The 68,237-nt window shown below is 42.9% G+C and overlaps 1 protein-coding gene across 7 annotated transcripts; it reads left to right on the top strand.

The window, feature by feature from the left end:
- The first annotated feature begins 23,726 nt into the window (after positions 1-23,726).
- Positions 23,727-66,220, top strand: LOC139658498 (reticulon-1-A-like). 7 transcript variants are annotated; one of them, XM_071536614.1, is made up of 9 exons: positions 23,727-24,204; positions 24,337-24,590; positions 34,397-34,417; positions 35,728-35,741; positions 60,573-60,780; positions 63,038-63,176; positions 65,138-65,207; positions 65,889-65,935; positions 66,158-66,220. In XM_071536614.1, the coding sequence occupies exons 1-9, from the start codon at positions 23,947-23,949 to the stop codon at positions 66,218-66,220; spliced, it is 1,074 nt and encodes a 357-aa protein (XP_071392715.1). In that variant the 5' UTR covers positions 23,727-23,946. The 7 variants fall into 7 exon arrangements, with proteins under 7 accessions (XP_071392715.1, XP_071392710.1, XP_071392712.1 ...); XM_071536609.1 differs by lacking the exons at positions 34,397-34,417; positions 35,728-35,741 and adding exons at positions 38,206-38,259; positions 39,350-41,227 and having other exon boundaries at positions 23,727-24,237; positions 24,334-24,586; XM_071536611.1 differs by lacking the exons at positions 34,397-34,417; positions 35,728-35,741 and adding an exon at positions 38,206-38,259 and having other exon boundaries at positions 24,337-24,586.
- Positions 66,221-68,237: the final 2,017 nt, after the last annotated feature.

Raw genomic sequence — 68,237 nt, 5'->3', positions numbered from 1 at the left:
CTTTGTTCTTCAGTCCAGTCTAGTCTATGTCTATTTTTGTCTTTTCTTCTATTCTCTATTCTATCTATTTAAGGACAAATCCAAAATCTGTTGAAGCTCTTCTGCTCATTTCACTCCCAGTTGCTGAGTTGTTTTGTGTGTTTGTTTTCTTTCTTCTTCCAATGTGTGAATGTATATATATACTGTATATATGTGTATGTGTGAAATGTCCCTGTGTAGGAAATGTGCCATATAAATAAAATGTTAACGTACTTTCTATTCTGTTCTGGAGATGGTAGAGATCTGAATCTGCACGATGCAACGGCTGCAAATAAACGATAAGAGGCAGACAGATAAAACCAGATGAGATGAAATGAAGCTTCAGCAGCTCTCCTGCTCCACACACACACACACACACACACACACACACACACACACACACACACCTGAGGAGGGGGGAGGGGGATTACACAGCATTTTTCACTTATTCTATCTATTGATGTCTGTTCTGTGCTGCGTATTTATAACCATAGAGCTGCTGGGTTGTGTGTGTGTGTGTGTGCATGTGTGTGTGTGCGTGTGTGTGTGTGTGTCTGTGTGCATGTGTGTGTGTGTGTGTGTGTGTGTGCACGTGCCATCACACATCCTTCTCTGACTTTATCTCTGTCTGTCTGCCGCCCACTAACTCATGACTGAGCTTATTACATCAGGAATGGGTGAGCATCTGTTGTGTGTGTGGTGTGTGTGTGTGTGTGTGTGTTGTGTGTGTTGTGTGTGTGTGTGTGTGTGTGTGTTCACTCCAGTTGATATTTCCATGGATTAGAGGCGTTGTTGCCACAGACGTTTTGCCGCGGTTGAATGGAAAATATCCCATAGAGCCGAGTTCTGCAGCTGCCAGGGGGCTGATGGGAAATATTCCTGAGCGGGGCGAGGCAGGGACACACACACACACACACACACACACACACACACACACACACACACACACACACACACACACACACACACACACACACACACACACACACACACACACACACACACACACTGGGCTTTTTCCATTAGAAATATATTAACTTTTTTTTATTATAAAGCCCTTCAGGTGATATTTCACACTGTGCAATTAGGAATTAATTTCTTGGCATAAAACAAGATCAGACGGGACTTTATCATCCAGGAGGAAATGTTCCATCGACAGAATTAATCTCCAACACAGAAATGTCTGGCACATGGAGCTGCTGATCAATACAGCGACTCATTGATTATCTGGCAGCTGCTGACAGTTCTTTCTGTCCCGGACTCTGTTTGGGAAGAAAAACTCCCAAACTGCCCCTCCCCCTGGATTCAGATCTGATGTTTTTCATTCATTCAATTTTATTTCTGATTACAATAATATGAATGAATGAATGAATGAATGAATGAATGTGAATGAATGAATGAAAACTTTATTGATACAGCACCTTTCATGCACAGAATGCAGCTCAAAGTGAAGCTTCAAATTCAGCATCAAGTTTAAAACACACAAGAAAAAGGAACAAAATCAAAACAATGGGTGTTACTGTTAATGATAAAGCTTTTAAAACAATCCCACTACTATAGGAGAGGAAGAGGAGAGGAGAGGAGGAGAGGAGAGGAGATGAGGAGAGGAAAGGAGGAGAGGAGACAAGGAGAAGAGAGGAGGAGAATAGGAGAGGAGAGGGGATGAGGAGAGGAGAGGAGGAGAGGAGATGAGGCCTCTCCTCATCTCAGGAGGAGAGGAGACAAGAAGAAGAGAGGAGGAGAATAGGAGAGGAGAGGAGGAGAGGGGATGAGGAGAGGAGAGGAGGAGAGGAAAGCAGGAGAAGAGACAAGGAGAGAGGAGAGGAGACGAGGAGGAGAGGAGAAAAGGAGAGGGGAGAGGAGAGGAAAGGAGAGGAGACAAGGAGAGGAGATAAGGAGAGGAGGAGGTTATAAATTCTAGTTTCATATAAACAAGGAGAAAAAAGGCAACATATAACATCACAGCACATATGGATAATCACATAATCAATACTGATCACTGATCAGTCCTGACAGAAGGAAGCAGCAGACAGAAGAGCAGACTGAGACACTCGGCTGTTCTCTGATCTGATTTCTGTGTTTGGCTGTCAGTGCTGTAGAACCCAAGTTCCAGTTTTGATGACTTGTGACTGGAGTCAGTATATTGATGACTTGTGACTGGAGTCAGTATATTGATGACTTGTGACTGGAGTCAGTATATTGATGACTTGTGACTGGAGTCAGTATATTGATGACTTGTGACTCCAGTCAATATATTGATGACTTGTGACTGGAGTCAATATATTGATGACTTGTGACTGGAGTCAGTATATTGATGACTTGTGACTCCAGTCAATATATTGATGACTTGTGACTGGAGTCAGTATATTGATGACTTGTGACTGCAGTCAGTATATTGATGACTTGTGACTGGAGTCAATATATTGATGACTTGTGACTGGAGTCAGTATATTGATGACTTGTGACTCCAGTCAGTATATTGATGACTTGTGACTGGAGTCAATATATTGATGACTTGTGACTGGAGTCAGTATATTGATGACTTGTGACTCCAGTCAATATATTGATGACTTGTGACTGGAGTCAGTATATTGATGACTTGTGACTGCAGTCAGTATATTGATGACTTGTGACTGGAGTCAGTATATTGATGACTTGTGACTCCAGTCAGTATATTGATGACTTGTGACTGCAGTCAGTATATTGATGACTTGTGACTGGAGTCAGTATATTGATGACTTGTGACTCCAGTCAGTATATTGATGACTTGTGACTGCAGTCAGTATATTGATGACTTGTGACTGGAGTCAGTATATTGATGACTTGTGACTCCAGTCAGTATATTGATGACTTGTGACTGCAGTCAGTATATTGATGACTTGTGACTGGAGTCAGTATATTGATGACTTGTGACTCCAGTCAGTATATTGATGACTTGTGACTCCAGTCAATATATTGATGACTTGTGACTCCAGTCAGTATATTGATGACTTGTGACTGGAGTCAGTATATTGATGACTTGTGACTCCAGTCAATATATTGATGACTTGTGACTGGAGTCAGTATATTGATGACTTGTGACTGGAGTCAGTATATTGATGACTTGTGACTGGAGTCAGTATATTGATGACTTGTGACTCCAGTCAGTATATTGATGACTTGTGACTCCAGGCAGTATATTGATGACTTGTGAGTGGAGTCAGTCTATTGATGACTTGTGACTCGAGTCAGTATACTGATGACTTGTGAGTGGAGTCAGTATATTGATGACTTGTGCACTGAGGCTTGGTCCAAGTGCTGCTTCTCCTTTAATGGTTCTAGGTGTGAACGGTCCTACAGCTGGGATGGTGAAATACCTCAGTACAAGTCCCAGCTGGCCTCAGTGGTTAAGAGAGAATAAGAAAATCTGTCACTCATTTTTTATCTGTCTGTCTGTCTGTCTATCTATATATCTATCTATTCTTCCTGTCCCACTGAAAGGTTAGGAAGAGAAAAAAGTTTGTTTCCATCATCGATCGGGTGTCTACTGCAAAGAGGCAGGCAGACAAATGGAAACACACACACACAAGCACACACAACACACACAAACACACACAAGCACACACACACACACACACACACACACAAGCACACACACACACACACACACACACACACACACACACACACACACACACACACACACACACACACACAACTCTTTCATCTTCATTTCAGAAACATAGTTATTGAAAATTGCTTAATTCTGACCTGGTCTGTGTGTGTGTGTGTGTGTGTGTGTGTGTGTGTGTGTGTGTGTGTGTGTGTGTGTGTTGGAGTGTTAATCACATTGTAGTCTGAAGCCTCTAGAGATCAGTAAAGCAGGCCGTCTGTTCTCCTGAATATTAAAGTGTCGCTCCAGGCTTCAGCTCTGACTCGACACTTTCTGTTCGTCTGTTCAGCTCATCTGAGCCGACAGACAGAGAAACACCTCCGACCTGCTGGATCCATCAGGCTCTGCAGGAGGAAACCTGCTCCGACCTGCTGGATCCATCAGGCTCTGCAGGAGGAAACCTGCTCCGACCTGCTGGATCCAACAGGCTCTGCAGGAGGAAGTCTGCTCCGACCTGCTGGATCCAACAGGCTCTGCAGGATAAACCTGCTCCGACCTGCTGGATCCAACAGGCTCTGCGGGAGGAAACCTGCTCCGACCTGCTGGATCCATCGGGCTCTGCGGGAGGAAACCTGCTCCGACCTGCTGGATCCAACGGGCTCTGCGGGAGGAAGTCTGCTCCGACCTGCTGGATCCATCGGGCTCTGCGGGAGGAAGTCTGCTCCGACCTGCTGGATCCAACGGGCTCTGCAGGAGGAAACCTGCTCCGACCTGCTGGATCCAACAGGCTCTGCAGGAGGAAGTCTGCTCCGACCTGCTGGATCCAACAGGCTCTGCAGGAGGAAGTCTGCTCCGACCTGCTGGATCCAACAGGCTCTGCGGGAGGAAGTCTGCTCCGACCTGCTGGATCCAACAGGCTCTGCAGGAGGAAACCTGCTCCGACCTGCTGGATCCTACAGGCTCTGCAGGAGGAAACCTGCTCCGACCTGCTGGATCCAACAGGCTCTGCAGGAGGAAGTCTGCTCCGACCTGCTGGATCCAGGCTCTGCAGGAGGAAGTCTGCTCCGACCTGCTGGATCCAACAGGCTCTGCGGGAGGAAACCTGCTCCGACCTGCTGGATCCTACAGGCTCTGCGGGAGGAAGTCTGCTCCGACCTGCTGGATCCAACAGGCTCTGCGGGAGGAAGTCTGCTCCGACCTGCTGGATCCAACAGGCTCTGCGGGAGGAAACCTGCTCCGACCTGCTGGATCCAACAGGCTCTGCGGGAGGAAGTCTGCTCCGACCTGCTGGATCCAACAGGCTCTGCGGGAGGAAGTCTGCTCCGACCTGCTGGATCCAACAGGCTCTGCGGGAGGAAGTCTGCTCCGACCTGCTGGATCCAACAGGCTCTGCGGGAGGAAACCTGCTCCGACCTGCTGGATCCAACAGGCTCTGCGGGAGGAAGTCTGCTCCGACCTGCTGGATCCAACAGGCTCTGCGGGAGGAAGTCTGCTCCGACCTGCTGGATCCAACAGGCTCTGCGGGAGGAAACCTGCTCCGACCTGCTGGATCCAACAGGCTCTGCAGGAGGAAGTCTGTCCACCAGCTGAGTCTCCATGATGGAGGAACACTGTAGAATTAAGCAGTATTACACTCGAGGGTGAGCTTCACCATCATTATTGGCACAACAGTGATGCGGTCAGGACTGAGGCGTTTGCGCCGAGGTCCATAAGCATCACTGAAGCTCACCCTCTCGTGTAATATTATACAACGATTATACAACAGTTACCAACAACATAAAAGATATAATCAAAATGTATTCATATTGTGGAGCAATTCACTCTCAAATTAAAAAAACTTTTTTGCTAGTGTTATCTCCGTTTCCCTGGAAACACATGGGGTCTGACTAATAACTGGAAAACAATCAGTCACGTCAGTAGACTCCTATGTAATGGAACCTAGTTTACTACTCCAGCAAGTAGGCCGAGCCTTAGTAACGACCGATCGTGGGATTTCCCAAACTGAATAAATACCACACATATAAAAACTGCCTTGCTAGCTCGATCTTGCTGTAACTAAGATATCTGCTGAAAAAAAGAAAATTTCCATGGACAGATTTAGCTGCTATGTCCGCGAACTTCACATGTATTTTTAAGCTAGTAGCGCCGTGTCACCGACTCACCGGTACAGCTGATGGAGGATGCAGAGCTTCTGGTAACATCAAGGCTGAACAGAGTTATATTTAAATATATTGTATGATAATATATATTATTATATTTTCATGAGCATTGATCGGTAATTTGCTGGTTTATAAGACATCCTAACAACCCATTTTTAGGCGGCTTTTTGCTAATCATCAGCTTTTCAGGTTATTGTCTAAGTTACCTTTGAAATAAAGAACAAAAAATGTTTCAGATTTATTAGTTTATTGTAGGCTACTGGTTTTTGCTCCAGCTCTGGCAGTTACAATGTTGCCATGGAAATGACAGAGTAATATTTTTAGTGATGAGCACGGCTAGGTGTGCTGTCATGCTGATTTGATCACGTTCTGAATGTCTAGTTGACCAATCAGATTGCTTGGTTGGACCTACCTGTTGTATAATAGTCTGTCAGTTAATAAAGTGTAAATGTGTCTGAAGCAGCTGTCAGCAGAGAGCAGCTGAGTCAGCTTGTTGTGGTGTGGCTGTAGATCCATTCAGTAACGTTCTCAGTAAAAGTGAATAGTGTGATAAGGTGGATTTGTTTCCAAATGTAGGTTACTGTGACACAGTAAACTGTCTTGTCTTGGTTTAGCCCTAGTCTCACACACACACACACATACACACACACACACACACACACACACACACACACACACAGAAACAGAGTGGAGGGGGAGCAGGTCAGAAGCATTCAGACTATGTGGTTCAGCCTGTTCCTCCTGACCAGACTACAGATCCTGGTTTGTAACTAAAAGGTTGTCAAAACCTTTTGCTGTCTCTTCTGCCTGTTTAAATCAGAGGTGGATAAAAAGAATGAAAAAAACAGGAGGGTGATCTATGTACTTGTAAAAGAATACGTTTTTGGAAGCTTGTCCCGTTGGTCCACTGGTCCACACAGACACCAAAATCATCCATGTGTCTCCAGTAGATCACTGGCTCTGGTGCTCCATGCTAACACTTTAGCACACATTATGTTGACTGACAGTAGCTCCATGCTAACACTTTAGCACACACTCTGTTGACTGACAGTAGCTCCATGCTAACACTTTAGCACACACTATGCTGACTGACAGTAGCTCCATGCTAACACTTTAGCACACACTCTGTTGACTGACAGTAGCTCCATGCTAACACTTTAGCACACTCTATGCTGACTGACAGTAGCTCCATGCTGTGGAAACAGAAGTCTAAAGTCCAGCAACAGAAACAGTTTCTCCAGCTTGGTAATAAGGTTCATTATAACTCAGTGGAAAACCACTAATTGAATTACGCTACATTTGTTTGGCTAGCTCTGATAAACAGGATGTGAGTGGAGCAGCTGACCTGAGGAACAAATCCAAATGTATTTATAAAGCACATTTAAAAACAACAACAGTTGACCAAAGTGCTGTACAATCAAAATAGCAAAAACTATAAAACAACAACAACAATAAAAACAAAGACCAGTTTAAAAGACAAAAAGGTCAGTGATGCTAACAGACAGCTGTACTGATAAAAGATGAAAGAACGTGTTTGTTTTCCTGTCAGTCGTGTCTCCATCTTTCTGATTGTCAGTGTTTATCATATAGAAGATGATCAGCCTGTATGGAGAGAGTTAAGATCTGCACACTCTCTGAAGAGAGAGTTACTTCTCCTTTGCTTTTTATGCTGGAATAAATCTTTGTATCAACTAGAGGAGACCTGATCCACTCCAAGGTTCACCTCAGTCCAGTGTGACCTCAGAACATTTCATGAAACAAACTGTGAAACTCTGATTCACCTGCTGGGGACACAAATTATGTGAAAATAACGTTCCTCCACCATGAACTGGATTCTGTGACTAAAACATCAGTTGGACATTTTCAGCTGCAGGTTGACCAACAGTTCAGTTTAGGAAACTAAAACAACTTGGTGAAGGTTTGGAAAGGCTTTGGTCGGTTAAATAAGAAAAAAAGTTTTGCTAAAAACTTCACTCATGGTAGAAATCTTCTTGGCATGACTTGGGAATCGAATCAGGGTCGAAGCACAAAAACACAGAAGAAAGAGAGAGAGAGACAGAGAGAGAGAGAGAGAGAGAGAGAGAGAGAGAGAGAGACAGAGAGAGAGAGAGAGAGAGACAGAGAGAGAGAGGGAGAGAGAGGAGAGAGAGAGAGAGAGAGAGAGAGAGAGAGAGGAAGACAGCAGGCTCTTGTCATAGAAAAATAATGTTGTGCCTATTTTGAAATGGAAAATCATTTTGGAAACTCTTCATCCTCTTCGTCTCTGTGTTTTGTGCAGCTGTATTGAGCTGCAGCTCATTTACAGACTCTTATTCACTCTGTCATTCATATTTAATTTATTTCAGTTTAATAAGTCATCTAAATTTAAATTGACCCACTTCCAGCTCCTCTCTCTCTCTCTCTCTCTCTCTCTCTCTCTCTCTCTCTCTCTCTGTGTTTTCCTACAGTTTACAATCTTTTAAATCAGGGCTTAAAACATTTCTGTTCCCAGGGCTTTTTAAGAAATCTAGGGCAACACTCATCTGCACTGTAATATTTATTTATTTATATCTTTTTTTATTTTCTTTTAAATGTGATTTTAATGCACTTTTCATTTTTCTAATCCTCTTGCACTTTTCTGTACTTTTTCCACTTTTTAATTGTAAACTTTTTATCTTTACTGTATTTTTTATTACTCTTTGAATTGCCCTAGTGTATGAAATGTGCTATACAAATAAAGCTGCCTTGCCTACATTTTCATATCCGTTTATTTGTTCTTCATCAGCTGTCTTCACACCTGGTGTTAACACGCATCTGGTTTCCACACTGTGTCTAGATATGATTTTGAGTTATTTACACCTAGAATTAAAATGCATCTCCAGTGTTTACATTGAATTTCAATTGCTCTTTCATTCAATACTCAGATGACAGCGTGGATCACTTCCTCTGGTCATATTTACATCGTATTATGAGAGAGAGAAATGAGAAGTTCTTGGGAAATCATGTTGGTAGATACATTTTTTGTTACTTTTCAAAACAGAAACACGTTTTCTTGGACAACAAGTTTAACATCAGAGACAGAGGAGAAGACAGCTTTTATTCAGATTTTGTATTTACTACTAAAGGGGCAGTACGTCAGGTTTTTCCTGCCCATAGAACAAACAGACTATAATCTCTCTGTGGGGCTGATCGAGCTGCTGATCAATACCAGTGACTCATTGATTACTTGTCCAGCTGCTGAGATTTCTGCCTTTCAAAATTCACTTTCCAGCTCGTCATTTGCTTTGACCTGCAGGGTTTTCCCAGCTGGTCTGGGATCTGAACGGCCGATCAGCTGAGGATGATGTGTTGTACCAGATTTAGCTAACAGCTAGTTTCCAATCTGTGGTCCCTGGACAGGTCAACATAAACACAGAAGAGGATTAGAGCCACGTGGAAAAATTATTTGAGTCAGAATCCTGAGATTAAAATCAGAATTGAGATGAAAGTCTGATTTTAATCTCAGGATTCCGACTTTAAACTCAGAACTCAAATAAATGTTTCACATCCTTTTCCATGCATAAAATACAGAGTACAAAAGAAACAATATACTGTAAATACAACTAACAACTTTTTATTATTGAAAAGTCAGTCTTCTTACCTTGGATAATGCAGTGACCTGCTGTCATCAGGTCAGCAGTCTGGATCACTGCACATCCTGTTTCTCAGAACACTTCCTGTATTCATCTATAGATATTATATTGATGACAGATATTCATTACTCATTTACTAACCCACTCATCCCTTTGTCATCTCAGTTCCTGTTTTGGTGCTTAATGTCACTGTGAGGCTGTGTGTGTGTGTGTTGTGTGTGTGTGTGTGTGTGTGTGTGTGACTCAGCTGTCTGACATACAGTAGCTGATGTCATGGCCTGTAACATCCATGCAACAGCACAGTCACAGTCAGAAAGAGGTGGTGATGTCATCAGGACTCAATTCAACTTTATTTATAAAGCACATTTGACACAACCAAAGTGCAGCACAATAGATAACACACACACACACACACACACACACACACACACACACACACACACACACACACACACACACACAGGTTTATTCTCCCATTGTTCTCAGAGACAGCTGCTGCCTGGACGAACATATCACATCATGTGGAACAAAAAAGTCACATGTGAATTCAAAGCACATGTGCTTTTTGGACACATGTTGATTTTCATATGTGAACATGCGAACATGTTTTCACATTTCCCATGTGAAAACCACATGTTCACCTCTCTTTGCATCATGTGAAATAAAGTTTTCACATGATAAACAAATATTGTCAGGTGAAAATGTGAAAAAATTGTTCACATGTGGAATAAAACACTTGAACTGAACTGAATGAACTGAAATGTTCTCATCTGAAGTAAAAACTCACAATGTGGAGAAAAAGTTACATTAGTGAAATGTAAATATCATTCAGCTGTGTCATATTGGAGTAGCTTACCTGTACTCAGTTTATTGTCTGTTATGACCTGTTATATACAGCTACAGGTAAAGCAGAAATAGTTTCAGGTATTATCTATAATTTGAGTCAATTGAGTCTTTAGAGTGAGTTTTTTGGGGAAACGTTACATTAGTGAAATGTAAATGTCCATCATTCAGTTGTTCATCATAAAAAAGTTGTCAAACTGGAGTACTCAATTTCTGTTATGACCCGTTAAACAAATAAATTAATTTTACAATGTTTTGTGTGTTGGTCTTGCATAGATTTAATGATTTTTTTTTCTCTTTACTTAAAGCAAACAATGACTCACTTATAGTGGTTTATAACCAGCTTGTAATGTATTATATCTGCCTGTACCTCAGGAATTTCATTACTTCACTTAAAGCATCCAATGACCACTTAGAGTAACTTATAATCACATTATAATGCATTATAACAGTGATTATGATGCATTATAAAATGATTACAATGTATTACAACTATGAGAATTATAATAAACTATGATCCTTGCAAAAAAAATGTCAGTGAGTGACCAGCAATTATGATGTATTATGATACTTGATCTTATAAGTCATTTTAAAATGCTTTATAATGTGTTATGATAATTGTTATAAAGCATTATGAATATTTATGAGTGCTTATATAATTATACAGTGCTATAACGCATTATAAGTATGTTTATAATGCATTATAGACATGGGCGTCATAGAAAGTGTTACCAAAAGTTAAACCGAACGTGCACATGTGCATGTGCTCTGAATTCACATGTGCTCTGAATTCACATGTGGGATTTAACATGTGAGCGTTGTTGTGAGGGGCAGGTGTGTGTGTGTGTGTGTGTGTGTGTGTGTGTGTGTGTGTGTGTGTGTGTGCGTGTGTGTTCTGAAGCTGTTTTGGAGACTGTGAGTGTGAATGTGACCTGAGTGTTTATCCCTTCTCTATGTGCTCTAGGTCTATGTGATTCCACTGAAACACAGTAAACAGTCCGGACTGTCGCTAGGCAACCGCCGCTAATCAGAGCAGCTGCCATCATCCTGCAGCGTTCCTTCAGGAAGACTAAAGATAACTGAGCAACACACACACACACACACACACACACACACACACACACACACACACACACACACAAACCTTTAAAGCTGCGATAGACAGGCAATATTGATGATATAAATAATATGATCAGCTGTGTTTTTTTCCACTGTATTTTTCTAAACTAATCTGCTTCAACTTCCTGTGTCTTTATCTAACATGATGGACTTGTGTGTCTCTTCTTCTGTGGTGTTCCTACCAGTTAAGGAACACATGAAGAAGTAGCTGAATATGAGCATCGGTCCAGACTTCAGTTTGTTCTGCTATAGGCTTTACAAGCGTCTCCTTCTACCCATAATCCCTTGTGTGTTTCGGGCTGGTTTCCTGTAGTTGGAGTTGCAGTTCTCTTGTCTCTCGCTGCCGTTATTTGGTGCCACCAGAGGTCAAAGGTCATCGTTCTCACCTGGACAAACCGACTGAACTGAAGGAGGAAACACTGCAGAGAACCACGGCAAAATCATGTAGTGTGCGTCCGCCACTCCTCTCCATACCCACTGCTGTTTATTTTTAAGGAGCTACTGACAGGTTGTGGGGTGGGTAGTGGGGGGGGGGGGGTAGTGTGTGTGTGTGGGGGGGGGGGGGGTCACATGTCTCTAAAGTATTCTGAGGTGCATGGTTGCAGAAAACGAGAACATGTTAACAAGAGTGTGAAGCATCAGGAGTCACGAGTCGAATTCAACTCTTATAGAGCCATGAGGTGTCATGCAGAGCGTGGTTTGTTCCCTGTATAGATGTATTTCTGAATGAAACAGACAGTTGGGGGGGGGGGGGGGGCTTATTTGAATATTAATGAGATATAGAGGAAGTGGTTGTGGAGAAATATAGACAGCCTAAGTCCCTCCCCTTCCGGTGGACCACCATGGGATCTTATTTCGGAAAAAATATGTCCGGTAGTCAACGGCGAGAGACAAATAATTGTTTGATCTCGTTTGAATTGTGTCATGAATTACACATATGATGTTCTGTCAATTTAAAAGATCATTTTGCAAGTGAAGAAAGTGGCAGTTTGTCGTAAAACTGTTGGAGTATCAGACTGTGAAAATACGTAATTAGAAAGACTACACACCCAAAAGTGACGGAGGTGACGGAAGGTAGACAGGAAGAACGGGTTTAAACTGCTTTAGGGTAGTTTTAGTACAGTGGGGGCTAACGTTAACGCCATGCTGTGCAGGGGCGGACTGGCCATCAGGAGTACCGGGAGTTTTCCCGGTGGGCCGCTGGACAATTGGGCCGATAAACCACACAGTATTCAAATAGAGACAAAAAACCTGCCGTTGAAAATCGATTGGTATGTGCCTAGATCGACTGGCCCATAGTGTTGTGGCTACTGGCCCACACAGGGGTGGGACGGGGACGTTTTAATATGATAGGCTATGGGCTACCAAATAGTTTCACATATCATTATCTATTGTAGTCAGTTAACTTTGGTCCATGTGGGTCTGTCCCACCCCTTTCCCATCGCTGTTGTCAATCAGACCCTGCACATCACAACGTGAACCTAACCCCTAGCCCGTGTATCGGTGCGTTAAAATGGATAAAAAACATGCTACCAAACGGTAGGGTGGTGCTGAAAAGCTGAGGGGGAAAAAAAAGAAGTCACTCGAGGCAGATGCAGCAAAGCGCCTCAAAATTACTGACTATCTGTTTGGTGGAGACGGCAGTGAGGATGGCCCCAGTACTAGCGGTGAACAACACAATACGTCCATGGGTGAACATAGTGAGCCCAGCAATGAGACAGACAGCAGAGATGAGGGCAAAACAGCAGAGTCAGAGCCAGCACAGCCCCCAGAGCCCAGGCTAAGCACCAGTGACATGGTGAGGTGGATGATGATAAGGCTTATTTGGCTAGCCTGCTTTTTAGCCGTATCAGTCGGAAATGAGGTAGCTACACAGGTATCAATGAGACATTCTAATATGATGACTTACTGTTTTTTAGACTAAGACTAAAACTAACCACCAATCAGATCTTTTTTCCGGGTTTAATGAAACAAAAACTACTAAAATGATAAATGTGGGCCCTGTATTTCTCCACCTGCTATACTGTCTAGTTGAAATTAGCCTGTTACTACAATGACTGCTGCTACCACTAGCACTACTAGGCCTAGTATACTAATAAAGGTATTAACACCCTAACCTTATGTACTAATATTAAATACTACCATTTTAATATTTTACTGATAGTGTTATGTTTTAGTGGTATAGGCTACTAACATAATAATCAATACCAATTACTCATCTAGGCTGAGGATAATCCAGCTGCTGTTGACAGAGATAGCCAGGGCCAGGAAGTCCAAGGCCAAAATCAGAGGCCTTAGACTGCTTTGTCAGTTTTCACCCCCAGCAAAAGGCAGACAAGTCTATAGTGCAGAGCTTTTTTTTTTTTTGCAAAGATGGCACTAATACAAAAAAATCACAGATGCATGGTCCGTACAGCCACTAGGCTTGTATGTTACATGTACACTATAATTTATTTGTTGTACTCAAGGGCTCAGGGTAGGTGATTACTTTACTTGAGGAGAGCTAGATAGGTGTTTCTAGTTTTGAAAATGTATTTTAATGGCTCATTTCATGATTTACTTGCATAAAATTCTCAAGAATGCAGGAATAAAGGTCTCTAAAGATCCAGACCCCCCGACAAATGCTTTGTCCGGAGAGTGGGCTGACCAGGGACAAATTCCCGGGCCATTTTTTTTGCCCCAGTCCGCCCCTGTGCCTGTGTGTTTCCTATGTTTCCTTCCATGTTGGTGTCGGTGAGACAGAGATGTAGTTCACTGAGCCTGAAACACTAAACTAAACGTCACTTTACTGTTTCTAGCTCTAAAGAACAGGTCCCCATTGACTTCAGTTGTTTTGGAGAAGGCTGCTACCAAGTTGTGCTGCAGCCTCCCTGTGTGTTATATGGACTAACACATTTCACCTGAGTTTCATTTGGCATGAGGGTGAGGAGATGATGACAGAGTTTTCATTTTTGGGTGAACTCTTCCTTTAACCAACAGATTGTTTTTGCAAAAACAGATATTTATGTCAAAAAGGACCGACAGTCTTGGTGAAGTTAGTAAATACGCCCAGCGTCATGTGACTGAAGTAATGCTAGAGAGGCTGTCAGTCACTAGTGATTGGTTCAGAGACACCCCCCCCCTCCCCCCTCTAATGAGGAGGAAATCTCATCTGAATAATGAAGTGGAGCCAGATGGACGTTCAGTCTGAAGATCAGGGTATTTTTCATTTCACAGAGTCTTTCACTCTCCTCCAGTCTAGTCTTGTTTATTTGTATCGCCCCTTATCACAAGCATGTCTCAAAGGGCTTTACATAGCATCATATACAGTATATGTCATATACACACTACATCATATATATATCTACACACATCATATAGGTTACATACTTCATATACATACTACAAATCATTTTTACTAGATTATATACGATGCTACACAAACACAGCATGTCTTTGGACTGTGGGAGGAAACCCACGCGAACACGGGGGAGAACACGCAAACTCCACACAGACAGGACCGGGGTGGAGATTCAAACCCACGACCTTCTTGCTGTGAGGCGACAGTACGAACCGCTGAGCCACCGTGCCGCCCTCCATGTTCAGGTTCTGTCAGCAGGGAGAGGAAGAAGAGAAGACAGACCGACCTGCTGAGGAGACACAAGACACCTGATGATTTGGTTAAAGCTGAAACGACTAAAAAGACTAAAGAAGACTGTCCTGTGGTCCCACTCAGCCAGGGGCGGACTTAGTGTTTTCGGGGCTCTAGGCAAAGGCGAGTACGGGCCCCCCCTGACTCCCAACTCTCTCGCTTTTTAATCCATCCTTTCTATATATAATCTTGGGTAGCTTTGATTAAAAAAAAAATGTTTTTAACTCAGTAGTAGCTCAACTACTGATGCAGTGTCAATGAAAATGAGCTTAAAGTCAAGAAGCAAAATCTCACTAGAAGTTGTATAACCCACAATATTCTGACAGAGTAGGGAGTAGGATTGGAATGATTTATTGTAAAGAAAAGAAGGATGTTTTTCAATAACAAATTGATTAAAAATAGGTTTACATTAATTCTATTCTTCTCTTATTCTTGTCGTCTACCTTTGCCTAATGGTAAGACCGCCCCTGCACTGCCAGCATCATACTCCTGTGTGACTCAGTAGAAATGCTACAGTCTGTGTGTGTGTGTGTGTGTGTGTGTGTGTGTGTGTGTATGAAGTGTGTTGGGAACCACCAGTACACACACACACACACCAGGACATTTCAAACAGCAGGTTAAAAGTCACCAGCAGCATCACTGACTGGGAAGACTGTGTCACCATCAGCACAGGGATGAGTCAGTTTCCATGTGAGCTCACTGTGTGTGTGTGTGTGTGTGTGTGTGTGTGTGTGTGTGTGTGTGTGTGTGTGTGTGTGTGTGTGTGCGTGTGTGTGTGTGTGTGGTATGATCTTGGCCTTTCCTCTTCTCTCCATCCTGGCTGTGATCTGTTTCTGTCCTGTTAGAACCTTGCATCCAAAACGAATTAAATTAATTGAATTCTTCTTCTTCGTCTTTAATTCTGTCTTCTTCTGTTTATTCTCTGTGATTGACAGCTGCTGTGGACCTGAGAGCTTCCAGTGATGACAGCAGATCTGAAGTTCTTCCTTGTTGTTCCCAAAACTCTAAAACTGGGCTTGGATGCGACTCTGCAGGGTTTCATTTACTGTACGACAGACATGTTCTGTTCTGTTCTGTTCTATTATGTTCTGTTCTATTATGGTCTGTTCTGTTTTATTCTGTTCTGTCCTGTTCTGTTCTGTTCTTTTCTTTTCTGTTCTGTTCTTTTCTTTTCTGTTCTGTTCTATTATGTTCTGTTCTTTTCTATTCTGTTCTATTATGGTCTGTTCTGTTTTATTCTGTTCTGTTCTTTTCTGTTCTGTTCTATTCTTTTCTGTTCTGTTCTATTCTGTTCTGTTCTTTTCTGTTCTGTTCTATTATGGTCTGTTCTATTTTATTCTGTTCTGTTCTATTCTGTTCTGTTCTTTTCTATTCTGTTCTATTATGGTCTGTTCTGTTTTATTCTGTTCTGTTCTGTTCTATTCTTTTCTGTTCTGTTCTGTTCTGTTCTATTCTTTTCTGTTCTGTTCTGTTCTATTCTTTTCTGTTCTGTTCTGTTCTATTCTTTTCTGTTCTGTTCTGTTCTGTTCTGTTTTATTCTGTTCTGTCCTGTTCTGTTCTGTTCTTTTCTGTTCTGTTCTATTATGGTCTGTTCTGTTCTATTCTGTTCTATTCTGTTCTGTTGAATGAATGAATGAATTTCTTTATTTGAACAGGGACAAAGTACAAAGAACATTAACCTTATAAAACAAGGAGAGATGTAATGTACCAGGTTTTAGCAAATTGCTATTTTCCGCCCGTAGTCCCTGGGCAGGTAAGTAAAATGATAAAATTGTACGAAAATTACACATTAAAAGAGTACAAAAATATCATGGTAATCAATAAGAGTATACAAACACAATCATCCCCACATCCCCAAACCTGACACAACCCCCCACCCCCACCCCCTCACCACCAACAACACTAATTTACAAATGTGTACAGCTTTGCTGTGTAAGTATCCACTGTTTTGTTAGACGGGAAAAGGTTTGCAGATTTGTTGTTGTTATTAGTTCTGTTGGAAGACTGTTCCACTGTTTTATGGCCATAAAGGTGAAAGATGATTGGCCAAGAGAGGTCTTGCGTTGTGGAATTCTGCACTCCCCCCGAGTGGTTGACCTAGTGGCTCGTGTTGTTTTTTCTGAGCTGAGTATGACAAAGTTCCTCAAGGGGGGAGGAGCAGCATTATGAATGATCTTAAAAATTAAGCAAACATTTGAGTGCACAATCAAATTTTCAAAATTTAACATATTGTATTTTGTGAGTATATGACAGTGGTGATATTGACGTGTTTTTTTATCATGAGTTTTAAGGGCGCTTTTATATAATGACTCAAGTGGTCTTAATGCTGTTTTTCCTGCCTGAGACCAACTCGTCATACAGTACGAAAAGTGTGAAAGAATCATTGCATTTAAATAAGTATTTGATGCCTCAACTGTAAGGGAGTTTCTTATATGTCTAAAATTTGCAAGGGTAAATTTCAGTGTGTTTCCCAGTTTTTTGATATGCTTTCTGAAATTAAGAGTTTGATCAAGAGTGACACCCAAGTATTTAAATTCATCCACATTTTTAATTTTTTGTCCATTTATGTAGATGTCAGGGCAATCTCTCAGTTTGTTTCTATTGGTAAAGTACATAGTTACAGTCTTTCCAACATTTAAAGTAAGTGTTCTGTTCTGTTCTATTCTGTTCTGTTCTGTTCTATTCTATTCTGTTCTGTTCTGTTCTGCTCTGTTCTATTCTGTTCTGTTCTGTTCTGTTTTATTCTGTTCTGTTCTGTTCTATTCTGTTCTGTTCTGTTCTGTTTTATTCTGTTCTGTTCTGTTCTGTTCTGTTCTGTTCTGTTCTGTTCTGTTCTATTCTGTTCTGTTCTATTCTGTTCTGTTATATTCTGTTCTGTTCTATTATGGTCTGTTCTATTTTATTCTGTTCTGTTCTGTTCTGTTCTGTTCTGTTCTGTTCTGTTCTATTCTGTTCTGTTCTATTATGGTCTGTTCTGTTTGATTCTGTTCTGTTCTATTCTGTTCTGTTATATTCTGTTCTGTTCTATTATGGTCTGTTCTATTTTATTCTGTTCTGTTCTATTCTGTACTGTTCTATTATGGTCTGTTCTGTTTTATTCTGTTCTGTTCTGTTCTATTCTGTTCTGTTCTGTTCTGTTCTGTTCTATTATGTTCTGTTCTATTCTGTTCTGTTCTATTCTGTTCTGTTCTATTATGGTCTATTCTGTTCTGTTCTGTTCTGTTCTATTCTGTTCTGTTCTGTTCTGTTCTGTTCTTCTCTGCTCTGTTCTATTATGGTCTGTTCTGTTTTATTCTGTTCTGTTCTATTCTGTTCTGTTCTGTTCTATTATGTTCTGTTCTGTTCTATTCTATTCTATTCTGTTCTGTTCTATTCTATTCTGTTCTGTTCTGTTCTATTATGTTCTGTTTTATTAGGTTCTGCTGTACTCTGTTCTCTGTTTGTTCTATTCTATTCTATTGTGGAGAGAGAGGGAGAGAGAGAGAGAGAGAGAGTGAGTTCCCTCAGGGATTCTGACTGTGAAAACGCCCTGTCAGTGACAGCCGTGTGTGTGTGTGTGTGTGCGTGAGTGTGTGTGTTTTTGTGTTTGTGTGTGTGTGTGTGTGTGTGCGTGAGTGTGTGTGGTTTTGTGTTTGTGTGTGTGTGTGTGTGTGCGTGAGTGTGTGTGTTTTTGTGTGTGTGTGTGTGCGTGAGTGTGTGTGTTTTTGTGTTTGTGAGTGTGTGTGTTTTTGTTTGTGTGTGTGTATGTGTGTGTGTGTGGGTGCGTGAGTGTGTGTGTTTTTGTGTTTGTGTGTGTGTGTGTGCATGAGTGTGTGTGTTTTTGTGTTTGTGTGTGTGTGTGTGTGTGTGTGTGTGTGTGTGTCAGGGTGACTAGGACATTTACCAGCCGAGGCAGAAACAGCCACTTGAGATTTTTTCAGTCTCTTTATCTGTCTGGCAGCAAGACTCCATGACACAGATAGAACACCAGACTACTGTGTGTGTGTGTGTGTGTGTGTGTGTGTGTGTGTGTGTGTGTGTGTGTGTGTTTATGTATATATGCATGCATGACCCAATTGCCCAGAAGGATCATTACATATTTAGATAATGTCAGCTTGTTAGCTAGCTAACCATAGCATCTGGTCAGCTAACCATCACTGTCTTGTTGTTAACACATCTGATTAGCACACTAGCTAACGTAGCTAGTAGCAGCTAGCCTTAGCGTGTTCACATTAACATCAGTGTGTTTGCTGGCTAGTTAGCTAGCTAACAGTTTGTTCAGGTTAACTGAGCTGGCTACAACATCACACTTTTCACATGGAAAACGCAGTAAAGAGCCGTGTTGTTTGTCTGAAATGTGAATGGCTCTTTAGACCAGCGATTCTAAACCTTTTTCATATCAAGGAACCCTAACTCAGCTCGATGAGAACGAGCAGTAGCTGCATAACTCCAGCTCCAATTACCAGAAAACAAGACTTACTGTTTAGCCTTCAAAATAAAAGCGTCTGCAGTTTAACAGTTAACTAATGTGTCTGGTAATCATTTACAAATGATGTTCATGTTAAGTAAGGTAATTAATTTATACATTATTTAATAGTCATCTTTATAAACTCTTAAATAATGTATAAATTAATACCTTAGTTAACATGAACACCATTAGTAAATGATTACCAGACACATTAGTTAACTGTTAATTAAGGGTTAGTTAATGCTTATTAAGCATTAACTAACCCTTAACTAACCCTTAGTGACCCTTATTGTAAAGTATTACCCAATTACTTTGTATTTAATCATCAAATTCAATAAGTGAGATCCCATGTTAATGTTTGATGCCACTTTCGTCTCTGTTCAGTATGTATTCTGCACAGTGTAATACATGCAGCCTAATTAAAATGGCACATTTTATGGCATTTTTCATTATTATGACATCAAATATTAATATGCGTGCTCACTTATTGAATTTGATTGATTTGATAACCTGAAACCTCTCTCTGTCTGTCTTTCTCTCTCTGTCTCTCTCTCTCTCTCTCTCTCTTTCTCTCTCTCTCTCTCTCTCTTATGTAGAGTGTAATGTAGATCTCATGATAGCTTGTTGGCAGAGGAAAACGTAACTGGATCAGTCCACACTCACACACACATACACTCTCTCTCTCACACACACACACACACAGAGGGAGAGACAATGTGAGGCTGTGTGGTTGTGCCTCTCCTCCTCAGGCTGTGAAAACATTAGTTTAGCCTCAGCGGCGTGAAAACCAGATTGGAGCCGGCTCAGACGGTGAGAGGTCAGAGGTCAAAACCAATCTGACTCCTCTTCCTGTGACTTTAGCTCTTCTTCTTCTTCTGTGGTGTTCACACCAGCTAAGAACACATGAAGAAATAGCTGCACATGAGCATCAGTCCAGACTTCAGTTTGTTCTGCTAGGCTTGCCGAGCATGAGAAACCTCCATCCGTCTCCTTCTACCCATAATCCCTTGTGTTTTGGGGCGGTTTCCTGTAGTCGGTCGGATTAACGGACTGCACCGCAGTTCTCTTGTTAGAGAACTGAGACTCTCAGAAGACAATAATAAATCTAATGACGTGAATGGTTTGATTTGTTTGGTGGATGAAGATGGAAAACAAGGGGAAAATTGCGGAGTTACGCTTTAATCTGTATTGATGGAAACCTGTCCTGAGTCACTTGGTTCCTGTGGCCCAGTGACCCGGCTGGGAGGAAACACAGTGTGAAGTGAATGTGAACGACAGGAAACAGAATTTCCACTTCTAACAGAGTTTGTCTCGACTCGCTGAACATTAAAAGACAGTTCATCAAATCAAACACAGTCAGTCATAATGTATGGATTACCATCACATGTTCTGTACTCTCTAGTCTGTTGTCTGTAGTCGCTAGTCTGTAGTCTTTACTCTTTAGTCTGTTGTCTGTAGTCTGTAGCATGTAGTCTTTACTGTCTAGTCTCTAGTCTGTAGTTTCTAATCTGTAGTTTCTAGTCTCTAGTCTGTAGTGTCTAAACTCTAGTCTGCAGTCCCTAGTCTCTAGTCTGTTGTCTGTAGTCTGTAGCAGTAGTCTATACTCTCTAGTCTGTAGTTTCTAGTCTCTAGTCTGTAGTGTCTAAACTCTAGTCTGTAGTCTTTAGTCTCTAGTCTGTAGTCTCTAGTCTGTAGTGTCTAAACTCTAGTCTGTAGTCTTTAGTCTCTAGTCTGTAGTCTCTAGTCTGTAGTGTCTAAACTCTAGTCTGTAGTCTTTAGTCTCTAGTCTGTAGTCTCTAGTCTGTAGTGTCTAGTCTCTCGTCTGTAGTCTTTAGTCTCTAGTCTGTAGTGTCTAGTCTGTAGTTTCTAGTCTGTAGTCTCTACTCTATAGTGTAGTTTCTAATCTGTAGTTTCTAGTCTCTAGTCTGTAGTGTCTAATCTCTTGTCTGTAGTCTTTAGTCTGTAGTCTGCAGTTTCTAGTCTCTCGTCTGTAGTCTGTAGTCTCTAGTCTGTAGTCTCTTGTCTCTAGTCTGTAGTCTCTAGTCTGTAGTCTGTAGTCTGTAGTCTGTAGTCTCTAGTCTCTCGTCTCTAGTCTCTCGTCTCTAGTCTGTAGTGTCTAATCTCTTGTCTGTAGTCTTTAGTCTGTAGTCTGCAGTTTCTAGTCTGTAGTCTCTAGTCTCTAGTCTCTCGTCTCTAGTCTCTCGTCTCTAGTCTGTAGTGTCTAATCTCTTGTCTGTAGTCTTTAGTCTGTAGTCTGCAGTTTCTAGTCTGTAGTCTCTAGTCTCTAGTCTCTAGTCTAGTCTCTAGTCTCTCGTCTCTAGTCTGTAGTCTCTCGTCTCTAGTCTCTAGTCTGTAGTCTGTAGTCTGTAGTCTGTAGTCTCTTGTCTCTAGTCTCTAGTCTGTAGTCTGTAGTCTGTAGTCTCTAGTCTGTAGTCTCTAGTCTCTAGTCTCTAGTCTGTAGTCTCTCGTCTGTAGTCTGTAGTCTGTAGTCTGTAGTCTGTAGTCTCTTGTCTCTAGTCTGTAGTCTGTAGTCTGTAGTCTCTAGTCTGTAGTCTCTAGTCTGTAGTCTCTAGTCTGTAGTCTCTCGTCTCTAGTCTCTAGTCTGTAGTCTGTAGTCTCTTGTCTCTCGTCTGTAGTCTCTAGTCTGTAGTCTCTAGTCTGTAGTAAGAGAGTTTGTCTTGACTCTAAACATTATAAATCAAACATTATGAATCATGGATTATGTTACGTATGGATTACCTTTACATGTTCTGCCACAAATACCAGCTGAAAGGTTCCTTTAACATTGTATGATATTCAGTATTGATAATATATTGATAATATAGAACACTATGTGTAATCTCAGATATGTGGGAAGAAAAAACAAAACAACACTGCTGTTATCTGCATCCATGTCAGCTGAGACAGAGGAAGGAAACTGAACCTCTCCCTCACACAGGCTGGGCTGAGGAGGCTTTCTGAAGACCGATATCGATATTTTTACCCTGAAGCTGCTGATAGCTGATAATCAATATCTGTAAATTTAACCATTCATTCATTTTCCTTACTCACCTATTCCTTTTAAGGGTCTCAGGAGGCTGGAGCGTATCCCAGCATGCACTGGGTGGAGGACAGTTTAGAGTCGTGCAGACTGCACACAGAACGGACCGGGAATCAAACCTACAACCTTCTGGCTCCCTGTCTATCTCTCCTTTCTCTCTCTCTCTCACTCCTCTCTCTCCTTCTCTCTCTCCCTCTCCTTCTCTCTCTCCCTCTCTCTGTATCTCTCTCTCCCTCTCTCTCTCTGTCTCTCTATCTCCTTCTCTCTCCCTCTCTCTGTCTCTCCCTCCCTCTCTCTGTCTCTCCCTCCCTCTCTCTCTCTCTCTCTCTCTCTCCCTCTCTCTCTCTCTCTCTCTCTCTGACAGGCACTAATGCAGCCATGTGGGGACAGATGTATATACTTACATTTTATTTTTAGAGCCAAGTCTATCCTTAGCATGCATGAAACCCTATAGCTCAGAGTGAAGAGAACCACAGAGACATCTATCTATCTATCTATCTGTCTATCTATCTATCCATCTATCTATCTATCTATCTATCTATCTATCTATCTATCTATCTATCTATCTATCTATCTATCTATCCATCTATCTATCTATCTATCTATCTATCTATCCATCTATCTATCTATCTATCTATCAAGAATTGCATGTAAAAGATCACAGCTAACAACGTTCTCTCTTCTAAAAAGTATCTCAGGAACTTTTACTCTGAGGAAATTTTAAAATGAGACACTTTGTACTTTTACTGCAGTAGATTTTTACACCAGTACTTTTACTTTATTTCAGAAGGTTAACAGTAGCCTACTTCTACTTTGAGTAGAAAGTTTTAGTTCTTTTTGAGTGATATGGGACTTTTTGCCTCAGGATTCCCCCCCCCCCCATTTAACTGTTTGTACAGCATTTTTCAGAGTTACAGGGCAGGCTTTACACTAGCTGTAGGAGGGGTTTGTGTCATAAAAAAAACCCCCACAGCAAGTTAAAGTTATATAATATTTCTCCACACACACACTGAACCGAGCTGAAGTTATGTCACAGCAGACGGGACTGACAAAAACTCTGCTCCTCCTTAATTTTGGACAACTCCGCAGCGGGTGGAGGGCTTCAGAGAGGGGCGGAAACTTTACTCCCACATCCAGGTGGGCGGGGTCGGTTGACTTCGGCGCGCACTGATTGGTCACGGTCGGCGTCGCTCAGGTGAGACGCGGCAGGCGATTGGTCAGCGGAGTTCCCCTTCTCCTTTTCAACATTGCGGAGGCTGTCTGGGACTCGGGTCCGATCCGATCTGAGGTGGTGGTGGTGTGGCGCACTTCTCCAACTTTGTCCGGTCTTTAAAAGTAGAATTTCACGGAGAGGGGAGTTTACCGGTGCGTTTTAGCGGCGTGTGTCGGTGGAGTTTTGTTGCCGGGGGATAGTTTAGCGGAAAGTTAATCGGATCTGAAACTTTTTTTTTTTTTTTTTACCCTCGGGAGACAGTTTGAAAAAAAGATGGCAGACCGCGAGGAGCAGCAAGTCTCTTCCACCACCTCGTTCGGCGAGGAGCTGATCCACCTGGTGGACCCGGAGCCCGGGCAGGCCGAGCTGGACCCGCCGAAGCGAGACCTCTTCGACGCGGATGAAATCGTGGACTTGGTCGGCGGGGCGCAGGACGCCATCGAGCGGCACATAGCTGAGGACAGTGTGCCGAGCGAGTTCACAGAAACTTCCTTCACTCCTCCAGAGGAACCGGTGTCGATACCCGAACCCGTCTACGTAGAAGAGCCAGAACCGGTGCCGACAGTAACGGAGCCGGAGCCCGAGGTAGCGCCACCGACCCCCTACATCCCACCGCAGGAGGAGAAGGAGGAGGAGGATGCCCCGGTGACAAAAAAAGAGGAGGCGATCCCAGACTCCACCACCACCCCTGTTGTTCCAGAGTCTCTTCTTCGTGCAGCAGAGCCTGTGGTTTTCGCCCCCAAAGCCGAACCGGAGATCGTAGCGGAGCCAGAAGTTGTGCAGCAGCCGGAACCCGAACCCGTCCCGGAGCGCGGTTCCCTCCCACCGGTTGAACCCCCGACCGCAGCCCCAGCCCCCGCAGAGGCAGCAGAGGAATCTGCGGTGACAGAGGAAGCACCGGCTCCAGCATCTTGTGAGTATCCAGACGGAAAAAAAGATGATAAATAACTGTGGGGAACTGTGTTTTTGCTCATTTGACTTGATCCACGATCCTAATTCATCTTCATAGTGATATGGGTGAGATTGTGTTGAATTGGGTTATTTTTTATTCATCTTCCCAGTTCCCGTTTCTGTACATCTGGGCTAGGTTAGCATCGTGTGCGTGCCAAGACCGGGACATGATGATGAACAACTGAGGGGAAATGTGTCTTTTGTTCGTTTAACGTGTGTCCACTAGTATAAGTGAAAAAAAATGTTTTATTTGTGTTATTTTGTCTAGTTTGCTGTCATTTCTTCGGGCGTTACATGGCACGTTAGCCGGTTAGCTGGGTTGGGGATGCTAGCCCGAGGGGAGCGGTGGGCTTTCAACATTATGCTGACTAGCTGTTTGACATTTGGGTGTACCGTGAATGGAAATTACACACTTTTTACTAAATATAAGCATATTTGTTTTGAAAATGATGCTACGCGTCTTCCCTTCACAGAAGATTGTGTCCAGATAAGCTAGCAGGTTAGCAGGTTAGCTTGCCTTCTGCTGTGCAGAAGATGCGGCCCACCTGTTTTGACAAATAAACGGCAGGAAGCATAATGTTAACTGTTGACTGGATGAGCTGGCAAAAATGCAGCATTTCGACTTTCTCAACGATTTATCAACAAAAAGTGGTCACAAATATCGCAGCCATGTGTTTTATTGACGTTTTATTGGAACAGGTATATGATTTAGACCGTATGGATGCATTATTGTCAGGCTGAGCAGCGCCCATCTGCTCTGCCTCTCCCCGCTGCGTGGCCAGTGTTGCTAACGGCAGTTGCTACCACGGGTTCCATTATCGGACATCGGCATCTTACTCGTATTTCGTTCGTCTAACCGCAAACAACAAACGAGCCGCCGACACAAGGCTGTCGGGCATCTGGACCGCAGCATTGCCCGCTAATACAAGGCTCCGGAGTCGGAAAACAAGAAGGAACCGTGCAGCGTTGGGCGATTGCGCGTGTCCGGTTTCGGTAAGCAGCGATCCGATTGACTTTGTACTCCGACACATGTGACGTTATGCATAATCACAGGGACGGTATATCCTTCGGCGAATGCGTTAAACAAGGTGGAATGACTGTTGTATGTGTGTGTATTTGGGGGAAGAGTGTCGTCATCCAAATTTTGCGGATTAAAAAAAAAAGGGGAAAGAAGAACCACGTCAGACAGTGATGTGTCCGATAATGGAAGCAGCTTGGCGTTAGCACAGTAACGCTGTGTACCAAAGCTGTAACCCAGAGATTAGTCACAACAAAGGAATCCGCTCTGCGTCCACTCCCTGCCGGCTTCCCATGTTTTTCCACGTTATACCGGAGCCACTTTAACACACGAAACCGGTTCGGTTTAATTCTGTTTCCGACCTGGCTCCTGCATTTTAGCCGCCCCCACCCCCTGCCCCCCCCCCGTCTCCACACCCCAATATATGCACATTATTTAGCAAGAGGCCTGTGAGCATATTTCTGTCTCCTTTTGAGCTATGGAAGTGGTCTTTTGACGTTTTATTATAATGTTGTGGGCTGTTGGAGTTACGCTAATTATTAGGAAGTGTGGTATTCTGAGCTGTTTGTGTGGATGAGGCAGATAGAGCAGGTAAACAGGCTGTAATGGTTTTCCCAGACATGAGGCAGCAGGAGCGGGCAGGGTGGGGCCGGGCTTGGCTCGGCTGCTGATGTAAACTGGTAAATAAGAAAGGTGGTGGTGGTTAAACCTTCACCTCCCAGCACCGCAATCACCAGTTTATACAATAAAAAAACAAAATCAAGATACATTTTGAGATGGAGCTGAAACTATTAGGCAACAGAAAATTAACTGATTATAATTCTGATAATAGGTTAATCGTTGTAGTCGTTTGTCAAGTAAACATATCAAACATTTGCTGGTTGCAGCTTCACAAATGCGGTTTTCATATCAGTATAAAATTAATGCTTTGGGTTTTTTGGCTGCTGGCCAGACAAAGTAAGACATTTGAAGAATCACTTTGGTTTTTTTTTTAATTGGTGAAAAAAAAGTGACATAGAAGATAAACAAGATAGACATAATGGACAGACATACAGACAATAACAAAGTAGTTATGATGATGTATGTGATGATATGATAAGAATGAAGTGAAGAATCACTTTGGGCTCTGCTGGCATTTGTCATTATTTTTTGACATTTTATAATCGATTAATGGATGAAAAGAATTGATAATGAGAATAATTGTTAGCTGCAGCCCTAGTTCCAGAAAAACCTTAATTCAGGCTTTTCCCTCTTTAAAAAGACGCTGCCTTTGTTTAAGTTACAGCTGGTTCTGTGAGTTTCCATCATACAGGTTTGTGTGTCGGCCTAAAAATGGTTAAACTGAGCGTCTGTTGTCGGGCGTCTGTTGCCCAGACCTGTGACTGACAGGCCGGTTAATCGTCCGGGACTCGACGATTACTACTGGCCTACATCTTATTTTGGGTCGCCTACATCCGTCACTCTCTGTTTGTAAAGTGCTGGTAATTTAGTCAGGTGGATTAGATAGAGGGGGGGGGGGGGGGGATGTCAGACACACAGGCACAGTGGCTTAAGCTGTGTGTGTGTGTGTGTGTGTGTGCAGTGTTGTTGTTTCTCTGTCTCCTAGTGAAGGCCACAGATGAGTGGGGTTAAGTGCAGCAGAGTCAACATGCCTCTCTCTCTCTCTCTCTCTCTCTCTCTCTCTCTCTCTCTCTCTCTCTCTCTCTCTCTCTCTCTCTCTCTCTCTCTCTCTCTCTCTCTCTCTCTCTCCCCCTCTCTCTCTCTCCCCCCCACTGCCAGCACAGCAGCTGGCCTTTAGATCCAGAAGTGAGCTGTAGACACCGCAGAGTCCGGCTCCTGAATGTGATGAGATGATGAGGACCACATGGTGTTCTCTGTTTTTTTAAATCTCTCTGCTTATCACACCGGTCCTGTACTGATGTGTCAGATCCACACTGACTTTAAGGCCTTAAAGCTGCATCAGGCAAGACTTCAGTGTAAGAACTGAGCCGAGTTATGGGCCTGAATCAGGAAGTGGAGCAGGAAGTTGCAGCAGAGAAGAGTGTCCAATCACAAATAATTGAGACACTTTGCTCTTTTTGCCCAAATCATGATTATCATTATTATTATTATGGTGCCAAGTATTTGGACGAAATGTTCGGATTCAACAACAGATCCTGCTGCTGTGATGTTCAGTTGACTGTGGGTCGAATGTTTTACAACATAATTTAGCATTTTTATCGATAGAAGAGAACATGGCGGAGGGATACTATGTAGGAGAGAGAGACCGGATCTACTTTTATTTTTAAATGCTAATTTTAGTGTAAACCAAGAATAGAAATGCAAAATGAGGACGGACCGAGTTGCTGCTTTGTTGTCTTACAGGAGGATCTGTTGTTGAATCTGTTCACCAACGTGTTCCATGTCAGTTTTCAGTCTTTATTTTCGTGGCTCATTCAAAAAGTAAAAATCTGAACGCTACAAACTCGTCCAGCTGCATCTGATCTTGGTGAAGAGATCATATTCTGGTTTTCATAATAACCCCCATTATGTTGAAACTAAGTGGAATATTGCTTGAAGTCGTCAAAATGCAAACGGTTACCTCTCGCTGCCATGTGGGGGCGCCAGAGTGTGAAATTGCCTCATGCAGCTTTAAAAGGAGTCAGACGGCATTAGAAAGCGTTAAAATGGGTTTTTGATAACGGCAACTCACAATTTCTTCATGTTTATGGTAATTTCTACTGAAGAAATTAGTTTAATGTGTTTTGATTCTATGGTATTTAGGTTCGTATTTTGGTTCGTACACATTAGGGATTTCATTATAAAACTCAATATTAGGGATGCACCGATATGGAAATTTTGGGCCGATACCGATAGCCGATTTTTCAAACACCACAATCGGCCGATACCGATAGCCTGCCGATATTTTGTTTCATATTGACCCATTTGCGCCCTGCCAAAATAATCTATATTCTGCCCTTCATTATACTTTGCAATGAATATAGATTTAAGGATCAGCTTTTATTGTAACAACTTCCACGTAACCAAAAATGCCCTTTTTGAAATTGAACTAAATAAATAGAAAGCAAATGAACATATAGATTTAAGGAACATCTTTTATTGTAACATTCTTTCGCATACCAAAAATGCCTTTTTTAATTAAAATAAACAAATTTGTTACCTCATGCTGATAGGCTGTCCTTCCATTCACACTTGAACGTCTTTGGAACAGATTAGTGACACAATATATGTTAATGAGTATCGGCCACTGCCACCGGTGGATTTAATCTTATCGGCCGATGAGACGATTGTAGTCAACAATGCAAAAATCGGCCATTTCCGATATTCAACCGATATATCTGTGCATCACCACTCAATATTCCTTTTGGAAAAAAACATAATTGCCTGAAGTATTAATACCATCGTTCACCGTGTCTGAAATGGAGAGGATCCAGTCTGTGAAAATGTCAACATGTTGCAACCAGGCATGGGACGATATGAAAATTTCATGTCACGATTATCCTGGCCAAAATAATTGCGATTCACGATATTATCCCGATAATCATCTAAATATGCTGAAAACTCTTAAAATGGCACTGAAACATACTGGGATCACTTTACCTTACATTTAGTTAAGAAACAAATATTTTTATTGCATCATAGGACACATATCTTTTTTTTGTGAACATCCTTTTTAGTGAAAAACAAACAAGGACAGATTCAGACTCTTGCCAACACCCAGCAGGTCACAGGTCACAATGACAGAAAAAAATCCATTAATAAAAATAATCTACCTATCAACCTGATATCCAAACATTCACATGGTTCAATTAGTTATGTGTTGTAAATGCACAGTAAATGAATAACTTGTTTTGAGGATATTCACGATTATCCCGAAAATGGAAATTCACCAAGATAAAATTATCTTGAGACAATAGAAAGATAAAATCTTATGTCCTCCCCTCCTTACACACAACTGCCTGCTGTCCCAGACGAGACGACAGCAGACTGACAGCGGCTCGAATGCTGAAATGTTTTCTGTACTTTCTCTCTGCAGTTAACAGAATATCTCCACACTCTGTGACTTTGGCAAGCCATTTCTTTTATTGTTGTGAAATTCTGGATGGGTTTCCACATTTCCCCTGCTGAAACCTGTCTTTCATTATGTGACTGAGGCAACGTGTACAAGTTTGAGCCCCGGGGCCTCGGCTGTGTTAAAGTACAGCCTTCACTTACTGTAAATCAGCTGCGTCAGCACTTCGCTCCGGCCAGCAGCACTTAGATCTTACTGGGATCAGACCCGGCTCAAATCGGAGAGAACTGGTTTGGTTTCACTGCTTCAGTACAGGAGCTGGAGGCCAGTCTCTCTCTCTCTCTCTCTCTCTCTCTGTTTCTCTCTCTCTGTAGGCAGGAATAGATTATATGAATGAACCAAAGTCGTATCAAAGCAGCTGGACTCAGTTTTTTGTGTGTGTGCTCCTGTCAATGTTTCCCAAACTGTTTGATGTCAAAGACCCTCCAGCAGTTACATACTGGATCACAAACCCCCATCTGATGAGACAAAGTATAATTTAGGGCAGAATTACATAACTGTCTAGTTGGTAGATGGAAAAACAGCAGTGGAGAGAGAAAAGAGAGAGAAAAATCAATTGTCAAAGTCTCATGCAGCAGGGGAGGAGAGACCAAAATATTCTACTCGGGTAGAAGTACCATTACTTTCCTGAAAGCCCCTACGTGTAGAATATTTACCTCAATATATTGCTTTCAAATTAATTTTGATACTATAGTATAATGGCTGTAGAAAAATGAGACCACCGCAGTGAAAATTGGTTTATTCTATATTAGGGATGGGTCATGATTTTAGAATTTTCGAATGTCATTAAATTATAAAAAATCAAATAGTTTATGCGACTATCGTCTTGTCTTAAAAAGTATATTTTTCCTTGTTTTTACCGGCGCCTCTATTGGGGCTAATCGGACTAGGTAGCTGGCATAGCTAGCTAGCTCTATGCTAATGTCCGCCTATATAGCTTACTAGTAGTAAATAGCTATGGCTTGATTAGCCCCAAACCGGTCCTTCTCTCATTTTAACGCCCTCAGTTCGGGGCTAATCAAGCCATAACTATTTAGCCGGACGAGGTAGCTGGCTTAGCTAGCTACCTCTATGCTAACGTCCGCCTTGCTTGCTAGTTAGCCTGGCTAGCTAACGTCAATATGGCTAGCCTAGTTCGCACTGTCTGTGCGGGGGGGTTGGGGGGGTTGGTGGGGGTGAGGGGGGTGAGGGGGGTGAACTTCGAAGAATGGTCGAATAGTTCCCAGTGAATATTGAATAGTATTTTTGCTTGAAATGCCCATCCCTATATTCTATATGGAAGAGGATTAGGGCCACATGAAGAATCTGAGTTATGGGATTAATCTCAGAATTCTGAGTTTTTACTTTATTTTCATCATTAATCTCAGAACTCCAGAAAGATGTTCACATGTGGCCCTAACCCTCTTCTGTAATTCTAAATATGTTGCTTTCTGTGTGTTTATATCTCCCAAAATGTATAATGAATTGAAACCTACTTGAGTAAAAGTAAAATCACTGACTTGAAAACCTACCCTATTTGAAGTACACACTACAAGTACAGTAACCAGAGAGGGCTTCGGGCTCTGACAGGAACCATACATTTAGTTCTTTCTTTTTATGAGATGGCAGCAGGTGGATGTTGTCCTGAAGTCGTATATCAGTGTCAGGCTGTATAGCGTTCCTCAGTCCACTTATAGTCCAAGGAGGAGACGAGTCCCTCGCAGGGTTAGAAGTCGTTTAGTCCTGCGGAGTTCAGTCTGTAGAGCAAGGCACTAACACTGCCCGGGTTGGGGGTTCAAATCCCACTGGGGCCGGCCATGTTGCTGCTGTAAGGTAGGGAGGAGAGGATCTGCTTATGTCACGGTATGATTTGATATGTGATCTGAGGTTCAGGATTCAATACAACCAGGATTTGATGTGATCAATAAAAGTTCAGTGACAACAAAGTCTGACTGTGCAGAATTCTGTTTATTTCTGAGACTCAAATCTTTCTAGCGATGCCATTGGCTGCTAGAATGTAAACAACAATTTAAAAATGTTGTTACAAAGTGACAATAATATAATTTGGATGGAGAGCTTGTGAAACTGTGATGGTCAAGAGTCTCATCTGTGATTACTACAGCAGAATAACATGGAGCTAGTATCGCAATATATTGAATTTCAATATATCTAAACAGCTTAAATTGAAGTTGAACATAGAAAGCCAGAAGAATGCATCTGTAAAAGAATGTTTTTTGTACTTTCTTAAATTTTGAGAGGATGTTTGATAAGGAAATTAAGTTATGAAGTCATCAATCACTGTATCCAGCTCTAGCCAGTTCATATAGCCTATCCCTAGCTGTTATAAATGCAGGGTGGTGCATGTGAAGTTAGGATGCCACAGCATACAACCCATTCACTTAAAGGTATAATATGTAACATTTCCGCATTAAAATATCTATAAACGACTAGACCTATGTTGTATATTTTTTTGAGTTGTGTACTTACATTATCCCAAATGTTTCCAACAATGTTCAAACCCAGAGAAATCAGTAATTTTCTTCAAGGTAACGGTGCGTTTCATTTGGTCGCCTGTCAGTGGCGTCAGATCCCCTTTACCCCCTAACTTCCTGTCATGGCGTCATATCCCCTTTACCCCCTAACTTCCTGTCATGGCGTCAGATCCCCTTTCCCCCCTAACTTCCGGGGAAACAGGGGAAACACCAGATGATCCGTCAGAGAGTGAGGAAGGAAGTCGGCCAGCTAGCTAGCCGCTCTAGCCGCTCTGTTGTTTTTTTCATTCTGTTGTTTTTATCTCTCACTGTGACGGATCAGATTCATTCCCGTTTGCTGCGTTCTGTCGCCGAAGCTGTCCCCGTGAAAAAACTCCCATGATCCCACGCTGCTTCACGACATCATCAAACTACGTCTTTTGTTATTGTTTTGATTGAGAGAGCCCTAGTGGCAGAAATTACATACTGTGTGTTTCATTTCTAAAGGCCGTTATTGTCTGCTCCAGCTTTTTTCCACATCTCCTCCTGCATTTTTTCTCTTGTATGACCCTGATACATGGCTGGTATTTAAAGCCACAATGCAGTTGTCATCGATAGAAACGGAGCAGTTGCTCTGCTCGTACGCCTCCTGTCTGACTCCTCCAGATCCAGACCGGATCACATTACCAGGACCGCAGCCAGCAGTCTCCATACGGTGTGATATGAACTGGCTATAGCTGGTTACAGTAACTGATGACTTCATAACTTCATTTCCTCAGCAGACAGACGCCGTACGAGACTTCCGACATGAATCTGTAGGTTTGGCTTTCTTACCGTGAGATGGGTTTGCCTGCAGGTCTCGGGTCTCAGGTTTAATCAAAAAGATAGTGTAGGTTAAAGAAACTGATTCACACGAGTTCAAAGTCTCAAATCAACAAACGGGAATAAAAGGTAAACAACAAAATCACTGGAAGTATAGTACATCATGCTTAGGCCGGTATCAGTCTCAGCCAGTAGAACTGTTTACAAAATATTTACAAGATGTTCATTAAAGGTCCCATATCATGTAAAGCAGGACTCCCCTCTCCTCTGTGGTGATAAAGGAGTTGGATGGTCTATCTAAACATGGTGAAAGTATCAAAACTAAATCCACACAATCCATATTAGTGCAGCGAGCCTCTAAACGAGCCGTTTGGACTTCCGTAACTTTGTGGCGTCACAAAGGTTCGCTCATTATCATTTTTGTAAGAAATAATAGACTAACAAAGTGTTTTTTTCAAAGCGGTTGAGCGGTTGTCGTCGTTTATTACCGGAGAGTTTTCCCTACCTGTAGCCGCCGGGCCGCGGAGTCTCACGTTTCACTCTGGAAACGGTTAGCCGATCGGAACGGAGGGGTCGTTAATATTAATGAGCCTTAAAGACACGGAGACAGAAACGGCCTGTTCTTGGTAAGGCTCAGAGAGATGCTGGAAAATGAACGTGGAGAAATGGATTGAGAGTGTTTTTGGTTCATGACACCACACACACAGCTTTGAATGGACAGAAAGACACAAAATAAAACTCTGGACAGGGCAGAACATTGGGACTTGTAATTGAAATGGCTCCAACATCCATTCCTTTGGGCACTGTGGATTTGACCCTTGACCTCCTTACTTTAGGTTGCTTATAATATTTGTGATCATGGAATTGAAGCCTATTCTGCTGTAGTATTCACTATGAGACTAGACAAGAGTGTCAGCTTAAATGCCTGAAATGTAAATATATTTTTGAGCTACTTGAATGGGAACAATAATTTTCAAGTTCCAGTGTCTTCTAAGTCTCAGGTGATTTCCAGAGTCTGTTTTGTTGTTGTCTGTCTGTTCCGCTGAAGAAGAAGAGCTTCAGAGCCCGACATGTTGAAGCGGTGTAACATCAGTATGCCTGATCAGCCTGAGAGCGAAGCGTGTTAGTTTCCTCCGGCTGAAACCTGACTGCGGCCGCAGCCGGGTCGAAGCGAGCCTCAGGTTGCACAGGCTGCTCGTCCTGCCGTGACCTTTCACCTTCCACCAGCCTTTACCTGCTCATGTTAAAGGACCTGGGCAGGTATAAACTGTAGGTTACCTAGCACTGGGTCAAATTTAATATAGCTTTTTCACTAACTTTTTTTCGGCATGTAGGACACTTTTGATGTTGTCAGTGGTGAATTCCCTACAGACTGTGGAGACTAGGTTGAAGAAATTTGTCAACTGGAAGTCCGGTCGGTTGGACATTGGCGTTTGCGTGGGACTTCCATGAAATGCAATACAACACAATATACTTTATTGACTTTATTGTATTGAAATCGAGCTCTCAAGTAGGAATGAGAGCTTCTCTTGGGATTTTGAGATATCTCATTAATTCAGAAAAACAGCAGAATTATTTCCCGGCGAATTTAGCCCAGGACAAAAACGCTAGCCTCCTGCCCTGATCTTCACCGTACGGCCGAAGTTTCCGTCCCTCCAGCTCGGCTTCAGATCCGCCTGCTGAGAGGAAAGCCGTGACATGTGATGTTCGCTCTAATCTGGTTACACTTGTCGAGCGTGGCCCGTTTCCCGCTGTGTGAGGTCTGGATCTTGTAGTGTGCGTCCACCCTCAGCAGGACAGATGGATGGGGAGTTAGCGTGGGCTCCAGTCACACTGCGGTCTAAATCTGTGCTTCACGACTTCTTTTTTGGTTTCGTGACTTCCAAAAATGAAGAGAGGCGTACATGTGACGCTGTAGCACACAGAAACACACTGAAGTTTGACTCCTAATGATGATTTTCATTTTTCCTTTTCAGACTATTGAACCAATTTTTGAAACTAGGGCTGCAACTAACGATTATTGTCATTGTTGATTAATCTGTCGATTATTTTCTCGATTAATCGATTAGTCGTTTGGTCTATAAAATGTCAGAAAATGGTGAAAAATGTGGATCAGTGTTTCCCAAAGCCCAAGATGACGTCCTCAAATGTCTTGTTTTGTCCACAACTCAAAGATATTCAGTTTACTGTCATAGAGGAGGAAAGAAACCAGAAAATATTCACATTTAAGAAGCTGGAATCAGAGAATTTTGACTTCTTTTTCTTAAAAAATTACTCAAATCGATTATCAAAATAGTTGGCGATTAATTTAATAGTTGACAAGTAAGCGATAAATCGATGCAGCTCCATCTGAAACTAGACTAGAGGCAGTACACAGCCTATTCATTATTAAACAAGAAAAATGTATGATAAATATTAAAAGCATGATAACACATTTGTAAAATAGAAATATGAGCATCAGACCAGACTTCATTTTGTTCTGCTAGATTTTCCAAGCATGAAGAACCGCATCTGTCTCCTTCTACCCATAATCCCTTGTGTTTTGGGGTGGTTTCCTGTGGTTGGAGTGTCAGTTCTCTTGTTAGAGGACTGAGACTCTCGGTGTCGTTATTTGGTGCCACCAAGAGTTCAAAGGTCATTGTAGGAATAAACATTTCCCCAGTTCGGGTCCCATCATGCTCTGCAGTCTAATGCTGAATGTGTCTCGTTGGTTCGATCCTAGGTCCGCTTCACCGCTGGAGCCTGAACAGCAGAGGTAACCCAACAGAACGGCCTAATCTGAATAATCATTGGACCCAATCTAATCATTATCAGATTAGCATGGGTACAAAGGCGGAGATTTAATTCTCTCACGCTTTTGATGCACATTAAACCAATGGAACGGATAATCAATAATCAAACTTGTATGAGACAGAGGCCATTGCTTATGATGATTTCTGATTTTTCACTTTTGAAGCTTCATTATTATGATTGTAGAATTCATCCAAGCTTGATTTCTGTGCTTCACACTCAAACCTTTGATGGAGCCGGCCACAGTGCATGCTGGGACTAATTTCCCACTGGTTTACAGCAGAATCCAGAGTTCAGATAATGGGATTGGAATTATAAAACAAGCTTAGTGAACGTTGTAATTTTGATCATCTGTATTACAACAGTAGATACTCCTGCTTAGATTTGCTTTGCTTTAGATTTGCTTTATTTACCCAAGGTACAGTATGTGTGACTGAGCCCCACCCTACTTCACATTCATACTGGGAGTTGCCCAGTACAACCACAGCCTACTGTTGCCTACAGAGCAGCTCCACTGTAGTATTTTAGGGGTTAAATGCCTTGCTCAAAGGAACTTGTTGTTGTTTTTCAGGGAGAGGAGAACATCGCGTTTGGGTTGTCTATATTTTTATTGTCCTGCCACATGCAGTTCTCTGTTAGTGTAATAGAATCAGGCAGATTGGGTAAAAACACCAGAAATGGGAAAGTATTTTAAGCATTCTCCTCTTAGTTTCAGTTAGTTTAATTTGTCTTTACAAGCCATCTGCTAATGGGTTGAACTTGTTATTTTACACAAGAGCTCTAAATTAGGTTTCTTCTCTGTGGAAACATCGCTGGTGCAGGGTTAAACTTAATGATTATTTTAAAGGTAATTCTATTTGCAGATAGATTTCCTGTTTCTGACATGTAACTTGATTTGTAGGTATGGGTGTTTGTACATGTATGTAGTTGCAGCGTCCAGGTTTCCGTTTTGCAGCACACTTCAGTCAAATCCCAGGATTACACCCCACTAAACATAATCCCTTTTCATTCCCTCCTGATCAAAGGTGAATGCTTTCCATTCTCGTGGCTTCCCTGAGATCTGTGTCTCTCTGTGTGCTTTAAATCTGTTTATCTTCCTCCTCAGAGAAACTGTCAGCAAAGTGACTGGCTGTTTGTAGCTGTCTCTTATGTCACGCTATGGCACTGATGCTGCTTTCATTCTTTCTTATCTGACCTGTTCTGTCTTCCCACTGTCGCCAATGAAACCTTGAGCTCTAAACAAACCTGGACCTTCCTGAGAGAATTTTTGGGTTAAGCAATGTGGAGTTAGCTTTACCAAATTGCTTGTGGCTCCGATGCTGCGTTCCACAGATGTTGGAAGTTCTGACTTCCTTCCAGGACAAATGCGATGGGATGGCCCTTCAAGTCGGAATCCTGGCAAGGTTCATGTATGCAAAATCACATTACATAATCAAATTAAGGTTCATCTCATTGAACCAAATGGTAATGTTAGGTGTGATGTCAAACAAAACAGAAATATTCAAATAATATTCCTACCATACCTCATTTTATGAGGTTTTTAAGTAAAATTTGCTTGTCATCATCAATTCAGACAGCAGAAATGTGTGTCACGATATCAAAATATCTTCATATCATCACGATATGATTCCAATGAAAGACAATAAACGATAATATTGAATTATCGCCCAGCCATATGCAGAAGTATAACTTTCCCTTTAATGCTACACAGCAATAATTTTAACATGTCTATAATCCCCAAAATTCAACCCCAAACCCAAATCTGTAGTGAAGCCTGACATCTAATGGTGAAAAGTAGGGTACTGCACCGGCAATCTGCTGTTGGCTGGTCTTTGTGCCAGGTGATGTCACCGCCTGTTGTACTCTATGGAAGGTGACATCAGCGTTCAGTATTGCATGACCTTAAATCTATCAAACCACCTGTATGGTTAATAAATTAGAAATGTAAACTTGTACTTACTGTACAGTTGCTAACGTTCTATGACAATTGGCTAGCTACTGTTGCCAGATATGATTGACATGACTTTAGCTGTTGCTTGGGGAACAGTATTTTACATTTGTCAAAGTAAATCCCGCAGGCGTCCATGTTTCTGCTCAGCTTCGTCCGAACTAAAGCTCTGGAATGAACAGAGGCTGTAATCTACCAGCTGTGAATTTCTGACTTCCACCACTGAATGGAACGTAGCATTAGGTCGCCACAAGGCCACAGTGCCACTCAAGGTGTAGCCTGTAGATTTTTTTATTTTTTTCCCCCACCACATTAGGGTTTGGGATGCGCAAATCCCACTCTTCTGTAATGGGAGATAAAGTTCTGTCTGTTTTGGTGTCCTGGTCACTTCCCTGCAGGCTTCATTGGGCAGTCGGGCTTTCCTCTCATCTTGCATACTGACCTGTTTCCCTCTCTGCTGCTGTCTCTTTGTCTTCCACAGATGCACCTTCTCTTCCTAAAGCTCAGCCTCATCCTCTGATGCAATTCCCTACAGGCAAGTTCTCTCTGCTGGTTGTGTTTCCCCGCCTCCCTCTTTCGTTCTCTCTTGCGACTTCTTTAGTTCACCCCCCCCCCCTTTGTCCTTAAAGCACTTAATTTTGACTGACAAAAAAAACCCCATTGCATGTAAGCTGTAGATTTGTTAGACTTCGCTTTTGTGTAGGATTTTTGTGCATTTGTCAGAGTAACTTTGCGTAAATTTGATATTTTACATTGCTTGTGTTTGTCTTGCATTGTGACTCCCATGCAATCGTGGTAGAGTAGATTGAAGTTGTAACTTTGTATTTAAAATATACAAGTAGTGTTTAGTGAAATAATGATTCCCCTCATTGATTAGCAGGCCTCTTAATTATAATCCACAATATACAGCCTAACTGAAACAAACTTCTGTTTGAGACTATAAAATAAGATTGTTGCCATGAATATGACTATATTTGAAATGTGTTTTATTTTTGAGAGGAATCATTATCTGCCTTCACTAAACAGCTTGTGTTTGTAAGGCACACTGGGCATGATTTGTTGGCGCCAGACCTGGGCAAAAACTCTATTATCTTGATACACCTGACCAGTGTGGTAAACCACTCCCCAGCCAAATGCTGGAAAATTTTGATTGTGGCTGGAAGTTAGTCTACTTTCCCAGGCACCTTGGCAGGTTACTGGCCTTTTACTGGTAGTATTTTATTCTAAAAAATATAGTTATCTGGTAATGCTCTCAGAGCATTACCAGATAACCACCACAGTGGCCTGGAGACAAGTTGGTTTCCTTTTCTGCTTTTCCCAGTTTGGAATCCACCAGCCACTTTGACCGGTGGATAGTTAAGTTAAATGCTATTCCTTATTTTACCAGCTGAAATGCTTTTTGGAACAGAAGAGATGCTTGGTCACCTGCCAAAAATGTCTGGTAAAACAGATGAAAGCTACCAGCCACACCAACCTTTAGCAGCATTTGGCCGGTATTAATCTCCCACCCTTATTCCAAATGTATTCAGTTACTGTTCTACCCAGGTGTGGTGAGCACTGTACGGAATGGAGTGTGTCTTTGATATGTGCTGTATTGCATTCTCCCTCCTCCCTCTCTACTCAAGCACTTGGGCAGAAGGGTGATTCCCCTGCTCCCATCTCTCCTCTCTCCCCTCTTCACTCTCCCGACTCTCTGGAAGAGCTGTCTCTGACCGAGAGTCCCAACCAGCCCCCTACTTCGGCATCTGCTGCACCGTTCGGCTCCTCCTCCGCCGCACCCCCCGAAACTCGTTCCAAGGACATGCCTTGGGAGGGTGAAGAGGGTGACTCTGGACCGGGCCGTAGTAAGAATAAGGAGGATCTTCTAGATCCGTTAGCCGGTCCTTACCTGAGTTTAGGGAAAGACCCAGGGCCCCAGAATCCGTGTGAAGACAGCGGAGTTTCCGTTTCCCCTGAAGACAAGCTGTTTAGCTCAGACAGGTCCTCCACCGGCCCCTCTCCCATGACCCCCCCGATGAAGGTCCCTGAGTCTTACTCTGCCTCCTCTAACCCAACAGAGCACTGGGATTCACCGTTCTTAGCATCTCAAGAAAACTCCAGAGTCTCCATGGATACCTTCTCCAAGGACACAGCCCCCCGGTACGAGCCCGACCTGCACGGCAACCAGTCTGACGAAGACGATGACTTGATGTATGAGGTGAAGAAGAATAATAACCCATTCGAGGGCTATTCCCCCTTGGCGGATGCTGGCTACTCCCATTTTGGGGACACCAAGTCTGACAGCAGGGCTGCCAAAATGTCAGAGAGTCCCACTCCGGACCTGGTCCAGTACGGACAGACCGGAGACTCCCAGGATAGCCCGCCATCTTTCTTTGACGAGGGCAAATTGTACGAGACAGGCAAGACTGCCGCCGATTCGCTCATGCAGTCAGTGAATCAGTTCTCGTCCACTCTTAAAGATGACGATGATGATGAGGAAGAGGAGGATTCTGTTCTGCCGCCGTCTCTACCAGACATCCTGAAGTCTTCCCCTCTCAACCCTGACAAAATCGACTCTGGCTCCTCTGAGGGAAGCCCAGAGGAGCAGAGCCCCGTCCTTGAACGAAGGATGATGGAGTCGCCCAACCCTCCAATCAATCTGTCAGTTAACAATCCGTTCGCTTTTGATTCCAAAGTGTCCCTGTTGAAAGAGATGGCCGAGGAGACGGAGGCGAGAGCGGCCGAAAAAGTGAAGGGTGACGACGACAAATGCTTTGGCGCGTTCGACCTCGTCAAAGAGGCAGAAGAAACCACTCCGACTAAGGTGAAGGAAGAGGAACCTGTCAAGATCGAGCAGAAAGATTGGTTTTCAAGCCACGATTCACCAAAAATGACCGACAAATTTGAGCCGCTCGATTTCCAGAGCAAGAAAACCCCCGCTGAGGATTCGGATTCTGAGTCGCCGACAGCGGACTCCCTGTCTCCAGTTCTAGAAGCCATGGCCAAGAACCCCGCCAGCTTCCAGGTGGAAATGGAGAAGAAGGACCTGAAGATGGAGGTGGAGGAGGCAGAGGTGGCGGAGGAGGTCTCCGAGCCCGAGGTCTCCTCTGAGGAGTTCGAGTTCATCGAGAGACCACCCAGGGGCGTGATCGACGAGTTTCTGGAGGCTCTGGATAATTCCAAGTTTGCCTCCTCCAAGGCACCGGAGATGTCCATGGATGACGATCTAAGCTTCGGGAAGAAAGACGTGGCTCCGGTTTCGGCTCCGGCTCCGACAAAAGTAGCCCCGCCCCCAGAGATCGAAGAAGAGGCTCCAAGCCAGAGCTCCTACCTCCTCCTCTCCCAGGCCTCCCCCAAGTCCTCCCCACAGAAGGGCAAGGCGGAGCTGGAGAAGCCCGAAGTCCAACCCCCGTCCCAAGCTCCGCTCCTCCACTCCCCTGTCCGCAAACCAGAGGAGGCCGTCGCTAAGAAGAGCGCGGAGGGCGGCAAAATGTTTCCGATGCCAAACCTGAATGCAGAAGCAGGTAAAAATAAATCCATCTCGGCATGGAAACCATCCCCCCATCCTCCTCAGTTTTCATTGGTTCTTCCATGTCCGTCGGCATCATTTTCATCATCACCCTTAAGTTCTCCTTGGTCATCTTCTCCCACCCACCCAACCGACTGGCAGACATCGTTTTCTTTAGACCCTTTCAGTTTCTTCTTGGTCTCACCTTTCCCCTCTTTTGCATTTTCTTTGAAATTAACCATTGCATTTTGTGTAGTGTGGTCTAATGTGTGTGGTTGTATGTTCCATTGTGGTTTTGCCTTCTTTTTTTTTTTTGCTGTGTGCATTTCTGCTCAGTAGAAAGACAAATCATCTCTATACTTAAATATTTCATCGCTTTATTTAATCTTGAAATGCGGTAAGTACAATATGTTCACTTTCATAACTTTTTTTTTTGCTATTGTGTTGAAAGTATGACCATCTTCTCGCTTTCTATTTGAAATCCATTGGGGGGAAAAATCCAAGACATTCTCTCAGGTGTCTTGTCTTAGAAGGATTCAAGGGAACCAGACTTGCGATTTAACTACTGAGGGGAAGAGGGCGGGGCGTTTTCTTAATCAAGTCTGTAGGTCATGCCCCCCCACCCACCCCCGCATACACACACACACACACACACACACACACACACACATACAGCCATTTCTGAGTATTTGCCTTGAGAGCATTTTTGCTGTCGAATTGGATTACCTTGCCGTCTGGTTTTAGCCCCCCTCTGCTCTGGAAATAACCCAGAAGATGCCAGTCGGGAACCCAACACCACCTGACCGACCCACCGCCCCCCCGCCCCCCCCAGAGACTCCACCCTGCATGTTTCCCCCGGTGACCGGCCCCGCCCTGTCACTGACTGAACAGGCAGCCGGCCTGATTATTGTGGGCTGTGTAATATCTACCACACCCTAATTTTATGTACCTGAGGCTAAACATATTGTTCAGGGATACGCCTGTGCTAATGTCAATAGTCTAATCATTTTAGAGGGTATTGAACCTTTTCATTCCTTTTTAAATTCCAGATTTCACCTACTGCTTTGACTATTTTATGCTAGCTATTTTAAAAATTTTTTTTACCAAATTTGATTTTGAGATGGATAGTGAACGTTAATTTACATTATTCTATAGCGGTATGGTTCCCTGTTGATCCTATCTGGAGGTGTTGTGAGTCAATTCCAACCAAATGACAGTGATGGAAGGAATCCACTTCATATAATAGTTATGGGACGATGCGCTTATTTTATTATGCGATGTGGGGTTCATGATGCGATACAACCTCGATACGATAAAACGATAATAAAGAAAAGTCCGATGAGAGCAAAGCATGACTGTGCAGAATTATGCTTATTTCTGAGCCACAAATATTGTATGTAAATGCTAAAAACAATTTAAAATGTCATTCCAAAGTGGCAAAATGATCTCTCAACGTCTCATTTATGATTACTACAGCAGAATAAAATGGAGCTCATATCACTAGATTAAATTTTCTGAGCCATGATGCGTATCGTCACATTTTTGTACTGCGATATATTGAATTTGTATATATATATATATATCGTCCCATCCGTACCCAGTGACACCTGCTCTTGTCCTCCACCCCTTTCCTCTGATATCCATTTCCACATAGGCCCTCACTGTAAATAGCGCCGGGGGTACAGATGGTTACATAAGAGCCTGTGTGTCAGTTAACAAAGCCTTTTGATCTCCAAAACCCAGCGTTGGGAATACATCTGGTGTTTCTCTGCACCCGTGGGAAAGTGTAAGAGGTGAAACTGCAGCGTAATGTGTTTCTCAGCAGAAAGTGTCCGTTAGACCCGGACCCGGCTCCTCCTTCAGCAGGGCTTTTAGAAAGTGATGGATCGCTTCTCTCTCTCTCTCTCTCTCTCTCTCTCTCTCTCTCTCTCTCTCTCTCTCTCTCTCTCTCTCTCTCTCTCTCTCTCTCTCTCTCTCTCTCTCTCTCTCTCTCCTCTCTCTCTCTCTCTCTCTCTCTCTCTCTCTCTCTCTCTCTCTCTCTCTCTCTCTCTCTCTCTCTCTCTCTCTCTCTCTCTCTCTCTCCCACCCCCCCTAAACGCAGCTTAGTCTTCATTTTATGGATGACTCAGTTTTATTTAAACTGATATTGATCCATTAATATACACACACACTTAACGGGATTCATTCACCATAGTGCTCTCTCTCTCTCTCACACACACACTGCTACTGTATGCTTGTAGGATGACATAACTAGTGCAGTGGGACTTTGCTCTTTGGGATTAGCTGGCAGTGTGTGTTTGAGGAATCTCCTGTTAATTAAAGCCATCCTCCCTGCATTGCGACACTGGCAGGCCCACAAGGGGTTCTCCCTCCCAGAAACCACTCAGCCAGCGTTCTTCTTCTTCTTCTTCTTCTTCGTCTGACTTGAGATGCAGTGCTGCAGTCTGAACACAGAGATCCCTCGTTTAGCTAGCGGTGCTAAACAAGATGCTAGCAGGAAGCGTCGGCCGTGGCTCCTGCTGTTTCTCTGACCCGCGTTCACACCGTGAGCGACTTGGTTACTTGGTTACTGTGTCGCTCTGTTCTGACTGTTTGTGGGCGGGGCCAGAGGCTCCGGTTGTTAACGGAAGTGATAATTAGGTAGCACTAGTACATTGCCAAAAATGTGCATAAACAGCGTAAATTTGGAAAATGGAAAAATCTGCTTAGTCAGTCCCTGCCTATGCCAATGCTCAATGCCCATGTGCAGCTTCAGATTGATTGGCCAACCCATTGAGGAGCAAAATGGATGCAGACAGACGGATGGAGTTTTCTCTCATTTTATAGTAGGATTCCTGTTTTCTTTTAAGTAAAAGTTGTAGAGAAATGTGAAGATTTAAATGGCTGAAATCAACTTTTTGAAATGTTGTTCATAAAACTAAACTTTTCTCAGCCGGTGTGTTCATCAGCTTCCTTCATCACTTTCCAGATTAAACCTCAGAGCAGGTGGGGCCAAGTCATGCAGCTCAGTAGTTTACCAAAAAAAGTCTCTTTTTTCAGACTCAACCCTCAAAAGCTTTCTGTGACAATTCAAACATTTCACAATATCTTTACTATCCCAACTCCCTAATTTGTGTCTAAATGACTCCTCAGATTTGTGTTTTTCCACCACTTTGCACCTCAGCAGTAGAAAGTTGCAGAGCAAAGTCCTCTAGGGACCGGCATCAAGGTGATGAGTCACCTTGTGCTGCGTGTTGGTCTGAGTATGACTGGCCAGGGGGCGACACCCAGCCGGCCAGAGAGACGTGAACTTTGTACTGCCTTCATGTGTAACTGACTCTTTCGCCATGGAAATTACCTTATTTCACTGTGTCGTAAACCGCGGGTCGTGGGCTTGTTTCGGGCCGGGCTCCAAGTGACACAAGAGCCAGCAGGAATTTATCAGAAACTCTGAGGTCAAAGGGGAAATCTGTCACAGGGCCGGTTCATTCATGAACTGAACTGAGGATGCATGGTAAACTCCAGTTGAGCTCCTGCAGTGTGCAGCTGTAAGGAAACAGAATGTGAATTGAATTGAACGAATAAATAAATGTGAAAGACAGGAAACAGAACTGAATTCCATTAAATTCCACTTCTAAGAGAGTTTGTCTCGACTCGCTAAACATTATAAATCAAAACATCATGAATCAAATAAAAGACAGTTCAACAAATCAAACACATTCAGTCATAATGTATTGATTACCATCACATGTTCTGCATCAAATACCAGCTGAAAGGAACCTTAAACATTTTATGATAGTCAGTATTGATAATATATAGTTTGTTAGGTTATAGGTTTTTTCAAATTCCAGTTCCTCAGTTGAGTTGGAGCTGATGAGTTCATTCATGAATTGACCCAAACCTGCTGGTTAGAGAGTCTGTCCAGAACTGAAAGGTCACAGGTTCGATCCCCGCAACCGTCAGTGTCTGTGTTCAGCTAATCAGCAAAATGCCTAAAACACTAGGTCCCTGATTTCAATACTTAAATACATGAAGTATACAACGTATTCGGACCACTTTCCTAATATTGAATTTATCCTGTTTTGCATAATCCATGTCTCAGTTTTGTCAATGTTTAAACTTTCTTGAAGCTTCTCCTCCTCCATGACTGAAGTGGGTCTAACTCAGTGAATCAGTAAGAGATCAAAGCTCCACCTGGACTCACCTGCTCAGTCTGCAGCAGGACAGAAGCTGATGGTTCAGTGCAGGAATCATAGTTCTTTATGAAAGTGTCTGAAGTGACTCAAACTCCAGAGTCACTTCTGTATTTGGTGTTTCCGACAGTTTGAGGTTGTGAAACAGAACTGACGAGTCATACTGAGGAGACCAGGAGCCTCATTTAGGGAGTGTTTTCTCAGACTATTGCTTTGCTTATGACTCAGTCCTAGTTATTTATGGGGAAAGTGATGCTGAACCCCTAATCTGGCAGTTAACTCTGATTTTCTGTCATAGCAGCTTCAGCTCCTGACACTTCACTCTTCAAGGACCAAAGACTTTCTGTATTAGCTGAGTATTGTACTCACATTATTACTGACATGATGGCAATGTTTGATTCATAAATTATTGTTTGATAATAATATGATTACCAGTCAATTAGGATTAATTGCCATGCTCAACAAAAAACTGAGCCATAATCTAAAAGTTGTACATTAATGGTTTAGATAATCAGATTCAGAACATATATTTAACTTGAGTTACCAATGCCATGAAATCTATAGGTATAGATTTTTATATATGAGTTTTCCGTCATCTTTTTATTTATTTTTTTTGTTATCTTATTTGAAATGATGATGACGTCTCTTAGCTGGTGTGAGAGAGGAGGACAGGAGGCAGAGGCTTTATGAGATGAGGCAGCTGCCCTCTAGTGGAGAGACTGGACTGTTACCACACTGAAGTCTGTAGATTCAGTTCGGTCATCCAGGTAGAAAGATGGGAACAAAATCCACTGGAAATCCACTTAAAATTAAGAGTTCACCGCTAATCAGAGAAGCTTCTTCAGTTCTAATTAGTACCGGGGAATATTCATTCATTTTAATTTTGAGTCCAGTTGATTTTGTTTCTTTTTTTGGACAATTACCACTCTTAGTTCATAATCCCAGTCAACTCCCTGTTAATGTAAAACCATGTGATGAACGACTACTAATCTACTGAATTAATCTACCAGCCGTCGTCTGAGTCCTAAACATCTAGTCGGGTGACAAAATAGTGAAACCGGTTTGTAAGTTTAGGATTTATTTATTTTTTTAGAGACAGTGTATACCAGTGATTCTCAACCTTTTTCATATCAAGGACCCCTGATTTAGTCCACATTACAGCCACGGACCCCCATTTGATGAGATTTTTGTCTCTTGGACCTAAATCTGGGAATATTTTTATTGTCAGATATGATTTTGTCCAGAATTCCATGACTATCTGTATTGTAGATAGAGAGATAACAGAGAAACTATGATCAAAATAGTCATTCTTCTACATTCTCTAGTTGTGTTTCTTGTAAATGAAATAATGGGTGAAGTTTAACACTTCATCAATCTCAAGGACCCCTGGTGGTCCCCGGACCCCACGTTGAGAACCACTGGTGTATACGAATTAACATTTAAAACCAAATGTAAATATGCCAGATTTATCCACCAGGCTAATTTTCATCTCTTGTCCCCTGTCACAGTTAAGTCATGAATCCACATAAATTATAGTAGTAGTCTACTTTAAAATTTATCCAACCGTCATTTGTAGTCTTACTCTAAAAGTCTAGTTGGCTGGTAAAATAGTGAAAGTGACTTGTGATTTGTAGCAGAAGTACTTCAAGGTGATTTTACAGCGTTAGTGTTTTCCCTGCAGTGACTTCAGTATCAGCAGCTTTTAGCTTTTCACAGAAATCTCACCCTGTCGTGTCACGCTGCAGCAGGCAGAAGCAGTCGCTCCCAGAACAAGGAAATCAAATCAATTTCAAATTCCTCGAGTGACGGGGGATCGCTGACCCCCGGTCTGTCTCCCTGCTTCGTCATCAGATTTGAGGAGAGAGAGGGAGGGAGGGAGGGAGGGAAAGGAAAGGAGGGGAAGAAGGGAGAGAAATGAGGGAAAGCAAAAGACAGAATGGAGGGTGAGAAAGGAAACCTTGCCAAAATGCTGGGACAGAGGGCGGAGGAGGAGGGAGGAGGAGGGAGGGAGGAGGAGGAGGAGGGAGGGAGGGAGGAGGAGGAGGAGGAGGGAGGGCAGAGACTGTTATAGGTGCTGCGTCAGAGTGCTGGCAGATCTGAGGCAGCAGACAGTCAGCTGACAGCCGGCCTGCAGGGGAGAGAGAGAGAGAGAGTGTGACAAACCAAGAGAGTGTGTGTGTGGCTTGGGGAGAGAGAGAGAGTCGATTCCCTCACTGCAGTCGTCTCCCTGGAGGAAGGCTTGCCTGGGTCCCCCCCCCTCCCTCACTCCCTCCCTCTTCTTCTTCTTCTTCCTCCTCCTCCTCTTCCTCCTTCACCGCCTCCTGGTTTGCAGCCGAACACACACACACACACACACACACCTCTCTCACACACACGTTTACCACTCCTGCCGTTGTCTCTCTCTGTGGAATGTGCTCTTGCTGATCGGACAGCATGGAGAACGCGGACAATTCATCGGACAAAGCGGACTGCCAGCCGCCCTGCAGGCACTGGAAGGAGCAGGGTAAACCTCGCCTTCCCTCTAGCTGCTGCACACCTTCTCCTCCTCTTCTTCTTCTTCTTCTTCTTCTGGGTTTCTCTTACAGCTCTTCTGTGGTATTCTAGCTGGTGTGTTGCGGTATTGACGCTGCCGGGGGTTAGGGGTTTGATTCCCATGCTAAACGTTTCTGCACTCTGGAAGGAGCTTTGGGTAAAAAGCTTGTCTTTTAATAGCTTGGGCTCTTTTTTTTTTTTTTTTTTGTGTATTCTGTCTGGATGGTCAGTGTGTCTGCCGGCTGTGGGGGGGGATCCAGGTTTGACATTGATCCTAACGCAGAGACGAGGTCTTGTTGGAGGTTAATTGATTTGCAGTGCAGGAGTCAGACATTGCATAAGGCTGATTTCAGTGCAGCAGCTTCACTAGTGACTCGTTAACTTGGGAATGAGAGAGCGGGTCGTCGCAAGTTCTGCCATTTCTGCTGAGTGGCTGCGACGACTCGGCTGTGTGTGTGTGTGTGTGTGTGTGTGTGTGTGTGTGTGTGTTCTGAAGTGACACCTCAGGACTCCAGATGCATTGTTGCAGGTTTTTCCAGACTGCGTATCTGTCTGTCCTTGGCTGACTGCAGTAGCTGCCGGCCTCGCTAGCAAGAGACAGAGAAGACCTTTGGACAGGGAGCAGCCGGTCCTGCTGACGGGCGGACTGTGGCCAAAGGTAGAGAGGAGGGAGCGGGGGAGGGAGGGAGGGGTTTCTGACCGGGGTGACGTCAGCTGGCAGCTTAATGATTGGCTAATGTGCCTGGGGTATGCTAATGATCTGGAGGAGAGTCAGACCGGCCTCAGAGAGAGAGAGCCAGGCTGAACCCGGTTCACAAGACAAACTTAGTGTTGGACTGACTGCAGGATGTTTGATGTCATACAGTAGTGCTGAAACCATTTTTGGTCAAAATGTAATCGATTAATTGTTTTACTGTATTTATTTATCAAGTAGAAATGCTAAACATTTCCTGGTTGCAGCTTCAGAAATGTTAAGATTTGCTGCTTTTCTCTGTTTCATCTCATTATTAAATGAATCCTTTGTGTTTCTGTCTGCTGGTCAGACTGAGGAAGAAATCTGAAGAATCACTTTGGACTCTGGAACTGAGATGGACAGTTGTCATTATTTTTGACATTTTATAGACTAAATGATTAATCAATTAATAATTGATAGATTGATCGGTAATGAAAATAGTCGTTAGTTGCGGCCCTATCATACAGTTGATTTTTAAAGGGCTTCATAAGCTCAGGGGTTGTAAAATATCACATTTCATGTCAAAACATGAAAATAATCAAAGTTGGAGTCAGGAGGTTTTCACCTGACGTCGGCCTCTGTGACCGAGCGTTCACACTGCGAACCGATTGGTCGATGTGTCACTTGTGGGCGGGGCCAGAGGCTCCGGTCTGCAGCTACAAAGTTTTCAACAGGCACATCGGGTTTTTCTGCTTTGGTGTTGTCTTTCATAACATTATGTTGTTTTGATACGTTAACATGGCTAGCTAGCAAGCGTAGAGTTAGCTAATGAGGTGGAGTTAGTAAACATAAACAAAAAACTGACTTCAGATCTTAGCATCGACCCCAAAAATGGATGCAGCGGTTCTCCAGGATTTGTTTTTGAGATGTTTGTTCCTGTCGTCCTTCAAACAAAGGTTGTGGAGAAGCCTGTGGATCTGATTGGCTGAACTGTTCACAGTCATCGGCCCTCAACAGTCGTGGCTAGCTTTTCTTCTTCTAGGTTTTCTTTCCCGGGTCGCTCAGCTGTGCAGGAAGTGAAGTGACTGGACTTGTTGACGCAGTGTGGAGTTTGTGTCGTGTCACTACAGTTTGCTCTAGTCATGTGACAGTCAGCAGCTTGATTCAGAGGCTCTTCAGTGTGTAGAGCAGGCAGACAAAGATAGTCCAGAATATACACTGCAGGTTGACTGAACTGTGTTGGATAAGATAAATTTGGATAATGTCAGTAGTGCTGATATGTCAGTAACACCAACACCCTCATCTGGCCTTACCTGAGAAATCAACTGCTGTATTGACTGAAGGAGAATAGCATCGTGTCATATAACATATTTCTTCATAGCTAGCGTTAGCATGAATGTGGTAAACTATCTCCTGAGGTTACTGAGGCTGTGAGTCTGCTTCTCTGGAGAACTTTCACCCAGAAAGTGTTTGTTTGTTTGTTTGTTTATTTAGATCCCCATTAGCTATTGTATTGTAACAGTAGCTACTCTTCCTGGGGTCCCCATTAGTATTTTTAACAATACTTCAATAACAGAAAATGCATCAATACACATCCGTAACATTCATACTCACAATAAGACTCAATACATAACACAACCACTAAGACACACAACAACACACACCGACTCAAAGCCTGTCTAATACATACGATCGCTCTATATAATAATTTCATCTCTTGAGTAATTGAGTTAAAGAAATCACTTAGCAACTGGGATGGATAGCTCAAAAAGTCATATAATATTCTACACTATTCCTTGTGTAAACAAATACAATCTTAACTTTTTGTTAAAACATGTTGTATTACTTTCTGAAATCAAAAAACTTGGTAATGAATTCCATGCCACCATTGCTCGATAGTGAACTGTTCTCTGTGTTAAACTAGTTCAACACAGAGGAAACAGAAAACGACCCTCTGACTGCTGAGTAGAATGATGATGTCTATCTGAAAAAAATGATAGGTTACTATAAAGTATTTCTGGGGTTTTTAGTTGTGATGATATTTTTAATAAAGCACACTAGAGAATAATGCAGCCTGCTTTGTACACTTAACCAAGCCGAATGATTATTCATTGTACTTACTCTTGTCCGATATGGGCAGTGAGTGTCATCAGGCTTACATCATCACTGAGTCAACACCACAGGGAGATGAAACGGTTTATTAGTGGGTGAGGAAAGCATGCAAACCCATAGGATCAATAACGGTACAAGAAACCAGTTAAGTTGGTTTCATTTACAATTTAGGTATTTGCTTGTCCAGAATGATGATAAGTGTTCAGTGTATTGCTCCGGGACATTTCTATAGGACACATGGCTGCTGATGGACACATTGGCTGTTGTGGGAATTTGGGATTTGAACCCTAACCCCTCTGTTAGTGACGGGGCGATACGCTTACCTCACCATATGTTTCGATACTCGATATGAGGTTCAGGATTCGATACAACCAGGATCTGATGTGATCAATAAAAGTTCAACGACAACAAAGTCTGACTGGGCAGAATTCTGTTTATTTCTGAGACTCAAATCTTTCCAGCGATGCCATTGGCTGCTAGAATGTAAACAACAATTTAAAAATGTCATTACACAAAGTGACAATAATAATAATTTGGATGGATAGAGTCTCACATACAGTAGACTGTACAGGTCAGTCTACAGTCTATGTAGACTGTGCTCTAGAGCAGTGGTTCTCAACGTGGGGTGCAGGGACCACCAGGGGTCCTTGAGGGGGTTCCAGGGGGTCTGCAGCAAATTGATGAATTGTTAAACTTCACCATTAGTTCATTTACAATAAGTTAACACAATTAGAGAATGTAGAAGAATGACTGTTATGATCATAGTTTCTCTGTTATCTCTCTACAATACAGACAGACATGGAATTCTAGACAGAATCATATTGAAAAATAAAAATATTCTCAGATTTGGGTCTGAGACAAAATCTCATCAAATGGGGGTCTGTAGCCCTTATGTGGACTAAATTAGGGTCCTTGATATGAAAAAGGTTGAGAGTCACTGCTGTAGACTGTAAACAGTGCACTAGAGCAGTGGTTCTCAACGTGGGGTGCAGGGACCACCAGGGGTCCTTGAGAGGGTTCCAGGGGGTCCGCAGCAAATTGATGAAACATTAAACTTCAGCATTACTTCATTTACAAGAAGTCAACACAACTAGAGAAAGTAGAAGAATGACTATTTTGATCATAGTTTCTCTGTTATCTCTCTACCTACAATACAGACAGTCATGGAATTCTGGACAAAATCATATCTGACAATAAAAATATTCTCAGATTTGGGTCCGAGAGACAAAATCTCACCAAATGGGGGTCCGTGGCCCTAAAGTGGACTACATTTGGGGTCCTTGATATGGAAAAGGTTGAGAATCACTGCTCTACAGAATGTGTGTGTTCTCTGTCTGCTGATCATCATGCGTCCGGTCGTCGTTGCATCATCTGAGGCTGTAGCACCGCTGCTTCATGTTGCAACACTGAGGCTTTGTGCTCTGTGTGTGTGTGTGTGTGTGTGTGTGTGTGTGTGTCTGCGCTCTGCTTTATAACGGCGTGTGGACTGCGTGTGACTTGATTACCCATCAGTCACTCTGCTCAGGAAACTACAGACGACCGTGAACTGATGGGACGCTTTCGTTCCAGTACAGCGCTGTGAAAGAGGCAGTTGTGTCGCTATCAGGCAGGGTTTTTTTGTGTGTGTGTGTGTGTGTGTGTCAGTGTCACTACGAGGCTGAGTCACACTGTGACTAAGCAGTATTGGGGTGTGTGTGAGAGAGAGAGGGAGAGAGAGAGGGAGAGAGACTGCAGCAGTAGTGCAATAGCCAGGCTTTGTGCTGTAAGTCAGACTGAGCAGAATGTAATCCAGCATCATCTTCTGAACTCTCACACACTTCACTGGAAGAGTGACTCATCTTCCCCTCCTTTCCCCATCTTGGGCCATTTTGAGGTTTTAACTGGATTTTACATTGGGAGTTAGGTGACTTGCTAAAAAAAAAATGGAACAAGCTGTGACTATTCAGCAGTCACAGTGTGCATCTTCTGAATGTTTAATCAGCAACACCAATTTAAAGCTGCAGTACTCAGTTTTGTACGTTAGTCCCAAACGGCAGAGAGAGGCAACTGAGTAAGGACTACAGTACCCAGAAACCCTGTAAGGTGACCTCACTTTAGTCTTAATCCAGTTCTTCACATTCACACTGGGAGCTGCCCAGTACAGCCAGTCTTTGATCCAGGGATTGGAAGCGTTAACCCTCCGCTCCCCAGCTGCCCTCTGACCTCCAGGCTCCTGCCGCCTCACATGGGGAATATTACTCCAGTTTCTCAGGTTTCTGGAAGCTTCTGCTCCTCTGCTGCACTGTTCAGGTGTCAGATTTTGAACAGGAGCTGCATACAGTTTGGTTTTAATTAGTTATGTAGAAGAGGGTAAAAAAACCCCAGCATGCACCCTCCAAAAAAGTCTTCTTTGTTGTGGTGTGGGGGGTCAAGTGTCCCCTCACAAAAAAAAAAAAAATGTCAGTTTTGTATGACATCACACCTAACATTACCATTTAGTTCATGATTAGGTCATCATTGGTTGATTATTTAACATGCTTTTGCACATGTGAGCCATACTGTCATAGATAGATAGATAGATAGATAGATAGATAGATAGATAGATAGGTAGGTAGGTAGGTAGGTAGGTAGGTAGGTAGGTAGGTAGGTAGGTAGGTATAGCCCGGCCCTAGTTGCCTGGTCCCAAACCATATAATGAATATATACAGAGTAAACTTGGGTCAGGCCTAACAGTTAAACCCCAGTAGATTTGTGGTGACTGTTAAATTCTTTGTCTATTTTGCCCTGGTTTCAGTTTTGGCTCATTTTTTTTTTTTGGGCTTGGGAAAGAAAAAAGCTTCACACTCGCAGCCTCCATGTTTTTCCTGGACAGATTTCAATTCCTTAAATGGATTTTTATTCTCTGCCCGCTGCCTGACGTAAAATCTGCAGCTCTTACTCAAGTCCCAGTTGGTTGGTTTTGAATGCCTGACTGTCTCCTGCTTGGCATTTCTGCAGCTAGTTATCCTTTTACAGCCTTTTACAGTTACGCAACACACATCCACCCCACCCCCCCCGCTGTAATACTTGTTATGAGACTCATTTCTTTGTGATAACAGATGGCGTTTCAGACATTAACCCGTCTCTCTCTGCCTTGGTTGATCGTTGGACAGTTTGCAGTGTGTCTGCTGTCACCTGCCTGTTGTGTTTCAGTAGTTATGAAGAGAGAAACCCAGCTAAACTCACTTCACCCACCTGGATATCTGCAGCATAGAGTTTAACCACAGACAGTATTGTATTACAGGGACTTTGGTCAGCCTCCTCTGAAGGCTGGTGTTAATCTTCATGATGTAAATTCATCATATACTTGATGCTAATTAGTATCAAACTGATAGAAGTTATGTGAGGATAGAGTCTTTTGAGAGAAATGCATAAATTAATGCTTTTCAGAAAATTAAATTGATTTTTTTTTTTTTATATTCTGCACAGTCAAGGATTCAAAAAGCCAGATCTGGCATGAAATAGTACACCGGTGTACAAAAATAGATGAGCAGAACGCTTCAGATCTCTTTCCATTGGCAGAAATTCTGACAGATTTAAAATCCTCAGCAAACAGAAGAAAGGTTTTCCTTTTGTGCACTTACTCTTATAAATAACAAATTCGGCATAATAATAATGAGATTAAATAGATATCTTTCCATTGTTTTGTTTTTTGTAAAGGTGCAATATCAAAATAAATGTAGTCTTTATATTCTTTACAGAGGAAGCAGGTTGCATCAATAAAAAAACAAGTTATTTCAAATCATTGTTAGCAGGTAAAAAACTGAATTATGCTAAATTAAACTTTTTTAATCATTATTGGTGCTTTGTTTGCCTTATCTTTATCAGTAGGTCATAGTTTACCCTCCTTTTTATTTACCACTACGTCACTGCTTGTGAAGCTTTAAACTGGGTCTTCTCTAAATTAACTAAAAGTAAATATGTGCACTTCGTCTCACCCGCCTTTATTAATGTTAATCCAACATTATTTTTGCATCCATATTAGTTGAGGGCCTAATTGTCAGTGTAGGTGAGAGAGGCGCCGAGCTGCGCATGTCCCTCCCTCTCTCGGTCTGTCTCTAGGTCTCTCTCTCTTTCTCTTTCCCTCTCTCTCTCTAACGTCAGCCAGGCAGAGCTGCGTGCTGCATGCTTAGCGGAGGTTCAAGATGGACGCCAAACGGGGTTAGTCTTGTCATAATCTTTTGTTTACCGACCTTCCCTTCCTTTACATAACGCATTTGCGTACGGTTATCTCGGTTTTACGACGGGTTTTCTATTTGCATGAGTACCGGGAGCGTGGTTGCAGACAGACCGGGGAGGGTTCGGGGAGAGATCGGGCCGCCGGCGGAGGTCAAGCCGGACGGTTTAACGTTTTCCCCGGCGGTGAGGACGGGGGCTCCCGGGGGCTGTCAGACGGCATCCCGGGGCAGATAACGCGCATCTGGATATTTACAATGTCGCAGAGGAGGGGGGGGGACGGGCTGATGATTAAAACATAGCGTGTAATGAAACGGGATCAGCGGCCGGGGGTTTATGATGCGCGGTCTATTTTTAGCGAGGCTCCGGCGATGCTAGCTCACGCCTGCTACCATATGTAGCCAGACGGCCACATTTGGACCGAGAACCACCTCCTGCTCCTCCTCCCGTGTCGTCTGCTCGGCCCCCGGCTGTACATCCACACAATGGCTGTCTGTCAAAACGACGGTTCACAGCCGCTGTTGTCGGAGCTGCTGTGTGGCTAACACTGTCGCTAAGCCTGCCAGCTAGCATGCTGTGCGGGGAGATGATGAGCAGATAGGTCGCTGTCAGCTAACGCGATAGCCGCTGGTTAGCAGTTAGCCGAGGCTAGCAGACTAGCTGTCAACGCCCTCATTTACTCCCACAGCTCTGAATGAGCGAGGAAGCTTCCCGAAGGTGAAGCCATTCTGCTGCTTTTAATGATTTCGGTGTGTAATCTAGAAAGCCACTCGACGCCATGCTATACAGAGACTTTAGACCAGCGAAGAGGCGTTTTCTGTGTTTAAAACCCTCCTGGTGGTTCCAGAATGTGGCTCATTTTCATTATAAATCGGCAGCGGCACCATTATATTAATACGAAGGTAATTGGGCTGGGTTCATCTCTATGGAGAAAACACAAACTCTGCTTTTGTGAAACCCAGTCCTGCTTAATACATTTTAATAGACGACAATTAAATAAAACTAACGTTACTTTTCATGAACATTAGCTAAACAAAGACGTTGCTATCAGCACATGCTGGTATGAGTGGTTATTAATATTATGCGGTCACAGCTGTGTTTATATATATATATATATATATATATATATATATATATATATAATATATTAATATTTACTGTGTTATGTGGTCGCAGGTGTGTATTTATATATGTTTGAATATATCAATATTGAATTTAATTATGTGGTTGCAGGTGTGTGCTCAACAGGTATTTAATAATTGGCTTCAGACATTTTTCAGCCAATCAGAGCTGAGGATCAGAGCTATCCTGTTTGTTACTAGCCTTAATATATTTTTATTTCTTTTTGGAAAGCATTGGGCCAGCACGCTGCCTGTTGGTTGGTGTGGAGCAGGCTCTGGTCCCTCACAGTGAGAGCGGTCGGCAGGATTTGTCCACTTGGCAAGAACAACTTGTTGCTGGAAATGTGATTTGGGACTTTCAGCCTCATAAGCTCATTTATTGCCTGTTAAGCCATTTTCAGAAATATTCTGGTCGGCTGCCAGATGTGTCGCGGCCGGCCGGCCGGCGGTCACAGCACCTGCCGCTCTCTCTATGGGACAGAACACAGGTCAGACTGCAGACCTAAACTTTGCATTTTAATGCTGCTTTACTTATCAGCAAACATACTTACATTGTAGAACAATTCAAGACCTTTGAATTGAGACCTTCTCCAGATGGTTTGAGTTAGGGCTGGACCATAATTCAATATTACCGTTTATCGTCTTTCAGTGGGATTATATTGTGATGATGTGGTGATTTTGGGATATCGAGACGCACAGTTCTGCTGTCTGAACCAATGAGAACAAACTCATTTTATTTAGAAACTCAGACAAAATGGGTAGGATGGTAGGAATATTATGTGAAAATTTCAGTTTAGTTTGACATCACACCAAACATTACCATTCGGTTCAATATGATGAACATTAATTTGATTATTTAATGTGATTTTGCTTATGTGAGCCATATCGTCATATATATATATATATATATATATCGATATTGAAAAAAATCCTCATGATTATCGTGATATTGATTTCCATTACCATATCGTCCAGCCCTAGTTTGAGTCCACACTTCAGTTCATACATCTGATTCACCATGCAGTACTTACTTCTATACATTTTCACTGTCTAGAATTGGTTCACCTGTTATAATTTAGCTCTTTTTTCCATTTTTACTGTGGGAAGTGCTGCTCGGTGGATTGGATGCACGCTGAATTGAAAAGTGAACCCTAACTATTTGGAAAAGGTCTCCAGTCACGTTCTGCGAGGTTCGAATGTTTGCCGATAAGCAAGGCAGCGACATTAAACCGTCAGATTCCAGCGAGCGATTCCTCTCTCTCTCTCTCTCTCTCTCTCTCTCTCTCTCTCTCTCTCTCTCTCTCTCTCTCTCTCTCTCTCTCTGAGAACGGCATGTATCGCTCAGCGGTGAGTGATGTCAGAGGAACAGTCAGTCGGCGGGTCAGGGACACGTCAGCCTGTAGGAAACCCGCGTCTCGTCCACTTCTAATATTGTCCGCTGACCTGCCTGGAATTCCCCGGTGAAATGTAAGCGTGGTCAGTCGGGTGCCGAGGCCCCGAGCTCAGCTGTCCCAGGAGACTCACACCCCCACCCACCCCCAGCACCCTTGACCAGAGAGGGAAGCAGCACCCTGGTTCACCGGTTCTCAACCATCTGCCGTCGAGACCCAAGAGCAGGGCTGAAAGATATCGACAGAAAAAATCTAATTACGATTATTTGACACAATATTGCAATTTCGATTAAAGTTTTTCTTGTCGTAATTGAAGAAAGAAAAGGTGATTTTGTTTTTTAGCTCGACTTTAACCAGACAGAGGAGCTAACAGTGGTTCAGCTGCTGCAGTGTTTGAAATGAAAATCTGTCGGTTTTTAGGTCAACATGGCTCCTGGCTGAGATCCACTGCCCCGGTTCACTCCAGTTTGGGCCGGTTTTGTGGTTTATTCCAAGTCAATTTGAAGACTTCTCTTCCAAAACAATATCCATTCTAGAAAACGATAATTTTCTCTACAAGATTTTAGGTGTCATTGCCTGAAGCTTATCATTCAATATCTCTAAAGTACTGTGCATCCGGTCTGCCATTATGTCAGGGACATGTGTTACCTCATTCAAAAAGCACCATAGTTTGCGTGTCAAAAGCTGGAAATATTTTGGAGTAAAGGTTAATTTCCTAACTGGTGATGTCTGGGTAATGGTTACCTTGTGCAGCCACAGGTATTTCAAAAAATAAAATTTTTTTGGCAGTCAGAACTTGGCAAACCAACAGAAAGCCGGGGGGTGGGGTGTATTACTGTAGAGGTATTACAATCTTCTTGCCACTGACTGAAGATTACCATGGTTACACACATTGGAAGTTGTATCACTTCACCAAGTTTGTATGAGAGTGAATGTGCAGTTGCTTCACAAATCCCCCCAGCAGCTACATCTGTCTCCATGATGGAGGAACACTGTAGAGCTGTGTGTTAGTTAATAAAGTGTAAATGTGTCTGAAGCAGCTGTCAGCAGAGAGCAGCTGAGTCAGCTTGTTGTGGTGTGGCTGTAGATCCATTCAGTAACGTTCTCAGTAAAAGTGAATAGTGTGATAAGGTGGATTTGTTTCCAAATGTAGGTTACTGTGACACAGTAAACTGTCTTGTCTTTAGCCCTAGTCTCTACTCCAAAACATGAAGAGTTGGAGCTTGAGAAGAGTCAGCTCAGTTAACCTGAACAAACTGTTAGCTAGCTAACTAGCCAGCAAACACACTGATGTTAATGTGAACATGGTAACGCTAGCTGCTACTAGATACGTTAGCTAGAGTGCTAATCAGATGTGTTAATGCCTCCAATATGGTGACATCACCTGAAAGCCCTCTGCAGGATGTGAGGGTGAAAATGGGAAGAAAGAACAATCTAGAAGTGAGAAGGAGGAAGTTTGATGGGGAAGTGTGTGAGTCAGAGGCGGAGTGAGTTTCTCCTGCAGGTCAGTGAAGCTCCGTCTGGATCAGCTGGACTGGAGGCCGCTGGGCTTCAGTAGAGCAGCAGGACAGAGTTCAGCTGTAGACAGACTCAGATCCTCTCCACCTCCAGATCATCTCATGTTAACAGTCATGTGACTGCTGACTCAGCTGAATCATTCAGCAGAAAATACTTCCAACTGTAACCTGATCCAAGGCAGAAACCTGTTTGTATGCAGGAGTGTTTTTTGGCTGATTTGAAAGGAGTTTGTGAGACTGTATGTTTTGACTGAGCCCAAAATGAATTTACTCCGTTTAACTTTGACTTCCCATCAGTCCATGCGATCACCTGGCATCCCATAATCCCTCACTTCCTTTTCTCATCTTGCACATTAGACGGATGAGAGTCGTCACACATTAAATGAGTTGTAACATTCAGAAAACGAGTTGATTAATGCTCCAGACTCGGGGTAAAGGCTCTGTGATGATTAACTGTGGAAACTAAAATCACAATATCATGAATAAGTGAACAGTAGAAGCTTGTGGTTTTACTGGGCTGGCTGGAAGAAGGACTGCTCAATTAATTATGTTTAATTGTGTCTTGTGATTTTTGGCTTTCACAAATATTCATAGAATATTGGCATATCAGCAATACTGAATCATTTCATTTCACTCAAAATGCCACCTGTAGTGGAAAATAGTCAAGATTTTGATGAAGGTTTGAAGGATGAAGGATTTGAAGGTGGGAAGAGTAAAGTAAAAATAATTTTGTTCCTCAAATCTTTTTTTTAAGGCTGTCTTTTTTTTTTTGGTAATTTTTGCCTCTTTATTAGAAAGTTCAAATTTGAGTGAGTCAGGAAATATTGAGAGAGAAAGAGAGGGATGACATGTGACAAAGATCCCAGGTCAGATTCAAACCCGGGGCATACTGGTTACACGGTGCGCCTTTCTGATTAATAATATGCCGCTTTTCCACTGCATAGTACCGGCTCAACTCGCCTCGACTCGACTCTACTCGCTTTTAGTAGTACCACTTTGGTTTTCCACTGCAGATAGTACCCCCTCAATGTGCCCCACCCCCCAAACTGGTCGTCATAGCGACGCTGCGACGCCGCATGAAACGCGACACACAGCTACTATGGAGGATATGGAAGCGATGGTGTTCTTGATTCTCGGTGTGTGGCTGTTAGTCACAGCAAGGAGACAGATTTTATTTCAGAAGAGGCTGAAGGCAGCGAGACAACAGACTGCTCTCTGGCTGCTCAAGGCGACGCAAGAGGGTAAGCTAACCGCTAGCCTGGTAGCTAACGTTAGCATATACGTCCCGTGTCGCGATGACGATCTGACCAATCAGTGGTCTGCAGTGTTTTCACGTCACCTTTTGGTTTCTCCTCAGCTCGCTTGGAACCTCGACGGAGGTGCTACGAAAAAAAGTACCAGGTACTACGTAATATAGTACCTGGTACTTGGCCAGTGGAAAACCAAAAAAGGCGAGGCGAGTCGAGTCGAGCCGGTACCATGCAGTGGAAAAGCGCCAATAGTGATTATAATATGTAGCTACAGTTCAGCAAAAATCGTGCAGCTCCAGTTGGATCAGTGTGAATGTGAAGCAGGGTGTGGCTGTAGTGTGTCAGCTCTCTCTGGATGATCAAGTTAATAACCCCCCCCCCCCTCCCCCCCTCCTGCAGTGGTGGAGCTCCTCTACTGGCGTGATGTGAAGACCACGGGCGTGGTGTTCGGCGCCGCCCTGCTGCTGCTCCTCTCCCTGACGGTGTGCAGCATCGTGAGCGTCTGCTCCTACGTCGGCCTGGCTCTCCTCTCAGTCACCATCTGCTTCAGGATATACAAGGGCATCCTGCAGGCCATCCAGAAGTCAGATGAGGGACACCCATTCAAGTGAGTACAGGGGAACCTGAATTAATTTGATCATTTCCGGGTCTTGAATAGTTTGGGAATTTGAAAAAATGTCTCAAAGTCTGGAAAATGTTGCGGTTCAGGTCCGATACACACCTCATTCTATCTTTTATGTTGTTGTAGAGCCACTTTGAGTCCACAGGTTTTGTTGATGTGAAGAATAATGTTCAGATAGAGGGACGCTCTTATTACCCAGCCGCTGTCAGCATGCATTATATCAAATACCCACCAAAATCAAATCCGGTCAAGAACATAGGGTCTGGGAAAAATATGGAATTTTAAAATGGAAACCGTGTAGGAACCCTGCCAATCATCTCACATATTCTGATATTTGTCTCTGTGAAGAACAATCTTCATCTATACAGTGATGTGACCTAGTTAGCAGGGGCAAGATGTCTATCTGGGTAAATCATATTGAACACCAGACAAAATCTTCAAAACAAATCAAGGTCTGGAAAAAGTATGAACAGGGCAAAACAATAATGGGTTTAGTTTGCACGACAATAAATCAAATGTGTGCTTTATTAAAAAGATAAAAAATGTAAAAATAGTGCCCTAACATGCTTCAATTACTTAAAAAATAATTTATCATGTCAATCACAAGACAGTTGACTTTTTTCCTTCAATTGCAAAATTATAAAAAGCTGGTTTAGCTTTTAGAAACTGCATTTTCTAATCATATTTGTCAGTTGTGATGGAAAACTCCCAAACATCTAGACATCTAGTACAGTGATTCTCAACCTTTTTCATACCATGGACCCCTAATTTAGTCCACATTAGAGCCACGGACCCCCATTTGATGAGATTTTGTCTCTTGGACCCAAATCTGAGAATATTTTTATTGTTAGATATGATTTTGTCCAGAATCCCATGAGTATCTCTATTGTAGAAAGATAACAGTGAAACTATGATCAAAATAGTCAGTCTTCTATATCCCCTAACTTCTTGTAAATGAAATATTGCTGAAGTTTAACAATTCATCAATTTTCTGGGGACCCCCTGGAACCCGCTCAAGGACCCCTGGTGGTCCCCGGACCCCACGTTGAGAACCACTGATCTAATAGACACCATCAGGGTGAAAATACAAAATCCACATCGATGTTAAATTTACATTTCAGACATTTAACGGACGCTGTTATCTTACACTGAGTGCAACAGTAGAATAAACCTCAATTCCCAGATCACTAACATTACAACCAACCAGCAGTGAGGAGGTCAAAGGTCACAGCAGCCACACAATAGATAGAAGGAATGTTCCAGTGTCTCCAGAACAGTCATGTCAGACAGAGAAGTGCCAGGAGAAAGCAGTGTGTTTTCCCCTCATCAGGTCCAGGTGTAGTGAGTTTTCTTGTACGCTGAACTCTCTGAACTTCCTCCAGTCATCCTGCAGCCTGGCTGTTGGACAAAACCTTCTTACCGGTTTTCCCTGCCAGCCAACAAACTGACCCCGCAGCACATTAGGGGCCAATTAGCTCGGCTTAAGATTAGCCGAGGAAAGTGAGCTCAGAGAGTCATGTCACAAGCTGGTTTTACAGATCTGAAGGGTTTTGGCTTTGAGGTTTAGACCTCGGTGAAAGGGATTTACAGCTGTGTTTCAGAATTTGCATTGAGAGAAGAGAAATGTCCTCATCAAAAACACAAACACACCTCATAAACATGTCAGCAAAGATCTTTAGGTGACTCGCAACTTTGATAATAACCCATAATGTGCTTTACTTCCATGTGTGCAAGAGTAGGCATCAACTTTTAAAAAATGGTATATATCTTATTTTAGTGGGTTTAATAGGATAAAAACTTGGTAAGAGCATCATGAGTTTGATTTCTATAATCAGTTTCAACTTCAATAAATTCAATCATTCCATACAAATTCAGAAAACAGAATTTAAATTCAGTCGTCTGCTGGAACAAATCTCATCACTTTCAATCTAAGTCATTTACACAAACACAAGATCTCAAGTCAAGACTTTAGAAACCTTTTCAAGTCATCAGAGTACAAGTCAGAGTCAAGTCCCAAGTCACCAGAACCCAAGTCAAGTCCAGTCTCAAGTCTTCTCTTCATGCGTCAAGTCAAGTCTCAAATAATGAAGTCATGTGACTCGAGTCCCCACCTCTAAGTCTAAACCCCCATGTAGTGCTCGAGTCTCGTCTTCAGACTGCTTATCTGATGTCTTGGTCTTAAATGGAACTTAACTGTAATCTGGTCCAAACCTGTTGTGTGCCCCCCCCCCCCCCACCTCAGGCAGTACCTGGACCAGGAGGTGGCTCTGTCTGAGGACACGGTCCACAAGTACAGCGACGTGTTCCTGGCTAAAGTCAACAAGACCATCGGTGAATTAAGGCGCCTGTTCCTGGTCGAGGATCTGGTCGACTCCATTAAGGTGAGGACCGTTTTATCAGATGAGGTGTAACTGAGTTTTGGATATTTATTTATAATTTCTGTCATCCTGATTAGTGATGGAGCGGTACGCTTATCTTATGAGGTTCAGGATTCAATCCAACCAGGATACGATGTGATCAATAAAAGTTCAGTGACAACAAAGTCTGACTGTGCAGAATTCTGTTTATTTCTGAGACTCAAATCTTTCCAGCGATGCCATTGGCTGCTAGAATGTAAACAACAATTTAAAAATGTCATTACAAAGTGACAATAATATAATTTGGATGGAGAGCTTGTTCGCATCTTTGTATTGCGATAAATTGAATTTCGATACTCAATTCCATTTTCCTGGGCAATATGATTGTCAACTACACCACACTGCCCAGGAAGATGGAAAACCAGAGGAGAGAGGAGGAGACAAGGAGAGGACAGAGGAGAGGAGACAAGGGGAGGGGAGGGGAGAGGAGAGAGGAGAGGAGACAAAGAGAGGAGACAAGGAGAGGAGAGAGGGGAGGGGAGAGGAGCGGAGGAGAGGAGACAAGGAGAGAGGAGGGGAGAGGAGACAAGGAGAGGAGAGGAGGAGGTAATAAATTCTAGTTAAGTGAAGTAGTGAGTTTACATATTGCATATTACTGGAGGTCATAATGCGTTGGGACTGAAAAGGTTTCTCAGCTGCTGTCCATGTACAGTCAGTGGAGGAGAGAAGAGCGCTGCAGCTGTCCGAGGCCTGTCATCACCCCACCCCTCCACCCCCCCACCCCCACCCACCACCACCCCTCCACCCCCCCTCAACCCCCTGTCCAGACCTGGAGACAGTTTAGCCAAGAGAGAATACATAGGAGACTCACTGGTGGAGGAGAAATTCCCTTAGAGGGAAGTCAAGTTTGATTTTTTTCACCCGTTCATGAGGAATTTCAAACCTTGGAAATGTTTATAAATCAGAAGTACATGTAAACCCACAAATACCCCACTTGATGTATATATGATTTATGATTGGCTTATTCTGACGTCTGCCCCCCCCCCCCCCCTGCTGTCCTGCTCTCTGAACTCGCGTGCCTTCCTTACCCCCTCAGGCACAAATCAAACCTTTTGCCCTGTTGCTTCTCACTGGTAGCCATGTTGGCTCCATGGCTGTTGCCTGGTAACCGCTACAGTGTCACGTCTCTGATCATGGAGACACTGTGGGCTGTTCAAAATATTGAGGGGAAATCTAGGTGTTAACTGGGTTTTGCTTAGACCAGATAAGACCACACTCTGATTGAGACCGGATCAGACTGAACTGTTTACATGCCATGTGATATAGTGTGAGTCTGGTCTTAATCAGGTTAGTATAGTATAGTTGGTGTGTAAACACACCCGGTGTGTCCCGTTATTTTGTTCAGATGTATTTTATTTAGCAGCCGGCCTGCTGTGCAGACGGTTTAGTCTCAGAAGACTATTCATGTCTGTGTTGATGTTTTGACCGGTCGTCCCCCGTGACCCATCTGACCCGTCCCGTCATTTTTAGATCGCTCTTTAGCTGGTCCGTTTATATAGAGATTGACTATCAAAAGATGATTCTGTCACATCTACACACATCCATGTATGGACCCACTTTAAACCTGCAGAAGTGAATTAAGAGGTGAGATGAAACATGATCCAGATGAAGAGCAGAAACAGATTAGTGAACCTGAGACAGGACTTCAGTACAAAACTGGCACATTTTCTATATTCGTATTTATATTCTATTTTTCTTTGCTTTCTCCTGAAGCTTGTTGTGCTACAGCTGCAGTCACACATACACTAACTCTGTGTCTCTCTCTCTCTCTCTCTCTCTCTCTCTCTCTCTCTCTCTCTCTCTCTCTCTCTCTCTGTCTCTCTCTCTGTCTCTCTCTCTCTCTCTCTCTCTCTCTCTCTCTCTCTCTCTCTCTCTCTCTCTCTCTCTCTGTCTCTCTCTCTCTCCCCCTCCCTCCCTCTCTCCAGTTTGCTGTGTTAATGTGGATCCTGACGTACGTCGGTGCCTTGTTCAACGGACTCACTCTTCTCATTCTGTGTAAGAATCACACTCACATGCATGTACAACTTATATTTCTGGTTATTATGTTGTTTGAGTCAGAAAATGGTTTTGATTCAGACACCTCATCTAAAAATCCTATTTCCAGAGTTTTAGAAGCGAAACTGCTAAGGAATATTTTGGGTGAATATGGATTCAGACGGGTGTTGATTAACAAGGGCAATCTTTACTGTGATTACTGTTCAATAGTAATGCAACAGACAGCACACTGCATTTTAAACAGCTGAAAGAACTTCATTAGTCTGGTTTCAGTGGAGAGTTAAATGCTAAATGTTGTTTCAGAGGCTTTTCCACCCAGAGAAGAAGAAAATTCGGGGGAAAAAACACTGAATACTTGACTTTTTTTGTCATGAAAATGCTCAAATTCAGAGATATTGAATTTTCAAAGATACTCAGTTCTGTCATGTTGTGATTAACACTGTAATGTTCAGTCAGTCTCTGTAGACTCAGACATTTAAATGGAGTATTGGTCTCTGTTGTAAAGTACGGTTTGCTTTTACATTGTTAGAAACATAAAGCTTGTTTCATAGAAGTATAGCTTTCCAGTGCAAAGTGTAAAAGCTAACTGAAGCAGGATTTACAACAATATGATGATCTAGTAACATAAAAATAACATCTGGTCACATCATCTCACCTTTTCTTCTTCCTCATCCTCCTCAGGTCTGGTTGGAGTGTTCAGCTGCCCCATCATCTATGAGAAACACCAGGTAAGCACCGGTTCACACCACTTTCATTACCCACAATGCAGTGCTTCCTCTGTGGTGTTCTGAGGTCATTCTGGTTGCCTGGGATCTGCGTCTGCTGTCTCCCCTCCTCTCTTTCCTCTTTGTCTTTCTCTGTGTTTTGTGTCTTGCTGCCTGCTGAGTGAAGCTGAGCCTCTTCTGTCTGACATGTTGACTGACTGTCTGTCGTGTCTGTTGTGTCTGCAGGTCCAGATCGACCACTACCTGGGCCTGGTCAACAACCAGATCAAAGATGTTGTTGGAAAGTAAGTGGCTCACTGGAACTGGATGATGGTTTTGTTACAGCAGTAAGACTGAGGGAGTTCTTCACTGTGATGTGATGCAGGACTGAATCCCAGTGAAGAACTTCCTCTGGGGTTTTATATCTTTTACCCAACAGTTACCAACATGTTACTCACTGTTTTCTCCAAAGTAATGAACACACAAGAATAAAAAACAGTAGAAAACAGAAAGATTGGTAACTAGCTCCCTGGCTGATAGACGATTTGGCATCGCGACTAATAAACCACAGCTAGCAGTGCATTATGGGACTTAACTGTAGGGCTGAACGATTTAGAAAAAATATCTAATTGCGATTATTTTGACTGATATTGCAATTGTGATATGATTTGCGATTATAGAGGGAATGATAATTTTTACATCATTATTCTCATTTTCATTGAAAAACATTTTAAAATGATTATGGTGTGATTTTTGCAGGGATCTGTACCAAACAAAGATGTTTTCTTAAGTCTGTAGAATATGATGTGGATGTGTATCTCTGCAGCACCACAATATTTACTTTAAAATGCTATTTTGACACATTTCACCATTAACAAATATTGTGCCTCCTGCGATTTGAAAATTGCAGCAGGCCATATTGTGATTTCGATAAAATTTCGATAAATAGTTCAGCCCTACTCAACTGTAGGGCCGGAATGTGTTTTTTACCAATCAGATTACTTTGATGAAACCCTCCATTGTGTAATTAGTGACACAGTACTGCCAGCAGGTCCCTGCCTGCAGTGTGATGCAGAGAACACTGTTGTCAGGTGAAAACCTTGTAACTCCAGTTTGGTGATTTTTATGTTTTTATTCTCTGGACTGAAGAGTTTCTGACCCGGGGCTTAAGAACCCAGTCTAGAACCTTCTGGATAACTTCAAAATTGGGCTGGGCAATATATTGATATTATATCGATATTGTGATATGAGACTAGATATCGTCTTAGATTTTGGATATGGTAATATGGTGATATGGCATAAGTGTCTTTTCCTGGTTTTAAAGGCTGCATTACAGTAAAGTGATGTCATTTTCTGAACTTAGACTGTTCTAGCTGTTCTATTATTAGCCTTTACCCACTTAGTCATTATATCCACATTACTGATGATTATTTATCAAAAATCTCATTGTGTAAATATTTTGTGAAAGCACCAATAGTCATCCCTACAATATTGTCGCAATATCGATATCGAGGTATTTGGTCATATTGTGATACAATATTGTGATATTTGATTTTGTCCATATCGCCCAGCCCTACTTACAACTGAACATTTAGCCCACTACGTAGAAAATACCGAGATATATATCGTGTATCGCCATTCAGCCTAAAAATACCGAGATATGATTTTTGGTCCATATCGCCCAGCCCTAACACATATATACAATTGCTTGATGCTCATCACACACTGCTCCACTGCACAATGCATTACACATACAGACTTATCAGTCACAATCCAGGGAAGTGAGTGAACTGATATAAGTACATACAGAACTCCATCTCTTATGGAAACTGTCAGCTGAGCCTCTTCAGGTGTATTTCACTTTTTCCAAATGAAAAAAAAGACATCAAATCTTCCAACCAGGAAGAGGCAGAGTTTGGGTTTGGACATTTCCACGGAATTAATATGCGTCTATAAGGCTATGACATCACTCTCTCTTTTAGTCAGACCAGTCAAACTTCCTAGCAATCAAAGGACTGGGGTTCAAGTGTAATATTGAGAGCTTTAGACAAAGTATTGAAATAGACAGACCAAAACCCAGCTATAAATTACACAATTTTATATTTTTAATATTCCAGGTATTCAGTGTTTCTCCCAGAATGAGGGTGGAAAAGCCTCAAAAAAACAACATTCAGAGCATCATGGGACACTAAATCTCTCCACTGAAACCCAGACTGACCATAACAACAATAACAATAAATGTATCGATGCATGTGGAATCTGATCAAAATGTCTCATTAGAATCGGTTCAGGTTCAGGTCTTGCCATAGACAGCCGGGGTGGTATT

The sequence above is a fragment of the Centroberyx affinis genome, unplaced genomic scaffold, assembly GCF_046629955.1.
Source record: "Centroberyx affinis isolate AG114_WGS23_722 - 3 ecotype Tasmania unplaced genomic scaffold, CSIRO-AGI_Caff_v1 ptg002919l_1, whole genome shotgun sequence".
Lineage (NCBI taxonomy): Eukaryota > Metazoa > Chordata > Actinopteri > Beryciformes > Berycidae > Centroberyx > Centroberyx affinis.
This window is presented reverse-complemented; position numbering and strand designations above follow the sequence as displayed.

Excerpts from the sequence above, each read along its gene's own strand:
- LOC139658498 (XM_071536608.1), top strand. The coding sequence starts at position 23,947 with ATGGCAGACCGCGAGGAGCAGCAAGTCTCTTCCACCACCTCGTTCGGC. Across the intron at positions 41,228-60,572 it reads AAACCTGAATGCAGAAGCAG|TGGTGGAGCTCCTCTACTGG; the intron begins GTAAAAATAAAT and ends CCCCTCCTGCAG. Across the intron at positions 63,177-65,137 it reads ATCTGGTCGACTCCATTAAG|TTTGCTGTGTTAATGTGGAT; the intron begins GTGAGGACCGTT and ends CCCTCTCTCCAG.